This window comes from Strongylocentrotus purpuratus, unplaced genomic scaffold (genome assembly GCF_000002235.5).
Source record: "Strongylocentrotus purpuratus isolate Spur 01 unplaced genomic scaffold, Spur_5.0 spur5_scaffold_4, whole genome shotgun sequence".
Lineage (NCBI taxonomy): Eukaryota > Metazoa > Echinodermata > Echinoidea > Camarodonta > Strongylocentrotidae > Strongylocentrotus > Strongylocentrotus purpuratus.
The window spans coordinates 28,575,353-28,647,441 of NW_022145610.1; the positions used below are offsets into that span (position 1 = coordinate 28,575,353).

At 37.8% G+C, this 72,089-nt stretch overlaps 4 protein-coding genes across 4 annotated transcripts; 1 reads left to right on the plus strand and 3 right to left on the minus strand.

Annotated features, from left to right (window-relative positions):
- Nucleotides 1-2,761: 2,761 nt before the first annotated feature.
- LOC763410 (ZP domain-containing protein-like) lies at nt 2,762-9,930 on the minus strand. Its single transcript, XM_030998202.1, has 9 exons — nt 9,704-9,930; nt 9,096-9,134; nt 8,405-8,449; nt 7,165-7,203; nt 6,487-6,665; nt 5,568-5,968; nt 4,914-5,010; nt 3,906-4,086; nt 2,762-3,270 (listed from the first exon to the last, which is right to left on the minus strand). The coding sequence occupies exons 1-9, from the start codon at nt 9,771-9,773 to the stop codon at nt 3,110-3,112; spliced, it is 1,212 nt and encodes a 403-aa protein (XP_030854062.1). The 5' UTR covers nt 9,774-9,930; the 3' UTR covers nt 2,762-3,109.
- A 2,943-nt stretch (nt 9,931-12,873) lies between these two features.
- LOC579324 (cubilin) lies at nt 12,874-26,451 on the plus strand. The gene is made up of 15 exons (XM_030998117.1): nt 12,874-13,089; nt 14,818-15,207; nt 15,588-15,950; nt 16,850-17,218; nt 17,710-18,090; nt 18,582-18,944; nt 19,489-19,872; nt 20,218-20,595; nt 21,219-21,357; nt 21,735-21,925; nt 22,311-22,489; nt 22,845-23,242; nt 23,841-23,946; nt 24,450-24,663; nt 25,179-26,451. The coding sequence occupies exons 1-15, from the start codon at nt 13,032-13,034 to the stop codon at nt 25,358-25,360; spliced, it is 4,095 nt and encodes a 1,364-aa protein (XP_030853977.1). The 5' UTR covers nt 12,874-13,031; the 3' UTR covers nt 25,361-26,451.
- Nucleotides 26,452-29,969: 3,518 nt separating this feature from the next.
- LOC579261 (prokineticin receptor 2) lies at nt 29,970-33,311 on the minus strand. The gene is made up of 2 exons (XM_030997288.1): nt 33,199-33,311; nt 29,970-32,033 (listed from the first exon to the last, which is right to left on the minus strand). Exons 1-2 carry the CDS (start codon nt 33,309-33,311, stop codon nt 31,271-31,273), a joined length of 876 nt encoding a protein of 291 aa, XP_030853148.1. The 3' UTR covers nt 29,970-31,270.
- A 25,210-nt stretch (nt 33,312-58,521) lies between these two features.
- LOC115929102 (prokineticin receptor 2-like) lies at nt 58,522-59,007 on the minus strand. Its single transcript, XM_030997289.1, has one exon. It carries the CDS (start codon nt 59,005-59,007, stop codon nt 58,522-58,524), a length of 486 nt encoding a protein of 161 aa, XP_030853149.1.
- Between the last annotated feature and the right edge of the window lie 13,082 nt (nt 59,008-72,089).

Below are 72,089 nucleotides of genomic sequence, written 5' to 3' on the forward strand. Positions count from 1 at the left end.
TTAACGTGACATTTTGTTATTTATATCTTAAACATAAAGTGTGTTCTTACACAAAGAATCCCTGCAAAGAATCCTGTGAACAGTTTCCAAAATCCCTTCCCTTTCTTGGACTTTCGTCTCCTGACTTTGGCTCTGATTGCTCTGGGTGGCAGGTCATTTTCGGTCCCGGGGTTCAGTGGTTTAGTTCGACATCCACCACGGGCATGACACGGTTGCTTTTGGGGAAAAAACCCATCTTGCTTTTTATATTAATCACTAACGATGCTTTGTACTGAAAGATTCAACAATTTTCTCTCTTTTTAAGCATGTGCAACTTGGATGCAAAGGTAGATTAGCTTGTGAAGGGCAAATCTCTCGCACGCTACTTATATTTGTTTTGATATGTGACGTCATCGTCTAGTCATTTCCCACAGCGCGTAAGCTGGGTGCTGTGCGCGCTCGTTTATAACGTTGCTTCTAATGCATTTTTCTCGATGTTTCTACCAACAGTGTGTGCGCGTAAAGTAACCCTGCCAACTTCTAAGGGTTAACGCCCCAAGACATGCATTACCTTGGAGCATACCATTTAAAAGGAGGTGTTTGATATTCAAATAACACTCTACTAATATTGAACAATTCTAAATCATAAAAAAGACCCTTCCCTTTGGAAGAGCTTCTAAGAATTTGACACATTCTTTATGATTTGAAGGAAATAAATTTAGGGTTTTATGTTTCATTTCGTGATGTTCTACATTTGCTTGCAATGTAGTCACCCCGGAATCCTTTCTTTAATCGAGGATAATATTCTTCCTAATGTTTATTCATTTGTCTCATTAGTATTCATTTTTGGAATATTCACCTTTTGGAAGGTGAATGACCTACTTTTATTAACGAGGTTTAGTTTACGCAATTTCTGTTTCCGAATCAAATGATAGTTGTTGTTTATTACCAATTCTTTAAATTTCCACTTGATTACATGTCTTAAATAGACTGGTAAAGCAATTTATTTGAATATTTTATAATAGTTTGTATTCTATTCCTATCTAAGTAAAAGAAAGGAGCCTTATATTCAACATGCTTATATTATATGCAACATGATGCAGTATTCATTTTCATATTCTCTGTCAATCATTGCAAAAGCTCATATTAAAATACGACGATTCTCCATTGATTTGATAATACTTTTAGAACAGAACAGAGACCCGTTTAGGCTGTATTAAAGTACATCATCATCATCATCATCATTCTGCTAAATAAATATATGTTCGTCTTATCAATAAAATTTGTTTTGGCTGTGATATTTCCAAGCAATTTGCTTATAATGGCAGTCCTTCTTTGTCAAATAAGGCCTACAATTTTTTTTTTTTTAACTCCCTCTTTGGGCTGATATTTCTCAGTTTTGAATGCTTTGATACATTTTTTTAAAACTAAAAAACGATTTTTAAAATAGCCGACCGTAGATTTCAAAATTGTTGGGTAGGTCGCAAAGGGCAATACAACATCTTTTTTTTAGGCCTAATTCATAAAGTTTTTATAAAATATGATAAATTGATGTTATCTTTCTTTTCATTTTTTCTATAATAATCTTATCTATGATTGATTGTCAAAAAAAAGTATTTCTAAGATTTTCATGTTCGTTAAGTTACCGAAAATTGTTAATATTTATATGGAATTCAGAAGAAAATAAATCAAATCAATAAAGAACTATAAACATGAACAATTCTTGCTTGAAAGTTATCTGTTTGTTCTTTAATTGTTTTTGTTCGTTTTTTGTTTTGTTCTTAGGAAGAAATAAGGAGTCTAAGTGACACCGTTTTTTAACAATCATTCTCGCATACACATTGAACGACGTCCCTTTAATCAACAATTCGGATAGAATTTATTTTCAAGCGAGATATTTTTCACATAATGATGAAACGATTACAAAAGGCGAAACAGATTACCAAATTTAGAAGTTTTTTTTTTTTTTATACATCGCTTTCTTTGAAAGAAAGTTTAATGTCATGTCATGAACGATGTCCCTTTTATCAACAATTCGGATAGAATTTATTTGAAAGTGAGATATTTTTCACATAATGATGAAACGATTACAAAAGGCGAAACAGATTACCAAATTTAGAAGATTTTTTTTTTCCTTAAATCGCTTTCTTTGAAAGAAAGTTTAATGTCATGTAGGCCTATGGATAATAATAACTGGTTTTTATTCAACGTCGATATTGCAGTCACTCTTAGCACAATTTAATAACAAACTGATAATTGCAACGACAGCATCCTACCTAATGGAGCAATGAATTAAAATGAAGCTAAACATCATGGCATAGAACGTTTTCTTTTATAAGCGTAAAGAAAAAAGCGTAGATGCAGTAAAAAAAAAAAAAAAAAAAAAAACTGTCAAAAAAAGGTGACAAAGATGGTAGGGAGCGAGGGAATGCGAAGTAGCTAGAGAGAGAGAGAGAGAGAGAGAGAGAGAGAAAATGTAGGAAATAGTGTGGGAAAGAAGAGGGGATACATAGTGGTATAGGATACATTGATACATACGTACAGTATATCAAAAATTAGAATTAATAGACAATGAGAAGTAAAACAAATGCAAACATACATTGCTCAATCAACTATTTCTTGAACTTCATTTGGAGTACATTAAGGGAAGCAGCATTAAAACCATCAACAAATTTTACAGAGTTTAATTTCAGTAATACGTTTTCAAATTCTTGCAGGAGGTCTACCAAGTTAAGCATTTACAATCATTTGTAATAATTACATAGCCGGAAATGTCACTATCATAGACGTATTCACAAAAGTTGTCTTTATAAAAAGCTAGAGGTTTACTGAAATACAACTGTAGAACGTTTTATTTTAATTTTCTACATCTGTATATAATCATTTTTTAATTTTGTTTCAACATACAAATTATGAATGTTATATTACTCTGTAATGATAATTATGCATGATATTCGAGAGATATGCCATTTGCGAGGTATTTAATTAATGCCCAGAAAAGCACGTGTCATCACGAACTTAATGTCTCTTTAGTCTTCTTCTTCTTTAACATCATTCATCATTCTCCTCTCTTTTTTCTTCTTTCATCTCCTCCTCTCCCTTCTCCCTGTTCGTCTTTCTTCTCCTCTTTCTAAGCTTCGATTTCTCCCTCAGTCTGCAGACGGCTGTATCCTTTAGAGGCTTTAGAACGTGATCTCAACTTTTTCACCGTTACCATAGCAACCATGGTGATGAAGAAACCAGCGGCTGCCACTAGCATCATGTTGACAGGGTTCGCCAACCATGATGTGTCTGGAGGAGAGAAAAACAACGAGTTAACTCGATAGTTTTTAAAGTAACAGTTTTTATTCTTCTCCACTCTGAATGTTTTGTGATCAAAATTGTTTTCTTGTTCGTTAATGTTCTTTTTGTCCCGTAAACGTCTGAACGAATGATAATAGGAATGACAGCAATACGTGTTACTGTCAACGTAGAAACGATGATTGTTGTTTGGCATAAATTTCACAGTTTAAATTTGAGCACAAAGGTGGCGCTATTTCAACAAAACTATTAAGAGATTCTATCATAATTTATACGTTATCATAATGTTTTAAATAATATAGACAAAGGGAGAAACTGATGATCATTTAGACCTAGTTACTGTTCTTTTTTAAAAATATCATTTTTATTAAAATCACCTTTCTATTTTTCCCCTCCCCCCCCCCCCCCCCCCCCCCCTCTTTATTTTCTATTTTTTATTCATTTATTCATTTATTTTATTTTTTATTTTATTTTTTAATATATATATATATAAAATATATATATTTAATTTTTTTTTTTTTTTTTTTTGGGGGGGGGGGAGGATTAGTGTGCTTTGTTGTTTAGAAGCTGATGATAACACTATTCTGATAATGTTATCATCGCCCCTGTTTTCGAGTGCAACTCACCCATTGAGCTTGAACCAGCAGCTGCGTGATCAGACATGGGTCCGTTAGAGATGGTGTGTGGCTTGGAGCTCGAACCCCGAGGCTGCCCGGCTGCGCTACGTTTGGCCCTGGTTACACAACCCTGTGAGCAGCGGGATGCGGGGTCGGTATCACAAACAAGCACGTCGCAATGAAGGTATACCTGTATATTGATAGGATGATCAAAGGTTACAGTTTAATCGTCAATAATGAAAATATAGCAGTTAACGTCTTTTTCAACAATGTCTTTTTCAGCTATGTCTTTTTCAGCTATACGGCGTCGTCGACGTTTTCCTTGAAAAGGGGTGTTTTTCAAACACTGAAAAGGGTAGCTTTACCCCACAGGTTTCGACGTTTTCTTACATTAAACCGTTAGAGTAAATTCAGAAAAGGTGCGATACATAGTTTTATGTATGCCATTACGATCATTTCAGTAAAGGTGCGATACGCCATTCGGGTCCATTTCAGAGGTTGATGGACACATACGGCAGAGAAGAACTTGTGTATGAGAGTGACCCCCCCCCCCCCAAGTGAAAACAAGCCAGACCTGACTTAAAATACCCCTATAGGTGCAGTTTGAATGTTGCAAGAAGTTAAGCAGGCCTTAAACTGGATTTTAAGTTAAACCGGACTTCAGAAAGTGGAATCTAAAATTCCAGTTTTACGGGCCGATTTAGATTGGACTTAGACCACACTTTAAAACTGGTTTGATATAAACCGGAGTACAGAATCCGAGCTTCTCTGTTTAAAATGTTGTAGTTGGCTTGAGTATTAAAAGCGCAGGGGCGTGTCCAACTAGGATTGAAGCCATTAATGTGCCCCAAACCCTCCCCGCTTGAAAAACTTGCATTGGTTCCATCTGTTTATGGAACGAAGTACTACCTGATGTAATGATTCTGCCATCCCGCCTCCGTATATCCATTTCTGGATACGCACCTAAAGCTGATATTTTTCAAGAATTTCCGAATTAGATACTATTTGTATTCTTACCTCTGGATATTCGCCAATGAAAGCAAAAGCATCGATAGAGAATCCTTTGACTAAACGCTGTATATCATGAAAGCCTACGGTAGGATCCAGTCCGCATCTGTGAAAGAAAAATAGAAATAAAAATGAAAGCAATGCAACTAATAGAAAATACATGTCATGTAGGAGTTATCGAAAGGGACTGATGGATTTTTTTTTAAATGAAAATAATAACGACAGAGAAGTAGAAGTAGAAATGAATACAACAAAGAAGAAAATAGATTCGATTGCTCGAAAGAGGAAGAAGAAGAAGAAAAAAAGAGGAAGAAAGACAAAAAGGTGGAAAATCAGGAAATTAGTAATTTATAAAACCAACTTTATTTAGAAATATAATGTAAAAAAAGAAGTAGAAACCGGAATGATGACTGGAAATAGAAAACAAAATAAGTAGAAGTTTATGAAAAATGGAAAGAAGATAAAAAAAAATAGAAACTAAATTGAAATGCCAACAAAGGTGAAAGACTATAGGACAAAAGTAAGTTTTTATCCTATACCAGAGAACGTCTTCTGCACATCGTATGGCCACGATTTCAGCAAATCTAACCCCCACCCCCTTGCTCAATAAAGAAAAAAAGAAAAATTAAAAGCAGAAGGAAACACTGACTTTATTATACTAACCCATCTTTAACGAATATAAATTTGATCGGGTTCATCGGGTAGACATCGGGCGTTGCCCAGCAGCGGTCAAGAAACAACGTCAGATCAGAAACCGCGTCTAGGGTCACTCCGAAGTACAGCGTCTCCCCCAGATACACCAGTGCGTCTGGGTCCGGTGCCGGCGAGGTGAAGGAGATGTCGGAGTAGCGGTCGAGAGTGAGCGAGAAGTTACCGAAACCGGTCTCACTGAAGCTCACGATTCCGAGTTTGGGCTTGAAGGAGCTACCGAGTAGACTGCGGCGTTTGATCTCGCAAGTGACGGGAATCTTGAGGCGGAAATCACGCGTGATCAGCGATCCGTTTTCACCCGTCGGTTTGAAGTACGTCACGACGTTGGAGTATTTGATGACATCATCAGTTTGCTTTGGAGAAAAAATTGGAAGAAGATAACAAGAATATCAAGTTATATTGAGTTGGCAATGAATAGCCTACAATGACGATATAGGGCCTTTTAATAATCTGGCAATATGGTACACATGAAACTATTTTCGCTCAATAATCTTATTAAAAAAAAGGGGAACTGCCCCCGGCCCTCGGAAACAGGACAGCACAACATTGCGTTGTTCATGTGCAGCGTTTAGCGTCTATAATTATAAGTAGTGACGTATCCAGGCCGCGGCTCCAGGGGGAGGGGGGGGGGGGGGGGGGCAAAACATCTCAACCAAAGCCGGTATTGTCCCCTATCCCTGTTTTTAGGTTCAATAAATTACATATATTTTGCAGTATAATTTTATGTACAACACGCGGGTTGTCCAGATACCAGTTTAGGGGGCCACCATCTAAAAAGCAAACCACACCACACCCCCCCCCCCCCGTACATCACAAGTAAGATGTTTGTTTCCTAACATTACAGGGCAGGTTATAAAGATTCCTTTCTTACCTCTGACACTGTATCACAGTCGTCATATCTGGTGGTGACCGCTATGCGACTTCCGGTGTAGTCGTAGCCGACACAGCTCTGGTCTTCGTAGTGAACGTCAGTGGCATCACCGTTATTCTCGAGCAGGGCTCGGTCGAGGAGTACCGTCATGGTTGTGCTCTCACAAGATACGCTGGCTCCTGATGTGGATTATTTTGGTGGCCATCGGAGAAAATTCAGATTGAAATTCAGATTAACAATTTAAATTTAAAGCCCCACTGCGCGACTTATAGGTACTTGCGCCCTCTATGTAGCAAAAAATGCCTAAGTGGTGGTCATTGGTCCCCCATGGTCCCCTTTTTCTTAATATGTTAAAATATTGAGAGCTGATTTGATGACGTAACCACCTGTCAGTGACCATGCAGGGAGGTCTAATCCCTCCTGGCCAAACTAGTGGAGATAGGCTCCGAAATTAAATTCCAATTACAGCACGGGGAAAAGTACCCCTCCCCCTGCCTTGAAAAAAATGATCCATTTTAGGCGCTCTGATCAAACCTTATCATTTGCCCGTGGATGTCGGATTGCTAATCCTATTTCTTAGTTCTTACTCTTCTGATAGAATATGTGACGTTTTAGTTAAGGAAATCGTCACAATGCACGTGACGGAGATTAATAATATCAGTACTTCATTGATCTTACCTGCAGGGGTGATGGTGGTGGGGTCTGGTTGTGGATCAGCTGGAAGGGGAAAATTGATAAGGCATAAATTATAAAACTGTTATGATGTCAACCTATGCTGACATAATGGAATCCGATTAAAGCTTGAAATACATGACTAAATGGTCTCTTGTCAGTAGCGTTGGATAATACAAGAATATTCGCTGTACAATCGTTAGAAGTCAGTAATCTGAATCTTCCATTATGAACTTGTTCATCTACTCGTTATTTTCAATACAATACACACTTGTACACATGCATAGTTTTTTGCCCTTTTTTCTTGTCGCTTAGAAGCCCCCATAATTTTCTCTCTGCAGCTATCTTCTCCTTCTTTTTTTCTGTCTAATCGATTTTTTTTTAGGGGGGGGGGGGTGATATCTTTTCCCAGTATAATTACACTGTACGAAAAATCGGTTAAGATTTTACCCATTGTAAGTTTTGAATAGGAAGATGCATGTTTGTTGGGTAAAGTTTCAACCCAATATTGGGTAGAATTTACCCAATGTTGGATATCATTTTACCCAAAAACATGCATAGTTTATTCCTTTATTTATTTATTTTTTTTTTTTTTAGAGAGTACGGTTAATGACAACTATAAAATGAATTGCATATAATTGTGCATTTATTCTTTATTTTGCAGGCCTATTGAACTACCCCTAGTGTATTTGTTAACGATTATGTCTGCCCCCAAACTTTTACAAGATTTGCGCATCTACGCACATCAGTGCAGTCTGTATGATTTTAAGTCCTTTTCATTTCATGAACATACCAATGATTGTATTTGTTTAACGATTTATTATCTTTCATTATAATTCTTACTTTTAAAAATGTAAACAAGTTACTTGATACTGTATTACTTTGTAATCTATGTAAATACAAAACAAACAAGTTTTTACAAGCATATGTTGTTGTTTTTAAACTTGCCAAAGAATGGAACTGGGTTCGACTAGCGCTTTTGCTATAATAAGTCCCCATTAACAACTTCACCTTAATATTAGTAATACATATAATTATGTGTATATCAATAGTATGCATATCTATGTCTAAATAACGTTTTAAAACCATTACTGTGCAATCAATATTACTCTACCTTTGTGTATCATTATTTTTTTAATTGTATGATTGTTCATAATTACAATTTCATTATTGGGATGTGTTGTTGTTAATAAACTAAAATTCATTTCAAAAGATATAGCAAATCATTTGGAAATACAAATCTTACCAGTTGTCTCTTCGTCAGTTATGGGGTTACTGAATGGTCCAGGAGCTAAAATATCAAACAAGTCACATACAATTATTATGGACAAAGTATGAACTTAATGGAATAAATACCAAATGGTTTACAGAACACTGCGTGAGATCAAATTCAAATATCATTTTATTTTTCTTGCTTGAATATTATTAAAACTTTCACAAACATGAAGTTAAAATATCAAATTGCAAAGGGGATGGGGGAATCGGGGGATGCATGATGACGAGTTTGCATATTACCTGCTATCCCAGATCGCCCAACCGTCATGGTATTTATTCTGGCACTTGTCTCCCAATTTCTTCCCTTCTCTCTCTCTCCCTCTCCCCTCTCTCTCTCTCTCTCTCTCTCTCTTTTCTCTCTATCTATATATGCCTCCCGCTCTTTCTCCCTCTCGTTTTATCAAATCATCCAACTTTATCTCTCCCTCTTTACCGTCCATATTTTGTAAAACATACTCTCTAATTATAGCTCATGCACCATCAGGATATAAATCCACCAAAATACGTGCTGATATAATACTTTTAAAAAACAAAACACATACCCCCCCCCCTTCTCTCTCTCTCTCTCTCTCTCTCTCTCTCTCTCTATCTCTCTCTCTCCTATGACTTATCAACATTCTTTATTGTCCTTTCTATAACAAAAATGAAAAAGTTGTACTTACGGTAATTGGTAGAATACCACCAAGCGTCAGCATTAGCATCTGAAATGTTTGATAAAAGAGCAGCTCAGTTTGATACATTTCCTATTAATGTGAGTCGAACGCATATTAGTGACGATGTCAGAAGAATTCGATAAATGATTTTTCATGTTTGTCATGTTACGAACTAACTAGGTACTCAACTAACAAACTAAAAAACTATCTAACATTTGTGTTTGTTTGTTTGTTTGAATAAATTTCGGCGTTCAATAACGTAGTAACAAAATAATTGATTGTCATATACATATCTAAAGAAATTTCGATACATAAAAGTTGCTTGTTAACACATACAAAAAATACACTGAGAAATTAACATTTTACAATTAACAGAATTTGTGAACACATGAGTGAGTTGCTTGGTGTTGACGACGGCCTCTGATTAACCAACTAATTAACTAACTAACTAACTTACTAACTATCTAACTAACTAACTAACTAAACTACTAATATTTTTTAAAGCATGATTGATTACCAATCACCGTAGTAAGCAGTGTAGGAATGTTTACACTAATGATTATGTATCTTCGGAAACTATGAGGGCTAACGGTGAAGGTATACCAAAGGAAGCTTACCATTTTCTGCTTGCAGAGAATTCCCCGCACTTACGACGAGCAGGAAGCATAGTAAGATTGCCTTTGACATGATGGCTCTTCCTGAGCTGCTAAACTTCACCAACAACCTCTCGACTCTTGAAGAATACACAGCTGTTGCCTAACTCTAAACGCGACGAATGCAACAGATCAGCTTAATCGAGGACTCTTTAAACTCTTGTGATCATCCGGACTGTAATATGACTACATAATATCAGTGAGCCGAAGACGTGTATTATTCTTAGCTGATTCCATCAACTCAAGGTTCTATCTCAACTTCGCGGAATGATATCAATATCCGTGAAAGGTTCAATCGGTGACTAAAAATCTGCGCATGCTCAGATCTGCAGTCATTATAGGACAATGCTCCAGAAATGGTAAAAGATACAAGGTCAGCATTTTAGATACATGTGTTCCTGTTAGATATTTTGGGCCATGAATAAATAAAATAAGGCTTATCGGGACTGCCCCCCCCCCCCTCCCACTCCGTGAACGGAGGGATGCCATGCGTGTTACCAAAATCTCCGGTAAAGGGGTACTTTTCACGCACCAAAGTCCGGCTCATACGTAGTACACAAAAATCCGACCCGTATTGACTTTACACACCGGACTTAGGGGGTGTTTTAAAAAGGAGGGAACATGCATATGCGTACCCTAAATATCACTGAGTGTGGGGGGGGGGGGGGGGGGGGGGGGGGGGCCGGGATCGAAGAATGATGCAAAAAATGAAAAAAAGAGAAATTTTAAAAGAAAAGGAACTGGCTTTTCTCGGTAAAGTCAGTTTTAGTGGTTTTGTTAATAAGAATATTAATTTTATTTACCAAGGGAAGCTTTAGCAAAACTATTGCTGTTCTTCCTGAGAGCATTGCAATCATTATCACCACCATTAATAATTGTCAGTTACCTATTAACACCATGGTGGAGACCCGGGTGGAGAGTGGGAAATGTGGATTAATGTTTAGCCACAAGTGCCAAAGGACGTTAGTGCTGGGCTAAGATTTGAACCCTCAACCCTTGGATTGCGAGTCAAGTGAAAAGACCACTATTCCACGAAGCCTATATAAACATTGATAGCCAAGGAAAAGAACAAAATCAAGAACAAGAAACAGGAGAAGAAAAAGAAAAAGAAGAAGAAGAAAAAGAAAAAGGAGACAAAGAGGAAAAAGAAGGGGAAAAGAAGAAGTAAACGAAGGAGTGGGAGGAGAAGAAGAGAAGATTATAATATGAAGAGGAAGCAGTAGGAAAAGAAGATAACGAAAAAGAAGAAAAAAGTGAAGAGGAAAAGGGAGAAGAGGAAAAGGGAGAAGAAGGAAAAAAGTGTTAATATCAGCAGCAGCAAGAACAACAGCAAATACAACAGCCAACATCAACAAAAATACTTCTTCGTGTTTGTCTACTCAATTATTTTCACAGGGATGTGGGTACACAAATGTGGTGTCCATAATGATATCAAATTATATTAATTGCCATACTAGTACAATGCTGTAAATCTAATTTTAAATATGTAGGGCCTACTTACCGTCACTGACTTTAGAAAACAGTATTATAACTCTTTCCTGAATGTGACTATATCCAGTAATTTCAAATAATTAACTTTGTCGGTAGGTCGGAAAATGTCGACAACTGAAATATTCATAAAACCAAATGTTTCAGCCATATTTTGCGTACCTCCTATTGTCAGTCTTGCAAATGTTGAAATTTAATTAATTATTGAAAAATGAAACAATGTGAGTGCAGTGAGTGACTTAATAATGAATGAATGAATAAATGTCTTCATTCAAGACTACTTACCATTTCAGTACCGTCGGCTCGATCCAACATTGATCTGGTGACGTTTTGCCCTGGGTTTCATTTCGTCACATATCACGTGCAGGTTTAGGACATGAGTTCTGATTTGCTTTGGGTTGGTTAGGGTTAGGATTAGGAATATTGGAAATAGTTTTGAACTATAGAGGTTTGTCTAAAATAGGAAACTGACTGAAAATCAATGTTTTTGTAAAATTGTTCAAACCATTTGATCAATTTTACAAAAAGGGCAAGAGTTTACTGTTCGAATTCCATGTCTTTGAAATAAAAACTTTGAAACGATAGAGATCGCAGATGTATGTCATCTTAATTCTTTGTAAAAAGGAACAGGATAGACTGTATACATACTTGACTGATCGCAAATACAATCGTATCTGTTATTTTATCTCAAGCGGAATTCGCCAATCAAGCAAACATTAAATAAGTCTAATCTTCAAGTATTTGCTTTATAATCTCGGGGGAAACTTGATTAATTGTTGGCGACCAAAAGCAAATAAGAACGGCTAAGTCGGGTCACAATTCAGAAGAAACTTCAAGAACAATCATAGAGATTCTGGAAAACTGCACAAGATGTTTACATGTTTAACAATTAACTGGTCTGTTGTTCTCTAATATTTTGGTGTATTGAAATGAAAAATAAACATACGGGATACAATAAACTAGCTAGGATTTTTCTTAAGTGTAGAATACGGCTGGCACCTAGAATACTACCTCGAAATGCTTCTTTGGGCAACCTTTTACAGTACCTATTCCGTACTGCTTTATGATCTCCTGAATTATCTTTAGAAATGATGACATCACGATATAGGGGCGAAACAGGGCAATATACAGAATCAGAATTAAGTTGGTCTCTTGTGTGAAATGGGAACCTTATCTTACTACTACTAGCAAAACAAAAGTAAAAAATGGAATAGGAATGGGAAATTAAGACAGAGTAGAAGGAGAAGAAGAAAAAGAAGAAGAAGAAGTCAGAAAATTGTAGGAGTTTTTTTTTCTTCGCGCCGATGAATATCGTTTTATGTATTAAAAGTTCAAAACAGAAGGACTGTCTATAACAGCAAAAATATGTTCTGGATCTCAACAGACACTAGGTAAATTCGCGGTTCACTCGGTGAAATCTAGCAAAATATTGTTATCAAAAATACGTGTTTACAGTCCTCATTGATAATCAAACTTAATCAAACTGTAAACACGGATGTTTCGTGACAGAGATACCATTGTTACTTAAGCTGAACTAGTTTCTTTTGCGTAAGAATATCGCAGAATTATGTTTGCGATGCCCCTAAACGTACGGAAAAATACAATTATATGAACAAGAAAAGTAAGAGACAAATAAAGACTAAGAAAGGGTTGTGTAATAACTGTAAGATAAGAGCACTGTATTGTATGGGTGTACGTGGTGTTATCCATTCCAAAATATATTTGTTTAAAGAAGACACTGAGAGAAGCAAGCATTAAAACAGCACGTATCATTATGTGATAAACGTTAAAGTGCTCAGACAGAATGGCGACACATCTGACTTTCTTCCACGTTGGTCTACTGATCTTTCTCTTTCAAAGCGGTAAGTACCCACAATTTTTTTTTTTTTATTATTTTACTTCGTAATATCTATCAAAAGTCCATGGGACAACACGAACATTTAAGAATGAGGATGAATGATTTTCCATAGGTGTACGGAGCATAGGGTAGAAGGGGCTGAACACCTCCCCCAAACAAAAATGAATAAATACACTAAATAGAAATGAAAATGACCGATAGTCGGGCTACCGCTGTCCCGTTTTCGGTTGACAAGACAGAACGCTTATAATTTATAATTTCTTTTGCTTGTATAGAAACTTTTTGAGATGATATAGCAGATTTATTATTTTATTATCTTACTTTGCTCGCAGAATTTAGAAACTGGAAAGTAGATATTTGGAAGGGTCTTTGGTTCTCATGGCAAAATTGTGCCCTACACCTCTGATGATTTCTTTTATAATCTTTATGCTAGCATTGTCTTTCTTTCACTTTTCATTAATTTTGTTTGTTTATATTAACCATTACCTGCATTAAAGTGTAACACAATAGATATATAATAGTAATGATAACGAATAACTACTGCGCCCCCCCCCCCCAATTTAAATCACTTGACAGATGTGTCTGAAACCGTCGCTAACTTGTTTACTTTCATCTTCATCTTTATAATCAGAAGTGAATAATCAATCAATGCAAATAATGCAATATATATTTCATTTTGAAGAAGAAAAAAAGCACGAAAATAAAACACTCAAAACCAAGCGATACAGTCATGGCAGGTGTCTGTATTACGATCCCGGGCTTGGGGAGACAACACCATTAACTTACGAAAGATAGTGATGAGTTTGATTTTAATTTCTTGAGCAATGATCAATATGTGAATGCAATGAGGCATATTCATGAAAGCTCCTGACTCTCATCCAAGATGTTCTGGGTTCAATCTTCGCTAGATTACTTACATCCTTGGAAAGGGTAATTTTGCCGACATAGTAATATATTTATGTTCCTCTCCGGGTACCCAGGAGTAATTGGGTACCAGGCAAAGCTGGGGTAATATTAATTGCAGGACTTGCAGAAAAAACAGTATTAAATCGATGTAGCTATCCTGAGTTAATAAGACCCAACGATTGTTATTACATTTTATATTATCATTATTACGTAGCACCTATAAATGCGGAAATACTTATTGAAGGTTATACATGTACATATTATTCTACATGGGATATTTCAGAAAAGGTGTACCATCACTTGTTTTTCAAAGAATAATAAGAAATAAGGTCAACTTTGCGATGTTATCATACGAAGCTGGGCGATGTGTGCGCTCCAAAGTTAACACTATTATTATTTTTATCATCAATATTGTCAGATTGTTCCCGTTGCATGTCAAAAATTATCAATTGATAGTTATTCGCTTCACAATAGACCGACAGTTTATGAGACCAATGGCCGTCAGTCTTCGAAACAGACAGTGTCAGTCTGGTGAACATACAGAAAGCTTTCAGAAGGCTCACAAGATCTACACGTCAGTCTCGTGGACTGCCGCGGCATGCCGGTCTAATGGGCTGTAGGACTATTATAGCCTTTGGAATATTTGCACCCTAAGATGCAATGTTTTAAAACCTTTGGGACTGGAGGTCCTCTTGATGTGAAGGTATAAGCATGATAATTGCATGCTTCATCTTTTATTTGTGGTTATTTCTGTGGAGATATTATTTTCTGCAAATTGCCTACTGATCTTTTTATAAGTAATTTTTTCCTTTTCTAAATTTATCAGTATGCAGTGAGAACAACAATGGCCAGCAGACGATAACGCCCTATTGTGACGGGTTTCTTACTCTCCATGACACGGAACTATCGTATCAGATCCGGGTGCCGACCTTTCCATTCGGCTTCGGTGACCCGGGAAATAAATGTCATTGGTACTTTTACGCTCCCCCTGGTGACGTCATCAAGCTAGAGGTTGTTGATCTCGCTATTGGACAAAACGAATCACTCACTATCTTTGATGGCAATGAAATGATCAGCGGGACTGGAATTGATATCAAGAATTATTTTGAACACGATTTCGTCAGTGAGAGTAATTCGTTAACGATTCGGCTAGAGTCTGGACCAGTTTTCAAAGGAACAGCGGTCCTGCATGTAATGCTCTTGAAACGAAAATCGAGTGAGTTTAAATGGCGTCCTTTCTTACTTTCTTTGTAAATTATGAATTATATCTACAAAAGTCTTTCCTAATACTCTATTACCAAACGCAAAATGTTACATAATCATAGTGTGGCAATTAGAGGAATCTAGGTTTATGTAGTCACCCCTCCTTGCATGTATGTTTGCCCCCCCCCCCCTCCCCCATTGTGCTGCGCTGTCGGTGACTAAATACAATATGAATATCACTTATGAACGTTACATGTTCAAAATAAATTTCATTCACTTGAAGTAAAATAAGCATAAGTAAATTGAATAGCTGCTTTTTTGTGAGAGACTATATTATATTCCAGTTTCTTCCACCCTCTCTCTCTCTCTCTCTCTCTCTCTTTCTCTCTCTAGAAGGTGCTGGGATCTTATCGGCAAACCCCAGCCAATGCGGTGGTGTCATCACTCTCGACCAATCAACGCCATCCATTGAACTTGAGGCGACCAATCAGGAAGCTGGAAGTTATCCTGCCTACTGTAGCTGGCAAATAGTCACGCCCCCATCAACCGTAGCAGTGCTCCGCTTTCTCGAAGTGCGTCTCGAATTCTACGACAATTTCATGGTCGCCGACTCGATGGGGAACCGGCTAGCTGAATTCTTCAACATCCATTCAGTTCCCTACGAAGTGGTATCCGACTCCAACCAAATCCTTTGTCTGTTTGATGCTCATGAAGTTCATTCGGCATCGTACATTCGCTTTGAAGTTTATTTTAATGGTGAGTTGATACATGTCTATACCCATGATTACGGTTGCCTAGAGTCCGATTACTGTAGTCCCTCGGAGAAGACATAAAGCCGTCGGTCCCCTGGTTACTTACCGGTAATTACCAGCATACACATGGTTTCTTAGCAGTCAGGTAACAAACATGCAAACAAACAAACCATAACAGGGTACTAATACTGCATCTATAAGCTTGTGTAGGGAAATGTTTATCGACATGTAAATATTTCACTTCTCATTTTTGAAAAGGTTTTTGATGAATTTAATGTGGATGAAAGAAGTGAATGCAAACTCAAACTGGACTTTGAAATCATTGACAAAATAATCAGTATTGTATAGCTTAATGTACGGAGAGTAATATAGAGCTACAGTTACGTCGAAAATTACCAGTTGTTTCTTTAATGAGTCATCAGTATGTAACTGGCAAGGAAGAGTTTAATTATGCCTTCATTATGTAATATGAATTTTGGAACCATCTCATCTTTATTACAATTTGATTCTTTTGCTTTCAAGAGACGACAACTATTTATGACGAGGAGGCTATATACCTCATGAGTGGAGGTCACATAAGCCTCAACGAAGATCTACCGAGTGTTTCCTTTCAGACCAATGACTTAATTTTGCCTTCATTATGTATTATGAATTTTGGATCCATCTCATTTTTATTACAATTTGATTGTAACTGGACTTTGAAATCATTGACAAAATAATCAGTATTGTATAGCTTAATGTACGGAGAGTGATATAGAGCTACAGTTACGTCGAAAATTACCAGTTGTTTCTTTAATGAGTCATCAGTATGTAACTGGCAAGGAAGAGTTTAATTATGCCTTCATTATGTAATATGAATTTTGGATCTCATTTTTATTACTATTTGATTCTTTTGCTTTCAAGAGACGACAACTATTTCTGACGAGGAGGCTATATACCTCATGAGTGGAGGTCACATAAGCCTCAACGAAGACCTACCGAGTGTCTCCTTTCAGACCAATGACTTCTCATCCGAGTTAAGCGTTTATTTCGGTAGCTACTGGTTCATCAAAGGCCCAACCGGATCCAAGTTATCCATCGAGATCTCGGACATGGACACAGGACCCGGGGTCTACCTAGACGTTCGGAGCGGTTTGAACTCCCCGATTGCCAGTCTATCCGGGAATTTTGCATTAGATCCGATCATGACGTTTGATAATACGGCGGTTATCTGGATGTATTCGCAATGGCGGGATCCGGGCCAAGGGATCACAGTGAACGTGAGCATAGCAGGTGTGTATCCATTATTATCTCATTAGAAAAGGCGCATTTTTAACTTATAAAGAGGAGAAGAAGGAAAAAGGCCTAAAAATATAATCATAGTGCCGACTTCAAGGGGAGGAAAGGGACACAAGCTCTCTGACATTAGGACAGATTCGGAAAGATATTAGACTCTCAAGTTTAAACATTATTATGTCAAATTAACAGTACTTTACTTTGAAATTACATACTTCCTAACCGCTGTTGTAAAGATACAAAATGTAATTACCCCCATATTCACCTTGACATATTTAATAAGTGTCATATTCCCTTGACGTCATTAACTATCATTGATATAGGAGTTCGAGACAAACTGAATTATTCCACTATAAAAAGCTTATATTATTAAGATTAATCATTGGTCCTCTTCGGTATTAAATAATGGTGAAATGTATACCATTTTTTTTATCGGTATTCGTTTTATATTTTTGTTGTTGTCCTTTTTTCTGTTGACATATGATCAGATGACTTCTCCGTGGATCCATCGAATACTCTCTCATCATGTGGAGGCTATATCACCCTAGATCCAACTCACCTCCCTTCACTTTCGTTCTCCTCCCCAAACTACGGGCTCCCAATCGACCAATACACGGTGTGCTACTGGTACTTCACCAGCCCGCCGGGCACAAGTGTGCGGCTCGAGTTCACCGACATCCAGACGCAGAGCGGGTACGTGTATGTCTTTGACAGTGTCAACAACCCTGCACCAACGGTATCGAGCATCGCCGGTGAGGGAGTCCTACCCCCTTTCCATTCGTCTGCAAATGGAGTCTCTGTCCTGTACAATGATCTGTCAGATAACACGAATGGGCGTGGTCTGTTGGCAAGGGTCAGTATAATTGATGGTAAGTATCAAGATGCAAATTCCGATGTTCATTGTAATCAAAATAGTGATTGATAAAAATTGTTCAAAATAAACTTGCATGAATGTCACTGAAGGATTATACGCTTCATCGCCTGCGGTATTGTCGTACTGCTTCATCAACATGAATAGCTCCGACTTAGGCTTAAAGAATCTTTCAGCAAGGCAAGTGAAACTTACCAAAACAGGCAATTTTCCACTTTGAAGAAAATCTTAAGTTTCTTTTTTCATGCATGAATGTTATATCGATCAGCTGAAATTGGACTCGTGTTTAGAATAAGTGAAATCATCATCAGAAAATGATCATGGTATTCTGGTTAAGGCTAATATCAGATATTCATACCCGCGAACACAGTCATGATAACAAGCAAGCTCTTTTGAAGGGTTTATAGCAGTGACGGAGCTTTTATAATGTTCATCCATTTCTCTGGGATAATATATTACCAAATCTTTCAATTCAATATTTGCACACAGCAAACACACCTAGACCAGAGACATCATGCGGCGGTCAAATCAATTTGAATGTCAGCCAATCTGCAATTAAGACACCTTGGTACAACACACCCTCTGCGGTCCTCGCTACAACACTTTGTTACTGGTACATAACATGTCAAGCTGACAAGGTGATCTCGTTCCAAGTCAACGACATGCAGACCCTCGACGCGTCTCTCACAGTCTACGACTCGGTAGCCGCTCTTCAGAAGGAGGTAGCCATCGTCAAAGGCGACACTCTTCTGACGCCTTTCTATTCGTCGGGGCCTGGTGTGACGATTGCTTTTGTAGACCTTCCGTCAAGCTACGTGGAACGGGGATTTTCTGCTATAGCCACAATATCAGGTATTATTCAACAAGTTTAGGTGCGCGCGAGGCGTCGTTTCCTGACGCTACTGCGTCTGAGATTATGATCTGAGACTGAGGCGGCTTTGACGCGCCGTGCGAGAGTGACATTAGGGACTTTCAGATTTGCACGTCGACATAGTGCACTGCTACGTGTGACGTCCTTTTAAGGCAATTTGACGTCATTTTAAGGCACTGGCAGTGCCCTAAAAGGATGTCACACGTAGCAGTCCACTATGTCGACGGGCAAGTCGAAAAGCCCCTATTGTAAATAATGTGAATGTACAGTGTAGACAGTGTATTGGATTCCTGGTGCATAAATTAATGGCCCAGATAAGCTTAATGTCGTACGTAACGAAATGATGCCTCATGGGCATCGGTTATGTGCCAAAGTCATTTTTATGAAAGGAATCGATTCACCAACAACTCATTCAATTTGCCGCCTACACTGAATGGATTAAAAATCCATAATTTCGATTGATCTTTTCTGATGAGGTGCATAAACGCCAGCTATATTTTGTATTTTGTGTTCTGTTTGGCATAGATCCATTCACATGGGACGAATCAACCATTATGACGTCATGCGGAGGAAGCATCAGCATGTATTCCACTTCAACCAGTCTGACCTTTACCACGCCCTCTTACCCAAGCCTCCAACCGACCGGATTCTTCGACTGCAGATGGTACTTCAGCGGCCAGGACGACATGGTGTACACATTAGAAGTCGTCGATCTTGACACGGCTTCAACAACTTCCTTCTACGTCTTCGACGCTGGCGATGCGGTCACCGGATCACAAGTTGCCGATCTTTCTGGCAATAACCTTGCCACAACGGTCGTTGGGTCCAAGAATGCCCTCTTTGCGAGATTCTATGATTCGTCCATGACTGATACAGCACGAGGGCTGAAGGCAAAGGTCACTCTAAGCGGTATGTGTGATCCCTGTTCTTATATAATCTCTTCAACAATGGGTCTTGTAAAAGTCCAAAGCCTTTTGTAGTTAAATTGAGAGGTTCTAAGGCATAAAAGAATCATCGATGAAAGTTGTACGCAAACCCTGGAATGTGCTGATCTAGTTTTTCTTCAAACCTTTTTTTTTCTTCAATCGTAATGAAAAAATATAGGTAGAATGAGGAGGGAGGCCCAAAAACGTTGTTACATTATTGGACCGGCAAGATCTCAACAAAATACAAAAGGACACTGAGTTCTCAAATTAAAATTAAGTATTTGACTTGTTACAATGTTATTTGTCAATATAACGTTTTCTTTTACAGTTCCTCCAAACTGGGACGACTCTTCTACATTTGCTAGTTGTGGTGGTGGGATTCCTCTAGACTTCGACACCCGAACCTTCCTCTTCACGACACCTAACTACCCGGACACCAACGGCGACCACTTTGACTGCCGGTGGTATGTCAAGTGTCCTTCGGACACCATCGTCTCGGTCCAGTTCGTTGACTTCCAAACAGATTCTAATTCGTTCCTCTCCCTTCACGACGGAAGTTCTATCTCTGACCCGGAACTGCTTCGTGCGTCTGGGTCTGTTTACCCTGCTGTAGTAAACGCAACGGGTAACGCAATGGCTCTCCGTTTCTTGTCGAGTCGGGCCACAACCGGGAGAGGAGCGTCTATCATTGTTACATTCTTAGGAGGTAGGTCTTGCCTTTGAAATTAGAAGCAATTGTGAGTACAGACAGAAAGTTAAAGTAGGCTTATGTCATTGCCCAAAGCAGTACTTGAGATAGATCAAAATGATCGACCCTTCGTTGGAGGATATCGAGTATAATTTATAGTGCCCTTGACAAAACCGTGATGACCTTTTCTTCGACTTGGTTCTGCTTGGTTATCAACATTGTCAACAAGGCTAGTCAATATAATATAAACATTTCTTACCAGCATTGACTAGTGTCGTGGCATAAAATCTTTACAGGAGTCCACAAGTGAGTACATCAACAGAACCAATCAGATGCCCCATATAATTCTGGTCAAGTCCAAGCTATGTTTCCTCATCCGTTACCAACTAAATCTACAATTTTAGTACACTTATCAGACTGATATTGTGTCAAGCTAATAACTCAGTTAAAGTTTCAATCAGTTCATCAATTAAATAAAAAAATATATTTTTATGTTATACTCACAATTCCATGATATATTTCAATGATAGTTGGTAACGTATGGGTCATAACTTCTACTTCCCCATAGAGATAATGATATATAATATACATACACTTGTCACTGCTTGCTTCAATCTTTGTTTTTCATTTTTCTTCTTTAGGGAATGCTCCTACTAGTGACATCCGTCTGGTAGGCGGTAGTGGGCCTCACGAAGGACGTGTGGAACTCTATCATGATTACATTTGGGGTACGGTGTGCGATGATGATTGGGGTTTAGAGGACGCAACGGTGGTTTGTAGGTATGGTTATTTCTCATTAAAGTGAAAAGGAAAAAAAATGCGTCAGGAGCTAGTGGACAAAATCTGTTGATCGATCTATAGACCTACAGAGTAATTCTTTAATAATGATAATTGTTAGAATTATAGTGATGATACTTGGCTACATGCATTATTTGTTCTATTTGTTATGCCTTTGACGACAGTACATGTAAGGGGAAAACGGCATGATGATTGGGGTGAGAGACGGAACAAAGTGATGTATCTAGTAAACTATTAATCGGCATGGCTCCCAGCAGTTTAGGATAGACAACTACAAATTTGAGTGGTAACAAGTCTCTAGTACCTGGTTTAAAAGTGTTGAACAATTGGTATCATGCTCCGTCATTTTTTTCTTCTAGGATGCTGGGGTACAGGACCGTGATCTCAGTCTGGTCCAGGGCCTATTTCGGGTCAGGAACGGGGCAGATCTGGCTGGATGATCTTCAGTGTAGCGGAGACGAGAAGCATGTGATTGAATGCACGCACGCCATGCCCACCGGCACAAACAACTGCGGACACTCGGAAGACGCTGGCGTTACGTGTGGAGAAGGTGATACTAATTCAAACCATTGGCGTAACATGGGGTGCCCTTCGGAATCATTTCCTTTCATGACCTCCTCCCATTTTAGAATACCCGACCCGGAGGATCAAAAAGATGGACAATAACAAAAAATGAAATAAATGTTCTACCGAGAAGGGGTGGGGCGTACCCTGGCCCACCTATAATTTATGTTAATAGCGAATTGAAACTAAATAATGGACAATGAATATTTAACGTATGCAAAACATTGGTTCCTTGTCGGGGTTTGCCATTACATTAAGAGCTTTAAGAGCATTGAATCTTGAGCTGTACAAGTTACAAAAAAGCTTCCCTAGAGCTGTTTCAAGAATTCAAATTAAAATGAGGTTGATGATCTTATTGTTTTCTTCTTTAGGTGCCGATATCACTTGTGAAAGCAACTCGATGACGGTCCTCATCGACCGCGTTCTCTTAGCATCCGGTGACGGGGCCAGCGACGTATCTCTCGTTGACGACTCCTGCCTTGGTTACGACCACGACAGTGTAAGGGTGGCGGTTTCGACGTCATTTGATGATTGTGGGACAACAATGGAGGTAAGATAAATTCGTTGAATAAAAAAATCTCTTACAATCCAGTTGCACTTAACGCGACCGACAACGGACCAACAACGAACCGAACAGACGATTACTTTACTCCAGAACGTCCAAACATCTTCCGGTTCCGGAGTCGATGTGTAAAATAGGACTAGTTAAGGTTTTATTTTTTATTTTACTTGTATCTTTCATTCAGACGCTTATTAGATTAAAATTTGGCCTACATGGATTGGTTGTTGTGTTGTCTCATTCCAGTGCTCGTACCTACTCTCACCCTCTCTCTCCTTCCTCCTCTTTTTTTTCTCTCCCCCCCCCTTTCTGTCACGTTATCTTTTGCAAATGGCAATACTACCAGGAAACAGAAGACAGCATCATCTTCTCTAACGTCATCACCTACTTTGAGCCACGGTCCCAACACGGGGAGACGGTCACACGAGATGCTATCCTCCGCATACCTGTCACGTGCTCTTTTGATCGACATGTCATCCTTGGCAACACCTACCGACCACAGGTGGGGGTGGTCTCTTTTACCGAAGTGGGCTTCGGGAACTTCTCCTTGGACCTCGGGCGGTATACGAATGCGAGCTTCGCCGATCGGGTGACCGATGAGTCGAAGATACTGGTCGGTGAACCGGTGTTCTTCGCGGTCAACTTGACCGCGGTGACTGATGTGACGTTGCTGATTGAGTCTTGCTGGGCGACGCCCCACCCATACCCCTTCGATCAAGCGAAGTACCACATCATCACTGATGGGTAAGGAACTACAGCGCCATTGGCTAACTGCAAAATGGCTACTATGACCATTATATTCTTTAACGTTGTAATACCCATTTACCTTGAATAACGGTATTTTAGGAGTGTATTCACATTCCTTTGTTTCCATTTGAAAAATGCGCAACGGGAATATAAGTTCAGCTTTAATATTATACAATATTTAGCTCATTGCCTAACTTTTTGTAACCTCAGATCTATTCCTATCTTCTTGCATAAACTTGCGTGTATTAAAACGCGACTTGATTTTCTTTGATTGCGAGTTTGAAACTTGTGTTTAATTTTTGTCGTTTAAACGACACTTTTTTAATGCAAGACGACTCAGGGATAGAGTTTGGCCACAATTGTTACCTTGTTGACAACTTGTGGTGGTGACTTGTTGTTTTAATGTTTTATAATCTGTATTTACATGTTGAATAAACAACCGATTTGGCGTTTTGACTGATGCCAGATTATTTCATCTAATTAATCATGTGAGATTACTGGATGTTCCGTTGACATTTGACATTTGTTTATAACACGTATCTGTACGAGTATTTTGACTTTTATAAATATGAATTGAGTTATGTTTTGTCTTCAGATGCGCTAAGGATCCAACAGTTGAGTTCTATGATGGCATCCTAAATAATCCGTTGATGTCGGCTTTCTCTGTGCAAGCCTTTGGCTTTGTCGGAGAATATGACCAGGTAGGAAAAAACATCGTAAAGTGCGTCCCAGAAAATATAGCACGAAACCCAAAATCAAACGATTATTGCGATAAAACTATAAGCTGTATAAATAGAATTCCTTTCATTTCATATATTTTCATAAGCTCATTAAGCTCATTGTAAGCTCGCTTACAATAATCTTTTGTTTTGGGGTTTCATTTTTTCTGGGACGCACTGTATATTGTTACTCTTTTCGTTTCTGAAGTTGTTCGGGTTTTGTTTGTCATTATTGTTGTTTACCCCTGGTTTGCTATTTCTGGAATACCACCGGCATTTCTAAGATTTAAAAAGTAGGGAATTAGACCCTTCCTGCAGCACAGCATTTTCAGTCACTGAAAAATCTCTTCGTTGATTTTGTTTTCTTTATTGTTTTTCTTTCAACACTTGGTAACGAATTGTTCTAGTCCCTGGATCTGCCTTTCCTCCATTCATTGCTTATTTCATGGTTTCAACAGGCATATTGTTTTCTTTAATATCCGCAGGTGTTTATACATTGTGAGGTGCTGGTCTGTGACAACGGCGACTCCACTTCTCGCTGTGCTCAAGGCTGTGTGAGGAACAGAGCAAGGCGAGCCGCAGCCTCCACGCAGGCTCGGGGTTCGAGCTCCCAGCCTCACACCATCTCAAACGGACCACTTTCTCCTCAACGTGAACGGAGGAGGGTGGATGGGCTCGGGCACGCTAAGACATCCGCAGGTAGGGAGTCACGTGTTTAGATGAGTTTGTCAAATTAGTAAAATTATGTTCTCATCGAAGGATTATTATTAATGTTTGTAATGCAAATTAAAAGCTGTATAAATATGATTCCATTTATTTTATATTATTTTTATAAGCTCATAGTTCGCTTACAATAATATTTTGTTTTCAGGTTTCGTTCTTTTTTCTTGGACGCAATGTATATTGTTGCAGCATCATCATCTTCATCATCTTTACCAACATCACCATCTCACCATCATTATTCTCATCATCGTCTTCACAACCATACCTCTCATTATCATCTTCATAACCGTCACCACCATCGTCAGCAGGAGCCGCGATAGCAGCATCATCATTAATTTTCACCACCGACATCATCATCATCATCATCACCAACAGAGATAAAATCAAATTGTTTAAGCATCAGAGAATGACCAGGTAGTGGATTTGAAATGAGGGACTCTTTTTTTAAAATATAGAATAAACATCGATTTTTGAATGTTTCTTTTCATCAGGTAACACAGATCATGCCGATGATATGAACAGAATGGTGGCGATGAGTGTTTCCGGAATACTGCTGGCGGCAGGGGTCATGATCGCCTACGTCACATTCTCGAAAGGTCAACGGAAGTCAAAAGGTTACCAAAAGCTGCCAATCGAAGACCGCTCGGATGATGATGCTGTCGCTAAGGCGTGATCAATGATCACAAGAACGAGTGTAGAAATCGTTCGATCCATTTCTGTGGAATATTACTATTGCCTAAAATATTTGAAAAATTGAATCTAAGTTGTTTACGATATTGATATAGAAGCGATCTATTTTCCATAGCTGTTTTTGGTTCGGAATTTCGAAGTCATGAACGTGTGATGAAATTTCTATAGATCAGCGATACTGTCATGAACAAATGGTATGCCTTTTGATACCACCTTTAATGCAGGAAATTACAACTAAGAATCCATTTTTACTTCCCTTTTGAACGCGATTATACGGGATGAAGTTGTTGTTGATGATGATGATGATGATGATGGTGATGCTGCCGATGATGATGATGATGAAATTCGTTAAATGGACTACTGGGTATCAGCTTATTATGAATTCGATATGTAAGGATTATTGTTTTTGAATTATAATGGTGTAAATTTTACTCCAATGTATAATCATATATTTTGGAATACACTGATAGACAAATGAGGACCATTCTGGTATCTCCTCAATGCATATAGATTATTTTTCTATTATTATCTTATTATCAGATAAGTATTTTAGAACATAAAAGTATGACACTTATACAGTGCAAGGGGTCATTTGCTTATTGAGGAATTTGATTCGGTTTGGATATCCCAATGATTTAAATAAAAAGATCGATTGAGTTTCTTTATTTTAAGGTGCAAGTTATATACAAGGCTCTAATCCTCAAGCAAATTGACCAACAACAAAAAACTATTCATCATACTTATTGTTGTCAAGATCTCTTTTCTGTTCATTTTTTTGTTTAAAAAAATGAAGTTAGATTACAAAAACCAATACGACCTTTTGCAAATCGTGCGATTACGTCAGATCGCAAACCAAACTCAAACTGATAACAATCTGAATTGGTCTAGCGCCCTCTAACGTACACTGGGAGCTGTGATTGTTCGGTTGGTCCTTTAATTTTAAGTAGGCTTATTTCAGAATAATTATGTCTCCATATGTCACGATTTGATGATTTTACTTCTTTATACAGGATTTTTTTCTTCAAATTCGATTAAAAGCGTAGCTACTACAGCGTATAATGACAGCAATAACCAAGACAGTCGAGAATTGTTTGCTTATTTGTTAAGGACAGAATATAAAATATACACTTTTTAGAAGAGATTTTGTAATTTCGTAGATCCTTTCGACTCCAAATTTACCTCTGTACATACATCATCATTCAAACACAGACCCCTCACTCTCGTCCATCTCCTCTGTCTCTCTTCCTCTTATTTTCTCTCTATCTAATCTGTCCCTCTCCCTCTCTCTCTCTCTCTCTCTCTCACCCTTTCTCTCTCTCTCACTCTCTCTCACACATACACACACCCTTTCTCTATCTCTCTCTCCGGCTCCTACTGTCCTCTCACTTCCCCTTTGCTACGATTATATCAAGCCCGATAGTTTTCTCACCCCATATCCATTGTTTCCATCCCTGTTCATTTCCAACTTGATTCATGTTAAATTTAGTTATCTTCTAAAATGGGGCTAAGGTATAAGCTCTAGCTATGTGTTCTTCTCTGTTGATTACCGCACCCCCCTTCCATCCAGGCGTGGTTCTATAATAATAATTGGGGGTCTTTGCATTCATTTGCCCCATGTGCCTCAATTCATGTATAATCATGACAAAGTCAGAGACGCGAGTCAGGAAGAAAGTTAGGGGGCCTAAGGCCCCTTCCCCTCCAGAACCGATACTGCGCCCTTTCCAAAAAACAAGAAAAGTTTCCGGTTTGAAAATTAAATGAAAATGGTTGCAAGGGACGAACGTCCAGCACCGTGTTTTCATTTACTTCACGGGCTCTAGGCGAACCCATATTGTTAGAAAGGAAGATGAATTTTTTTTAAATAAAAGGCATCGTTGAACGTACAATTTCACATGTGCTCAACACAGAAACTACATGTTTAATAACACAACGTACACAGATATAATATGACCGGTTCAGGTCTACACCTGATTTTATTACATCAGGACTATTCCGTAAGTGCACAACAAAAACAATACAATTCGTTGTAATATTGTGCGTTATTTCCTCCGTCTCCTATTAAAACACACATTCTCTCAATGAGTAGGTCTTAATGTATGTATTTTCTTGTGAAAATTGATAAGAAAGAGACGCGAACATATCACTTTTTTGTCGAAAAAAGAGAGAAAAACAAAAAGAACCAAGATGCATTCAAATCCCTTGACATCGGACGTCATAGTGCTACCGCGATTTTAAAGACATTAAGGTCATTCACAAATGAAGGAAGAATACGTAGTAAGAAAGTACTAAAGATAAGAGCAGCAATGTCAATAGTTTTTATCAAAGATATAAGAGAATATGTAACGTTTATAAACTTAGTTCTAGTATATCGAATCAACATCAGTATCAATATTAATGAAATGAATTAAAGACTGGTAGTAGTCTTTGAAAGTTTCTTATACATGGATTGATGAAGTCCACGTTACATAATCCAACATATTTCTACCAGAAGAATAATTTGTGACGTCCCAACAGAAGTATAGTAATAGTATTTTATACTATTACAGCATAATTGACGCCTATTTCTAACTAGAGTCCCTTAAGGCTGTGTATAATAAGTAAGAATTAAGTAAAAGTAGCACATGGAGTAATAGTAGTAATACACTAGTAGTACATTTAACACATGTAGATAATTGATAGTACTAGTAGTAATAGTAGCAGTAGCTTAGTAATCGAAGTAAAATAGTTTTCAATCATGTATCAGTAGTGGATGCAGTACTGACAGTGATAGCGGTAGTATCAGTAGAAGTAGTAGTAGTAGAAGTAGTAGTATTATAGTGGCAGCAGCAGCAGCTGTGGTTACAATATCAGTAGGAGCGGTAGTAGTAGTGGAAGTAGTTGTTATAGAAGAAGTGGAATAAGTACACTAATTGTTGTAGTAATAGTTGTATCAGTAATAGTAGTAGAGATAGTAGTATTAGTATTAGTATTAGTAGTGGTAGTGGTAGTAGAGATACAAGTGGTAATAGTAGTAGTCATCGTTATATTAATAATAGCAGCAGCAGTAGTAGTAGTAGTAGTAGTAGTAGTAGTAGCAGCAGCAGTATCAGCAGCAGCAGCAGTAGTAGTAGTAGTAGTAGTAGTAGTAGTAGTAGTAGTAGTAGTGGTGGTGGTCGAAGTAGTTATGATATCAGTAGTAGTAAAAGTAGTTTGTAGCAGTATTAGTAATAGTAGTATGTAGAAGCAGCAGCAGTAGTAGTATTAGTGATGGTGGGATGGTTGTTATGGTATTAATAGCAGTAGTAGTAGTAGTAGTAGTAGTAGTAGTAGTGGTAGGAGTAGTTATGGTAGTAGTAATAGTAGTAGTAGTAGTAGTAGTAGTAGTAGTAGTAGTAGTATCAGCAGCAATAGTAATCGTGTAGTAGTGGTATTCCATTTGTTTCCATTTAATTTATAATTTTATCATGGTAAGTCGCTTCAGCCTAAACGGTTGTTTAAAAGAGAGTCCGTAGACATATAACTAGTAGTCATAAAGTCATCGTAGAAATAAGAGTAGAAGTACAGTAGTAAGAGTAGCAACTATCGGAGCAACTCTAGAAGACTATAGTCAGAGCCTCAGCATATTTAAAAGTGCCAGCTTTTAATCCACTCAAGATATTATTCAAAGTCGATTATTTGAAGAATATTCTTAGAAACGCACATCATATTGATATTCAATACAAGTAATCAAAGTAACAATACACAAATTAACCAACAACAAAATAAATTCCACGTAAAAAATACTACTACTTGTACTAAAATAAATTATTCTAAAAAATTGCACGAATACAGGTGACAATAGTAAAAATATGATTAAGGAAAAAGTAAATAATTGCAAATTGAATCCTGAGTACTTAACAGGGAAGCTACATTACTGTACCTATTTCTTTTTTTTTCTGGTAGAAAAGCAGGGATTGAGTCGTAGTATAGGTACGTATCTGAGTAATAGTAGAATAGTAAGTACTGGTACATTAAATATAACGTATATCAGTATCAATCCGATGAAAAGAAATACTAAGGCAATTCCATGTACATAAAGAAATTACGACAATGTTGTTTTTTCTAGCCTTTTGACCAATTATCTAACTTATAAGACTTATTGACAATAAATGTTTCTTGTCATTATGATGAAGAGAAATTGGTAAATATGTGACATCGAATGATTTTTCTTTGGGGGATGTATCATTTCCGTTTCCATTCCCCTGTAACGTTTCCATCATTTCGCTCAGAGTTATATATCTCTCAAATAGAAGTAGTAGTGATAGTATTTGTATAATCTTTAGTAGTAGTATTATCAACAGTAGTAGTAGTAGTGGTGGTGGTGGTGGTAGTAGCAGTAGTAGTAGTAGTAGTGGTAGTAGTAGTAGTAGTAGTAGTAGTAGTAGTAGTAGTAGTAGTCGTCGTCGTGGTAGACAGATATGGTATAGTTGATAGTAAAAGTAGTGTTAGTAGTAGTAGTACAGTAGTAGTAGTTGTTGTTGTTTTCTGCTGTTTTAATTGTTGTAATGCGGGGGTATCAGCAGTAGTAGTATAGTACTAGGAGTAGTGATGGTGGTGGTTGTGGTGGTATTTAGTAGTAGTAGTAGTAGTAGTAGTAGTAATTTAATAAGTAGTATTCGTGGTTGTATTCGTTGTTGTAGATGCTGTAGTAACAATAGTGAAATTACATTTTGTAGTCGTATAAGTAGTATAATTTGTATGTTTTATAGTATGAACAGTATTATACATAGAAATTCTTAATAGCGTGGTGAGGATAGGTAACATAATATAAATACTTACTGAAATTAATCTATACTACTCTATTCAAAGATAAAATCACATTATGAACATCACAGAACATGACAGTAAATTCGCCTATAAAATTATTCATTTTGCCTCATAGCAGAAGCTTGCATAATTATCGTGAACTGTCCGGTAACTGTTTACGTATTGTGCAATAGGTCCACGTTTTATCAAATCACTATAAGAAGTAAACTCGAAGTTAAAGGGTGTTATAGCTGAGACTTGAGGTTCTAAAAATAACCCAAGACCAGGAAAAATTAAATTACAGTCATTTATCATCATGCAGGTAACTTTAAAGTTGAAAGGTGAAGTTGGGACCTGGGTTTCCAAGAACAAAACCTAAATTAGATAAAGGAAGTTAATTTACATTCACCCATCATTAGGTCTCGGCGTAGATACCAGGACCGATACATCAAAAACTAGTGGCCCGACATCTAATGTTGCCAATTGCTCCGGGCTTTATTTCGTCAAATATATAGGATAAGGGTTACATCTTCCATTTAGGTTTGAGGTTAGGTTCAGGGTTAGGTTACGGTTATGTTTGGGGTTTGGGTTAGTTTTAGGTGTCGTGTTGGATCTCAGGTTGAAGTTTAGTTAGTGTAGGAATTTGACCCGAAACAGTTGATGCAAGAGCAAGTTTCGTACAACCCCAAACCCCGATACAAGTCTTGGCAGATTCAATTCAATCATGAGCATATATAATACGATATGTATTTAATAGGGAGCATGTATAATATGACATGTTTTAGATCGGCATATCTATAGGAAATGGCTGCGTCTGTTAAATTAAAGACACTTTAGTCACCTAAGTTTAGTATATTGGTATAAAAACACACCTGTTTAAATCATCTGTAAATGGAGGTAAGATTTCAGGAAATTGTTGTAATTGCACATCATAATTTATGTCTTAACGTTACAATAAATGTCTCATCAAAAGCTGTATACATCATTTTATAAACCCATATTTCAGAACACCGAGCTACTGTTGTTAGAATATTCCTAAGGCATATAACTGAAAGTCCATTTGTCCTATTCTAAATAAGTTTTGCACATGATGATGAAGGGTTCTTATCAATCACTTTTTCAGTTTGTTTTAGTTCGGAGCTGTGCTTTGATAGAAGGAAGTTCTGGCGGTTTCTTGCGATGTATCATGCCTGTTATTACATGCATCGTAGTGGTTGGAGGAGGCTTTTGCGGCTTGTGTTGGGCGGGAATACCGCACTCTGACAGTCGATTGGTAGGAACATGTCCGGTGCGCAGGCGTGAACATTTGAAACACACACTTGCGAAAGTTCGCATTGAAGAAGATATAGATTAACGTATTGAACATACTGTTGCTCATCGCTAGAGCTTCGACCATGTAGAACACAGTGTTGATGATCTTATATGAAGATTCCTGGCGCGTTTGAAGGTAGAAGTCCCTAGCTATTGAGAAGCCGTTGTAAGGCGCCCAACAAACAGCGAATAATCCAACGACGATGATGAGCATGCGTATAGTTCGCCTCTTAGACGCTTCCGCAGACGCTTCTTGTTGTTCTGTAAGGTGATCGCATGGCACTTGACGAAACCATAACCGCCTGGCGATCAGGAAATATATAATGCACATGAGGAGAAGGGGGAAGATGAACTCGCCGATGACGAGGAACAGAGTGTTAGCTTTCAGAGCGGAGTTTTGCCAACCCATCTCGCCGCACTGCGTCATTATTTGTCCTCCTGGTCCTACTATGATGAATGTCTTGCTGTAGATTGCGGTTGGAATAACGACTACGGCGGAGACTATCCAGATGAAGATGAGGATGGTCATGGTGGTGTTATGGGTCATTCTAGGTCGAAGAGGGTTCATTATCGTCAGATATCTGCAGAAGAAACAGAAAAAATGAATTTGTAGATTTTTAACAAAATATCCGTCGAATAATACGTAATCAAACATTTTTGTACAAAATTACCTTGGAGACAGCGATATTTTCCGACGAATGGATTATCACCAATCACCCAAATTGTACAGTGTAAAGCTCTCTAAATACAAATATATACTTTTCAGGTAGAACTTCATATTCTTCGATTTTTCAAAAATGTTTGTAGGCCTGTGGGGTTCCAAAATTTGAAAGGGGCGGTGAATCAGTGAAATGCAAGAGCACCAGGCAATACAGAGGTATAGCGAAGTCTTCTTTTCACCTTGCCGCCACCTTTCCTTATATTTCTTTCTTTCTTAAACAATATACGAACAAAATAGGGATAGGATTTAAGGGAGAGTAGTTTACATAAGATATTTTGGCTGTATTGATAGCCATGCGAAGTCAAATTTGAATGAAACTTCAAAGCTGCACTTTCACTTCAGAGTTATTTAATGGTGGTTGTGCTTTACGTCCATATTTTGTCTCCGTCCTCCTCCATTTCTCCCTTTTATTCATTCTCAGTAACTTCTGAAGTATGTTCGTTATTGTGGTTATTGGATCTTCCAGCCCCGAGGGTCCTTCAATGACTTTGATAGAGATAAATGAAATGCAATCATGAAACCATTTACATTACAATGGGCATTTGATAGTCACACCCTTGATCTACTTTTTGATCAATTGCCACATTTCTGATCAACGTCTACAAAGTGAACTAGCTCCTTGAACCAATATTATCCGTCATTTTCCGTCTTTCTTTTGTCCTTTTGATGCCTCAATTAGTCTGCGAGATTATTGCTACGCTCTCTACTTTACTCAAAAGACAATTCCATATACTTTGAATATTTCCAAGTACTCATTACGAAATTACTTTCCAACCTACAATAACAGCAACCCTAAAACCGATTGAAATTTAAACCTCAATAGGTTCTTTTCTCAGGCGACGTAAATTTGGGATAAAGATTTAAAAAATAATAAAAGGAATGCCACCTGGACGAAGTAGGGTGCAAATAAAGAACTAGAGCGGGTTTAAATGATCGCCAATAATGGTACAGAATCTAACTTTGTAAGTGGGCTGTTAATATCATTTACGAGTGCAAGATTTGAAATTTTCTTCTTTAGTATTTACGATAAGGTCTTGTCTTCATAGTCATCGTATGACTGTTTTAAGACCCCTGAGGAGGGGGCTCGTGCTGAGGGCTCGAGCACCCCCATGTTTCCAACAGGCTTCTTGTCGTCCATTTAGCAGACCTCATCATTTAATTGGCCACTGTATTACTTCGACCGCCCCTCACTTCCAAAATGGGTTCACGACGCAATCCTTACAACATACTCCCAATCCTCACTCCGTGAATGGATAATTCAACTTCAACTTCAGGAAGCAAAAAAGGTAAAGCTCGGGATGGTGAAAATGGATGTAATAATGACGTACCCTGAATTGATGTCCTTCGATCTCCCCTATTACCACCAAATACTCTTCTCAATCAGGGGATATCTTAGATCACCCCTCGCTAGAAATACAAAAAGTCAACCGGTCGTATATGACGTCAGCAAGGAAGAGATCCCTCTCGAAAGCTTTAAAAGCTTCGAAGTCAGGTACTCCCATGGGACGAGGCAATTCAAAAGCAGGACAAATAATCCTGCCCCCACAAAGAGCAGAAAATGTCGATGGCATTGGATTTATAGGTTCGCAATTGGAGTAGAAAGCTTATTGTTCCGTTTCCTCCAGATGTCTCTACTGATTCAGATAGACATTCTCCCCCAGTGGTCTCAATCATTTATGATTTAAATCACAGAGTTTCTCTCTTTAGGTATTTCAGCAATGTACCACAGAAAAAAAAGTCGGTTTAAACTTTAACCCCCTCTTCCCCCTTCTCCAACAAAACAGTAAAAATACGGATGATGTAATTGAAAACAGACTATTCCCACTCTGTAGTGTGTGTGATAAGGACCGTTGTACACGAAGCGTCATTTCACTGACGTTGTACTGCGTCAGCGACTGACGTGGTTTTTGACGCGACAAGTGAAAGTAACAACTTACAGAAAGCGAACGCAACAAGAACAGTGCAAACATCGATTTGAATAACTGGTGCGAAATTATTATCTCACTGCCGTCACAGACACGATTAGCGGATGCAATAACGTTATCGAGATGACGCCTCGTGTGAAGGAAGAGAGTGAACATGGAATGTTACCTCTTTTGTTCGATATAAATAAAAGAATTTGATATAAAAACAGTATAGATGAGTTATAATTTTCGTTGATACCACGCCGTATATATATATATATGTATATATATATATATATATATATATATATATATATATATATATAATAATAACGAGATACCGAACACAGTGAAACTTCGTCATCAAATCATCATGAATGACTTTTGCCCTGGAAACATACCAATAGCAAAGAGAAGAACTGTCCTCAATAAGTGGAATTGCGTTGATGGTCAATTTGGGAGCGTGCGCCTAGTGGATTTTAAAATTGTTCGACAATTCTTAAAGAACACAAAAGGAAAGGAACAAAGATGCCTCATTTTGTTTTTCGATGAGAATAATACGCAAACTTATTTCATAGACTGCTGACAAAATGCCAATTGATAATTTGGAAAGTGAATAAATAGAAATATGGATTAGTAATCATTAATCCGAGAAGTATCACGTTACATTATGGTTCGTCGCACAAAAAAAACGGTCTTTTATTTCTTAAATATATCTTATATATAATTTAAATGATAAAATACATTTCAAGAATACTTTTCGATTTGACGTCTATATTACAAACGAACCAGCATCTCAATTCATAGAGACAAAAATCCTTACAGAATCCTTCGCAACCTAACTTACTGCTTCTCAAAACAACGGAAAATCACACTTTAAATATAAAGGACGGGTCACTTGAAAGCGAAATTTCCCAGGATGGTAATTACATGGCAGTTATCTGTGGAGAATATCCGTCAAAAAAACTTCGTGCCTCGCAGCCAAAGGAAGCGGAAAATGTTACCCCCTATCAGCAAGTGATCATGCCCCCAAGCTCTTAAAAGCTCTTCAGTGCCTTTTTATTCCAGTCAAAGTGGTCCCGGATGATCGTAAGTAAGGGTAGAGGAATCCCAAATTGGCACCTATAAAAATGATGATGGATAGCCTCGGAGGATGACGACAGTTGTGGGGTAATGAGACGGAGAATGCTCTTTTCTTTCTAGTTCAAGTCAAACCCATTCGTGCAGAAGATGAATCTTTCTCATGTTTCAGAGAATGTCTCTTTTTAGATTTTACAGGAGGGAAAGTTGGAAATAAATTGATGAAAAGATGAGGCAGATAGAGAGAGAGAGAGAGAGAGAGAGAAAGAAAGGAAAGGAGGGAGGAAGAGAGATGAGGAAAGACATAAAAAGAAAAAGAAAGCGAGAGCTGATTGAATTAAAAACTAATGATGGGAAAGAGGGTTAACTGAGGACTACTAATAACTACTATAATTATGATAGACAGACAGGGAATGAGAGAAGAATAAAAAAGGTGAAATAGGGAGAAAGAATTGAATTAACAGGACCGATGAAAAAGGGAATATACTATAATGTCTCTTTTTCCACATCTACTGCAATAATGCTTTCGCGTTGTGTATGTATCCAATAGAATGCGATTGGAAGATCGAGATCAGAATAAAATATCACAGGTTTCTAATATTTTCCGAAACATATAGGTATTTACATATTGTATTTCACCTTCGAGATCGAGTATAAAACCACTCTCGAAATACGTACATGTATGTACATTTGGGAATCACGAAACTTTGAAATTGTGAACTTCGGAGTAACGAACCTTCGGAATTATGACCCATCGGGGAAAAAAACGGCATGAAACCGTGATATCTATGTGTTCCTCTTTTCAGTTCAGGGTGGTGTTTCACAATGGCTTTTTTCAATGACAAATGACATCAATCAGTGACAAATCTGCTGATAACCAATCAGAGGCAAGGATTTCAGTAGCTTAAAACAAAAACTGTCATTTGTCACTGATGACAAGTTTTGTGAAACAACCCCCCCCCTGGACTTTCTCAACTCGTTCGCAATATCTTATCAGTTTTCTCTTGTCTTTTTGTTATTGTTATCTGACAAAATCATCTTGTTAATGAATTCATGAAGCATCATGATCATGCAGATATACCATGTTCTGTGTCGATAAGATCAGTTGCCAATGCATTATTATGAACTAAAGAGCTATTATTCTGCAAGTTTGTAACTGTTGTTAGTACATCTAATAACTTGTGATTATTCTAATTTGTGATTTTCCCCCTTTGGTAAGTATACCAGTAGAAAAATCTAGAAGATGAACAAGAGATAATCAATTCAGCTCGATTCATCATCGAAATATAAAAATAAGTTGATAATCACATAATATAGTTCTTTATATTTCACCGAATTAAATTCAACTGCACCAAGATTCAAACATGATTATGTATCAAGTTAAAGTTCGAAAGGTACAAATTATAATAGTCTTAAGCATTATCCTTCTCATTCTTATTAAAAATAAACGAAAACAAATATCTTATATGATATTATAATTCATAATTGGCACAGTTCATTAAAATCGACCCAGAGCTTAATTTTGTTTTTATCTTTTCAAATTGTAGATAATACTGGACTCCACTCGTCTGTACTAAAGTATGAAATATCACAGCAAGAAAGCATTCACCTTGTAGCAATTATATTATCAATTTACTTCAAATCAAGGATGTGCAAGTCATGAATGTGTGTGTCCATCCAAGTTTTTATTTCCCTCATGCGATTGTCTATACAGAGTGAGACTTCATGCCATGGATGTCATTTTGTTAGGCACACCGGGATATCGGTAGTTGTATGGACAGAGAATTAAGCTATTGTAGTACCTACGCGTTGTAAGATTTAGGCTATTTACGTGCTGAAATAAAAAGTTTACTGAATAGACAACAAAATCTATCCCTATCACAATGCTACAAAAAGTACAAAAAGTACAAAACTCTGCCTGTATGGTCGCACCCGATATCTCCGTGTGCACAGCTTTCGTGTGAGTGTGTGTGTGCGCGAGGGGCCGCCAGGGCGTGCGTGTGTGTTTGTGCAGGTGAACATACGCGGTGGGTGCGAAGTGGTGTGTTGTTTTATGCCGGGCGCCACGGCCAGTGGGTTCTCCAATGTCACGCTGAGTCTCAGCGGCCCGCTCATCGATTTGTCTGATTAGTGATATTTTTCTAAGAGGGCCATGCCGGGAAAATTTGTTTTTAGTCCGCAAATCGAGAGGAAAGACAAGACAGACCCGTCTAATTAATTCCCCCATGCCTAATTTAGCGGTTGGAAGGTTGGAGACGTTCTGACGGAGCTTAGGTCGTTTACCCAATGAGAAGCCTTCGTCTCCCCATGACATGATTAAAAAATGCAGGAAATCAAGATTTTAGTAAAAAAAAAAAATACATATTTTAATTTAGTGTTTAGTTCAATCGTTATGCAATTTAATAATAAAAAAAATATATATATGCCGTGAATCTTGATGGGCCACTCAAATGAATTCCTACATATCCTAGTGTAACGTTTCAGTTCTCTTGGTATAGTTTTAAAGAGGCCGTCGACGTTTCCTATAGAATAAGAAAGCTATTAGTTTTTAATGTTTGCATTATTACTTCCTTCTACATATGAGTTGCACAATCATACAAAGTATAATTTCAGAAAAGTAATAGGCTCATATTTAAAGGAAAGCAATCAACCTATAGCGTAGGATAATTAACCGAAGATATACAGCTAACAATGTTCTAGCAATTGCTTTTCTAGGCGTTTGCATCTTCACTATGCGAGAACATAGACGCCGATTAGTAGCATAAACACATGAAAAGGAAATTCGCTAAATTTATGAAATTTGGTCAAAAGGATAAAGCCAATGGCCTGTTTTAAAATATCAAACATTCCAATGATATATCCTAGCACAATCTTTCAAGGTAAAACAATGATATCATGGCGTTGAAATTAACCTGGAGTTAATTATTTGAAGGTGTTCAGGACCAGACATTGTTCTTTCTTCTTATTCCCTTCCCAAGTCTCATGGTTTCAAACATGTCAAGCCTGATGTGGTGTACTATATCAACTTCATTCAAATGCATTTACTGTACCTGTCTTTCCTGTTAACCTTTACTTAGCACTCAAAACCTATCCATTATACTCCTCCTTGTTCAACTTAACCTGTATTGCTAATTCACCTGCCACTCGATCTCATTGGCTTTACGTTCTCTTTTACTTTATCAAGTTACTCTAGTTTTCATCGGTACCATTGGCATTCCTGACCAGTCTTCTCAGTTTCCATCATCTTTTCTTGGAAGTGATAGTTCAATACTTATTTTCCCATTTTACGAGCTTTTCCCAAAATCTGTTTGCGCTATTTGCAATTGTGTCAAAATATCAGAGACGATATAAATCCATACAGTAAAGTTGTTTGCTATACGTTGGATCCCATTTTTCGTTAAAGAAATATAAGCAAATCGTAAACATAGCAAAGATACCAGGTGTAGATCTTGTCATAACAATGCACATAATGATTCCATCGGTATTTCCTTATTAGTGGATGTTTTGTGGTATAGTTGTTCATTTACTTGACCCTAGTCCAATGGTTGACGGTTCGAATTCCACTTTAACACAATTTAATCTGCAATTTATTTTTTGCACTCTTTAAAAAAAAAATCATTTAGTTCCCTCCTATTTCGGTCTGTTTGTCTCTCTCTCCTCGCCCCTCTCCCTCTCCCTCCGTTAAATCTACTTTCAACGTGGAAAAGAGATTTTTCGCATATCTGCGTTTTCAATTTTTTTCTAAGAATAGTATGAAAGGAAATCCGTCTTTCCGTCGATAAATCCAAACAGAACTCGGGTCAAATTATAAGGTCAGATCAACACAAGTCGTTGTCATAGTTTTGACAAACCCACGCTGATTGGAATTAATGGGACTACGATAAGAGCAACACTCGGGGGTCACGTCCCTTGGGCAACGCAGTCAATCTTTTTTTTTTAGTGTGTTGCTGTGTAGTTTTGACGGACCCCGTAGTTTGGTGTGCATGATTCGAATATTTCCAGTCACACAGAAGAAAAACAGCTGTTTAGATGTCATATTTTTGCTGAGATATGTTCTTCGGTCAGCTCAAGAAGCTGAATTCCACAGAATAGTATTCGACACACATTTCTCATTAATTGCCTAAGTGCCTAAAAGTAGCATGCGGGCCCTTTTAAAGTGACTTGGTAACATTGCCACAGATTCTGAAACAAAATTCAAGTTTTACCTCAAGCTGCGATCATAATAAACCTTTAGGTCAGTCAGGAATATCATGACTTTTACAAGCAGATCGCCCGTCTGATTATCAAGATATTTATGATTGGAAATCGAAATGTATTTTTTCGTTTTCCCAACGGTTTTTTAACACTACAGTCTATTGGGTAAAATGAGTATGGTAAAACCGGTCACTCAAAGATTTGTACTTTGTTGAGGCATTTCATGATCATTTTGAAGCGCATTCTTTTTAGACCTTCAATATTACACCAGATCACATACTCTGATAACACATAGGGCCATGCATCGCAGATTTGACATTGTTAAACGATATGCCTTTAAAGCTCAAAACCTGCCCTCATAAGTGTGAAATAAATTTATCAAATAGGTATATGAAGTTTATCAATGTAAAAGAAACATTATCCCAAATTTTTTTCCAGAAATAAACCTAAGAGTAAGACTAAAAGCTATCTGCGTCACCTATCTAAATGTGCAAACAAGTTCATGACTTATTACTTAATCCGAATAACATGATTTTTGTAGGTCATACGATAGGGTATTGAAATTTGCTTTTTTTTGTTTTTTTTGTTAATAAGCTGATTAAATGAAAGTCTATACAATCATTAAAGGACAAATTCAATGTGCATAGATCCAGTTTTGTAGTCGGTTTTGACAGGAGCGTATTACAATCAATTGTGACGTCATATTCGAAGATTCCCCAGAAAGTTCACATCTACGTAAGAAAGCGAACTATGATGGAAAAACAGAATTTAGTGAAAAGCTAAGTCCTAAATAATCGTGAAATTCAGAGTATGTATTTATACATGTATAAAGAAACAGAAAGGTGTTTATCATTTTCATTTGTTCAATGAACTTTTTTTTTATAACAGGCTTAAGCATGTATTAGCGGTGAGATCAGGCAAAATGACGTCACGTGCCTGCGCCATATTCTTATACCTGCCATATGGAAAGGTTATTGAGTGAAACCCACCGAAGATGCGGTATATTACATAACATTAACCTTTATCAGGGGGTGTTTCACATACCTTGTCTTCAGTGACAAATTACAGTTTTTGTTATAAGCTAGTGAAATCCATGCTTCTAATTGGTTATATCAGCAGATTTGTCACTGATTTTTGTCATTTCAGTAAAGTACATTCTAATGCAATGTACTATAAGCGAAAACCAAACCTTATCCACCACGCTCAGTCTCATAAAATTTTGCTTTTGGGGTGTCCCTTTTTGCTAAAAAGGATATAAAGTGATTATATGAACTTGGTCGAGACTCAGCTTTGACAGAGTCTATTTTTACCTTTTCATGGTGTTTTTGTAAAAATCCATCAATGCAGATGGATGTCTCTGCCAATCCACAATGAGGTCCCCGCCTCCCCTTATTCAATCTAAATTGAAATGCTTCTAGAAGACAATGATGTGCGGTTGTTCAAGTCATCGAAGGAGCCTGATTTGGGGGGGGGGGGGGGGAGGTTTGGATAAAATGCGATTTAAGAAGGCCACGGAGTGAGGGGTGTGATGATTAAAAAAAAAAACACCTTCTTCTTCTCTATTTCATTCTGTCCTCCTCTTTCCTGTCTTTCTTTTCATATTCATAATAATAATAATAATAATAATAATAATAATAATAATAATAATAATAATAATAATAACAATAATAATAATAATAATAATAATAATAATAATAATAATAATAATAATAATCTTTTAGTCCACTCCAAATTTTATTAAACCGAAATGAAAATTCTTTTTGCCCGATTGATCGTGAGCCCGGCAGCCACTGAGCAGCGCCAGATCGACGTTGCTCTATCCCTTATTGTTGAGCGCCAAACAAGGTAGCAGCAACTTCCATCTTTTAACGTCTTTTAGTATGACGCGGCCGGGGATCGAACCCACGACCTCCCGGTTGTGAGGCGGACGCTCTACTGACTGAGCCAACACTCCGGTTGATTTTGTTAACAGTCGACCCCCCCCCCCCCCCCCCGTAGCTACGCCTCTACTGATAGTTGCAGCGTTATGGGAATAATGTGAAGACAAGTCGTGAAAGTGAATGGATGGATTGTTATAGAATTTTAACACAGACATGAACGATTTCGATTATTTTACTTTTGGGGGGATGGTACTTTTAGGGGGAGCAAACATCTCTGTTACGTTAACAAGAGTGCTGAACACACAACGAAGAGAAAAGGAAGAGAGAGAGAGGAGAGAGAGAGAGAGAGAGAGAGAGAGAGAGTGAGAGAAAGAGAGATGGGAATGAGGAGGGGGTGGGGTGATAGATATTTAAGGAGACGGGTCCAAAGAGAATATTGTCTGTTAGGAACAAGAAGTGCGTTATGAAACCCAAATCATTTTACACGCAGTTAACTCCCTTCCTGCTCAAAACATACTAAAGAGTAAAATCAATCTGAGTGAATTTATTGAAAGGGTTAGAGAACGAGGGAGGGAGGGAGGGAGAGAGAGGAAAGACGAATATAGAGCGGGGGCGTTGATGCACTCAGAGGATACTGAGAGAGAGGACAGCACATTGATTTGGTGCATAAACTAAGAGAAGCAGTTAATGACGCAATATTTGAGGAAGGGAGAGGGGGCAACCATTTTAGATGTGATCCAGCACCGACCCATCTTTCGGAGGCTGATTAAGAAAATAAATAGCTTAGAAGAGGGAAATTTGTGTCGATGGCATTTGAAAATGTAAATGAATGTATGAAAATATCACTCGATAGGAGGTAACGCGATCGCCCCATCCATTAAACCGTGCATCAATCTCTTGTTATTAGCCAATTCCTCTCCTCAGGGGATAACAACGGCTGAATTTTATTTCAAACACGTAAATTTGTTTAATCCTCCTTGGGATAGCCAAAATATACCAATCTTCGGTCATCAGCCACCCTGTCTCCTGTGGCTGAATGTATTTTCAAATTACGCCAATTTGTTTGATCCCTGTCTTGGTGAAATGACAATTGAAGCAAGCCCTAATCCAGCTTTGTAGACGAGAACATATAAAGGTGGATTTTCTTTAAGAAATGGGGTTCCAGCGACTGATCTGCCTCAGACTTGCTCTCTCTTTTTTAGTCCTCGTTTGTCTCGGATATCCTAAAGTAAACTATTCATGATTTCATTTCCGAAAGCATGAACTCACCCGGCAGTGATGCTATAGCTGAAGCAAATAGAAGATGATATGCAATCGCTCACGCACTCCGACGTCATGCCTCCACGGGCTCGTATTACAGCTAAATTGCGAGAAACAAAGACCAAAAGACCAAGCTCAAGAAAAAAAAAGTTTTTGAATCAATGCTTTTAAGTCATAACAAATTGAAATTACTCCATCAGAAAAATAGTTTTATATATCTTGAGTAACATCTTTCATACGGTTGTACCACAATGTATCCTTAAGATAATGGAAGGGGGAAACAAAACATGCCCCTGGAACTTTAATGTGCTACTTTATATGATATTCACGGATCGGGTACAGGCCTACTCATTTGATGTAATTTTTTACTCCACTTCTCCGTAATGCATAGCGAGCGGATCTATTACTGATCGGTACGCCGTCGAGAGCTTAAATCAACGCTACGAAAAAAGGACTCGTGATAGAAAGGAGATGGGGTATTTCTTGACGGAAATTGGTCAATCGGTATCAGTGTCCTACATCTACGTATCTAACACGGATTACCCTCGTGAAAACAATGTAAATCAGAACACCTCTACCACTGTAACCTTTGAATATTGGGCGCACGGTGTTCGGCCAAAGAGCTATTGCAGGGGCGGAACAAGGAATTTGAAATAGAAGGGGAGGGGAAGCTTTGTTGTGCCGACCTTACAGATCCTAATATGAGTTTGCAAGTGTGCGGACGGGGGGGGGGGGGAGGGGCGGGGGGGGGGGGAGTAAAGTCACTTATTAAGGTACGTTCGAACGTGTAGTATTAGGAGCTTAGCGATAAACTTGAAGCAGAGTGGCTGGGAGGTTGTGAAAAGAAAAAAAAGGGGGGGGGTCAACTCCTTTTAAGATCTACCTCTGGCTAGAGCCTCTCGTGAGGGCGATCTCACGAGGGGTGTGTGACGCAGTAGAGTTAAGAATAGTTTATCCATTAATGGAGAATTGCTGAACACAGTGACACAAGACATTGAGATAGGTTGAACAAGATTTAAAAAGAACGAAGAACAGGAGAGCGATAAAGCTATCACGCAGCTGGGAATATCGTGCACGCTTTTGTCATGGCAATTCGCGTAGCTGACCTATCATAAAGATACTGTACTGGGAATGGTGGAGAGAAGAAAATAGACACACGAGATGGACAGAAATTTAATAAAATCTATATTTAAACAGTGATTAGAATGCACTAACAGATAAAGTAAACTGGACTGTAAAAACAATTGAGTTTTGAAAGCAATTACATGTTTCTTTTAATGCTAATCTAGCTATTTAAAAAGAAGTCTATTGCAGAGAATTCAAAAACAATAATAGGCGATTTTGTGTACTTTTGGGAACAACTTAAATATTGAGGTTATGATATTACAAAATGCTTCGTGTCGTCTGACATTTGTTAAATGGCCGAAGGAAAAATTTATCAATTCGGGAAGACTTCATGCAATACTAGAAAATGACGTTAATAGCGTGTGACGCGAACATCTACTCCCATGCTTTCAACCGTGAAGGAGTATGAGAAAACAAACAATGCGTCTCTCTCAAAACCTGTAGAACGACACGATGTGACGTCACTGACGCTAGGCCATGGTCACGATGGAAGTCAGCGATCAATTCAATAAACAAACCATGCTTGATCATGTAGATGGCCTCCCGATGGGGTAGGCACTCTATTATTACCCAATACCTTTTTGTTAAAGCTCGATTTACACCACGACATCATGAGCGTGAAATCTCCTTTATCATAGACTTTATGTTTTTACCAACACGAAAGGATGACTGCACTTTTTGGAGGATGAGTTACGAGGGGCATAGCGGGTTGTGTTTATGGTGATGAGAGTGAGAGAGGGGGAGAAAGGAGAAGGAAGAGAGGGGTTAGGAGAGAGAGAGAGAGAGAGAAAGAGGGACGGAGAGCAAGCGAGAGCAAGCGAGAGAGATAGAGAGGGACATAGAGCAAGAGAGAGAGAGAACAGAGAGAGAGAGAAAGAGGGAGGGAGAAAGAGAGAGAGAGAGAGAGAGAGAGGGAGGGAGGGGAAAAAGAGAGAGAGAGAGAGAGAGAGAGAGAGAAATGAGAGAGCTTAAAGAGAGAGAGAGAGAGAGAAAGAAAAAGAGAGAGTGAACGAGAGGGATGGTGAGCGAGCGAAAGAGCGACAGAAAGGGGATGAGGTTTTGAGTGGGGTCAGTTCGAAATGGAGGCTAGTAGGACTAGATATAATCTTTTGTTCAGTCACGTTTTCGATCAATATCATATAATATATGTATGGGGAGATACCTGTAACACCAGATCGGATATCCATGAATGGTAGGAGTATGTATGGGGGCGTACACATCCAACATACTTATTGATATTTAATCCAAATATCAGATACCCGCGAGGAATGGCACATCACTCATTACCACCTGCCATTCAGAATCATTTTTGAAGAGGGAGGATGTCGGCATGTAGCGCCTTTCAATGTTTTAAATATATAATACGTATTGGACACGAGCCTATGCTTTTTAGGATTTACGTCTTCTTCATTGTCTTTAAACTTGTAATGAACACGGTCTTAAATTGCCTTTATCCTTACGTATGAACACAAGGACCACTTGAGTATTTTGTAAATACATGACTGTATGAAGAAAAAAAATAGAAGAAAATTAATGTTAATTTGAACTGAATTTAATAGAGTTGCAAGAAATATGGCGCTATATAAAATTGTGAATCATCATAATTATCATTGCAGTCTAGCTTGAATTGTATACGTATAATGATTTGATTTTGATTTATTTACCAACAGCAATACATACATTTCATACAATTATTTTACATATACAAGAAGAGAAACTATTGGTTAGTATAAGGGGCCAGATATTAGCACATGTGCTAGTCGAGCCTAAACAAGGTATTTTGGTACAAATCAGTTTAGAAAACGTAACAAAACAAAACAATAATGAATTTACTATTACAATCGATTAAAAAAACAAGAATACTCAACAATGTCTTACAATATATACAAACTAATAATCATAATAAAAATCTTATTAAAGTATAGGATGGGCAATGGTAATGATGACCGAGATGCAAAAGTGACAACACAGAGGGAGAGGTGTGGGGGCTTAATCATGAAGAATTTTTTATATTTCTCTCTTGCAAAACATATAACCCGTGAAAAAGAAGATGACAAGTATTTACGTGATATGCTCTTAAAACAAGATCGCAAAGACTTTCGAAAAATATCAACATAACGAAATGTCAATAGCCGTGTGCGTCACCTATACATGTACGTTCGAACATTGCAGTGACGTATTACGCTGTTGTTGTTGTTGTTGTTGTTGTTTGGTATTATCGGCGTTTCATTCTTTTTTGCTATGTAATCTGAACATGATTTATATAGGATATGTGAAAGGGTAGTAAATGACCCTTGAGTTGAGTTTAGACAGTTTTTGTGATGGCCGTGTTTAAAGTTTGCTTGAATACGTCAAAGCATTTAAATAAAATAAAAAATAACTACGTACATGACCCACTCATTCCAAACTTTATGACGTGTTTAAGACCACTTTTAATGAATTTGCGATCATATCAACATTACCATGGTAATAATATATTATCATATTCCCCTGCTATCAACATGACCAAACTGACTAGCCATCAGCAGTCGCATTTCCTCGTTGATCAATAAATTTCCCTGGTGTACACGCTCGGACGGAAATTAAATTCTTGAGACACTTCCTGGGGGCCACGATGCTAAAATTGTATTTAGGAAAATGAAAATGTCCGAAAATGGCGACAAAACTGCTCTCTAAGTAAACGCAATTTAAACAAACGTCTTCATTGTCATAGCTAGTTTAATTCTGATGAAGCAAAAGGAATGACGAAAAGCATTGTTGAACTTGTTTGAGTTTTATACAGCTGTAATACATGAAATAAGTGATGGTATCATTAGCGCAGAATGCGTGATATTTAGAAATATGATTGGTTTTCTCCTTTAAAAAGAAAGAAAAGACGTCATCTGGATTTATTCTTTTTATTTAATGCCCAACCCGACTGACTTTGCTAGACTAGTATCATCGAGTAAAGTAATACTATGATTTAGCAAATACTACTTCGTATCGTTAATAACCAGCAGATATGACGGCTGTGATACAGTGTCCGAGGTAAGAAAGGATTCTTGATAACCTGCCCTATAATCTGAGGAGAATCACAATAAGGGAGTTTACAGATATCGCATGGTACAAATGACCCCAAATATCCACAGATCTTTTACACATGGAGAAGTTCCACTTTGAGCATATTAGAATAATAACTGCCAAAGTCCTAGATATGCTTCATGAATACCTTTTGTTTGCCCTCTTGAAAAGAATACTTCCACCTGCGTATCATAGAATGTACCGTTGGTGCATAAATGAATAATGTTACATAACTTTCATGAGCGCATATCCAGTATTCAACTCTGTGGGTTTTACCTTTTTGGTACAAATGACCTTTATCTGCCCATGCGCAGATTGTCTCTGTAAACTCCCTTAATATATCTATGATTGATGATCTATGAAAAAAGAAAGAACAAAAAGATTACTCTTCTCGAGGCTTGACAAGACTTTATTTGGTTGACTAATCAAACGTGTCTCAGTTAGACTGTTTTACATTAGTAAGGGATACTCTCGTTTTACCTTTTTTTTTCCCAGAAAGAAAGTAAATTAATCATGAGAGATTGGCGTGAGACAAATTTAGGTCATGTGAGGTGGCAGAGATCGATCTCTGATTACTCTTTGTTGGAGCAGGGTCAGAATTTCAATGAATTAAAGCGGTAAACGTTGTTGGTTCCAAAATAATGTGTGTTTAGAAATTGTAACCATGAAAGATCCACATCTTTTTTGTTGTTAGTGATACTCTTATTATTGTTAGTTTAATCATTATTAATCATTTTTATTATTCATATTATTTCTCTTATTTTTATTTTTTGTTATTATCATAATTATTATTATCATTTTTTCATGATTGTTAATATTTTTATTATTGTTATTATTATTATTAGTATTGCTATTATCATCATTATTCTTCTGCGTCTTCCTTTTCTTCTCCTTCTCATTCTCCTCTTACTCCTTCTTCTTCTTCTTCTCCTCCTCATCCTCTTATTTCTTCTTCTTCTTCTTCTTCTTCTTCTTCTTCTTCTTCTTCTTCCTTCTTCTTCTTCTATTTAAAGTCTATTTAAAGATGATCTCAAATAAAACAAGAGAGAGAAAAGAAAAGGAACGGAAATGGCAAGGCCTATTAGAAGCGAAGTCACCAGTCGACAGGGTGCTTGAAATAGTACCTTCTAAGAAGATAAAGAACGGTGAATAGTATTTCGTTTTATCGAACTACGTTCAATCTAGAATTCCTTAAATCTAATCAAACCTACGTCAACACGGGATATGATTTCAACAACAAAAAAAAATAGCAAGATTCTCGCCGTCGTATAAAAACTTCTTCTTTGAACTTATAGTATCCCTAGAAAGCTGACTCGTCACGCGATCATCGTGGGCCGATCATCGCCTCTCATTGGTAATTTATTTCTTTGGGGAAATTTCTCCGACTATCTCCACTTAAGTGAGTGGATCAGTAATGGTGCTAAATGCCACATAGTCGTATCATATGCTAACATTGTTAGAAAGGGCATATGAGATTCGAACATTCGGGACATTTAACTCGAAGTTCTTGGAATCTAGGACCGTCCATGACGCAAACGAGATCGGAAAAAATAAGAGTATTTTATACATTTTGAAATTGGATACCGTAGTAGGGATTCACGCACTAATTGCGAAAAAACGCCTATCATCGGTTGTTTTGGTAGTGTTCGTCGTATACCCAAGTGTTTGACAAGCTGTATGTATTGTGCTTTCGAAGAAGTATAGAGTTTTACATTTTGATATATCTACGGCACTGGGATTTAGAGCTGCAGAGCTGTGCCTCGAGCAATACAAAGTGGCGATGATCCACAAGGGATGGGGCCTGCTTAAGTCCATCGTTAAACTTTGAAAGTACCCCCCCCCCCCCCCCCCCCAAAAAAAAAAAAAACGTAACAGTAGCAATATTTTAGAAGAAGCAGCTAGTAGCAGTATAAGTCGCAGCAGCAGTAGTAGCAGTAGTAGTGGAAGTAGTAGTAGTAGAAGTAGTAGTAGTAGTAGTAGAAGTAGTAGTAGTAGTAGTAGTAGTAGTAGTAGTAGTAGAAGTAGTAGTAGTAGTAGTAGTAGTAGTAGTAGTAGTAGTGATGGTGGTGGTGGTGGTGGTGGTGGTGGTGGTGGTGTAGACATTGTCTTTGTCTTCATTGTCATTGTCGTCGTAGTAATAGCGATATCAAGAAAATGGACTCGAATATTTCAAATATGTGACCTTTTTTTAAAACTCGGGCAAGGCACTCGTATTGAAGTGTTCACACTTTGGTAGTCGAGGACGTCCTTTCCTCTGGAGAGCATGATAAATTGCATGAGACATTTCCAAGCGTAAGGCTAAGGCCCTTACATTTCCTTCAGGAAAAAAAAATTACAATATACACAGTGGTGTAGCGTGGGTCCAGCTAATAAGGGTGGCACTGGCATGTGTGTGTGTGTGTGTGTGTGGGGGGGGGTGATTGGGACTCCTTGTGGATAAAAGTAGTGTCAAGTAATAAGGCTACCAATTAGGGTGAGATTTTTTCGAAGAACAGCGTGCAACAGGGGCTCCCGGAAAGTCCGTTATTAGAGAGAGGGCCATGGATGAAGGGAGTGAAACAAAACAAAAACAAAAACATTCTACACGGATACTTCTCCGTCAGTGATTGATTTTAGGTTATCGTCCTCGTAAGAAAGAATCCAATTGGTACCAAAACGGATATTAAATTACTCTCTCGCTGATGTACCTTTTATTTTCTTTGTCTCTGTGGGAAGTAGTACGCATATACATGAAAGATAATGATGTTCATTTGATAGGTATATCAACAACGACTCCTAAAAAAGAAACAACTTCTTGAAAAGAACGTCTTCCTCAAGAAATGCAAGTCTTTTTCGTATAGATTTCGCTTAATTTGGAGCTCCTCGCAGAAGCTTTACAAAAAGTAGCAATCAACGGTGCCTCAAATTTCAGGAGGATAGTATAGAAAAACGTTAAACGTTAAAACCGTCTGCAAAAAGGAAAAGCAAAGCAAGCAATCTCACTACGAATTCCGAGTCACGAAAATATATTTTCCTACGGCTGAGTGTCTAAAACAAATCGTAGAAAGAGTATACTAGTCAACTAGCGTTTTGCCTCAGGGAAGGAGGAATTAAAAGTTTCTCCAATTTCAATTCAAGGAATAAAGAAGTAAGTGCCAATAATATCTTTTTCAAGTTCAGTTTCTTTTTTTAGCACTGAAGTAATTTGATCAGATTTGAAAAGGAGCGATTCGAAGGCTTTTACTCACAATTTCTTCATAAAGTATGGTTCTAAATGTTAAGGAGTGCCTCCTCATCTTTCATATTCTAGCTCTTTTTCTCTCTCGTTTTGGCAACATGCCAGAGGAATTCACCATTTCTAGTAAGGAAATTATAGCATAGCTAACATGAAATAAGACTTGTTCATTCTATACTGACTAAAAATAGAAAATCCCGTTAATATAACCCTGAGAAGAGTGCCTCTTTTGTAAACCGTATTTCATCGACCAAGTCGAAAGTGAAACATTCTGACAATGTGATTAAATCATTTTTGGTCAACTTTAAAATTGCCAACTTAAAGAAAAATGTAAATGTAAATGCAAACTGAAGAAGGTAAAACTAGACATATAACTTGAGCAAAGGTTAGTATACTTGAGCTCTTTAAAAACACATTACAATTTATTTTTACTGACAGGCTGGACATTTCGTGATTTCCTTTCCCCCCTTCTTTTTAGACCATGAGAAAATTAGATATATATCATGATTATATTTAATGAATTTCCAAGAAAATTTAAATATACACTTAGCGCGATGAAAAAAGAAATATAGTTTCAACCACAGTTTGGCAAAATTGTGATTTCTATTTGAAATTATTACCCGATTGCATCTGACAGAGCATCTCTACAACAGCACTTTTGAAATGAAATTACTCAAAACTACTGTTTTTTGTGCTGTGAAAGATAACAAATGACAATATCAAAATATCAGTGACAGTTTCAGCCCATATCATTATTACATCATTAAGTACTCATTGCTACTGACAATGTATCTCCGCGAATACGTATTTGTAGGTAAAACCTTAAATTTCAGTCTGTTTTCATTTGGAATGATATATCACCCACAAGAGAATGAAGAATTCTGGGAAAGATGTCAGATGTTGCATGTCAGTTTGAAAGAATATCATAGTAGAACCCCCCCCCCCCAAAAAAAAAAAACAACACTTTCAGTCATTATATTGGAAGAAAACAAATCAACACAAGGATGGACAGTATTCCCATTGGTGGATGAGAGGTCATAATTGCATTAAACACTCGGAAACAGAAGATGTTACGAAAGGTGACATGTCTGAGTAAATCATATTATTTTCTCCCGATAATTATTTTCCATTCTCTAGGACTGTCGGACTGCTATTGCGCCAACTACGGCAAGTCAAGGTAATACAGAAAACCAGACGGAAGACACACTTTCAAATTTCAAGAACAACACCAGGCCAACCGAATAAGGGAGTTTACAGATAGCACATGGTACAAATGACCCCAAATATCCACAGATCTTTTACACATGGAGAAGTCCCACTTTGAGCATATTAGAATAATAACTGCCATAGTCCTAGATTTGCTTCATGAATACCTTTTGTTTGCCCTCTTGAAAAGAATACTTCCACCTGCGTATCATAGAATGTACCGTTGGTGCATAAATGAATAATGTTACATAACTTTCATGAGCGCATATCCAGTATTCATCTCGGTGGGTTTTACCTTTTTGGTACAAATGACCTTTATCTGCCCATGCGCAGATTGTATCTATGAACTGGCTTATTGTTTGCCATAGGGGGGGGTAATTTTGGTCTCATTGATGTGAGTCAGGTATCAGTAGTAGGTGATAGCATCACTACGTAAATGGAAGAGGTCATAGTAAAGTCAGATTGTTATTTTCAAGTATCTTGTTGTTTCACATAATATTTTTCTTTAACAGCACACTACTAAAATTCTAAATATAGCCATAGTAAAAGTCATAATAGCACCTCAAGAATTTCTTTGGCATCCATTCGAACAGTATCGCATATCATTCGTTTTTAGCTAGTCCTATCATTTGTGATTAAATGCAATTCAAAGTTTCTTTCCACTCAAACATAAAAGTAAATGGACATAAATATATAAGGAAGCTTTTGAAGCATAAACATTTGAATGATGTATACATTTCCAGTACACATTTCAGTACCTTAATTTAATTAAATAAATGATATATATATATATATATATATATATATATATATATATATATATATATATATATATATATAAAGAAAGATGCAGATTTAGTCTTTACGAATCCAAACTATATTCGACACGAAAACGTGAAAGGAGTAACAAAAATGATGACAAATATCCATTGCTACTTTTTTCACCTTTCATTTAAACACCTAGCAATCTAGAAGGTACATTTTCTGTTATTAAACAGCTTTTGTACGAAGCTGTACTCTATTTAATGTTAGCACCCAATCAAATTGTTTACGTTTTTGCTCGTAATCTATATAATTTGATATGGATTTATTTCATGTTCATAAATGAATTATTGGGTCATCTCCAGCCGCCTCTCCAATATTATTGATTGGAAACCTCGTTAGGCATTGTTATCGACAGGTTTTCACTTCTTTCCTTGACAGTATGACCTACCCCATAGCAGAGTAATGGGATACAGAACGTGGGCACGAAATAACTACGATTGGCGGAGCGAGTTTCACTCACTTGCAATTCGGGGGCACAAGTATCATTCGGGAGAGGAGGGAGGGGGGGGCGACCTAAACATTTCGTCAAACCGTCTAAAAAACCGACCGATCCTTGGTCCTTCATGGTTAAAGGAGAGGAGAGAGAGAGAGAGGGGGGGGGGGGCGACCTAAACATTTCGTCAAACCGTCTAAAAAACCGACCGATCCTTGGACCTTCATGGTTATGTAATTTTTCTTCAAGTTTGTTAGGTCTGTTGTCGGTATGGAGTCGGTCTCGTCTGAGTGACTCACGCATTACTAGATGGATGTAATTTGAATTAAAAACTATACCGATTAGTGCAAGTGTGTGGGAGGTACCAGGCCTATCATCTTCTTATCACTTTCCTATTCTCTCTTCTCTATCTATATATATCTCTCTCTCTCCCCCATATCTCTCTTCTTCTCTCTTTCTCTCTGTCTCTGTCTCTCTCTCTCTCCCCCCTCTCCATTTTATCATATCTTCCACCATTGTTTTCTTCTCGCTATTCGACTGAGCTACATACTTCCGCTCTTATCCATTTATCTACGCCACTGAATCCCACCATTAAAGTATTGGCTTTCATTTAGGGGTAGGTGAACCTAAACATTAGTATCGAATGGGCTAATATATTCATTTCGGCCGGCAGCTAAGGTTGTAAGACAATCCTTTCAGGCTAGTAACTCCATGGTAAGATGAAGAAAGTATCGACGGTGGTTGATGTCCTTTTGGGAAATTAAAAAGGCACCACGCAGAGCCAAATGACACTCTAGTCCCGAAGCTGACGGCAATTACCAGTATATCAAACATGTCACACAGGTGCCATACACGAGTCATAATCTGCCGTGACCTAGGGCGCAGAAACTTGAGCAATGTTCGTAAACATGAATTCAGAGGATCGTTAAGAAGGAATGACAGATACGTGGTGAGAATAGCTGAAAAGGCATGAATGTGGAGAAGATTCATGGTCGATGATTAAAAACATGCACCACGATGGTTGTAAGTCGAGAACCCAAAAAGGATAAAGAAGATAGGGTGTCGATTAATATAAATAAAAGGGACAAATACATGAACCATGATTATAGATATTGAACAGAAGATTCTTATTGCTCAAAGAAGTTTGGAAATGTACATGACGTGCATCGCTGTTCAACATTAGGTTTGGAGCCTGTAAGAGACATGGAAAAGTAATTATGGCAATTGGACAGAATTTGTTATTACTAAAAAAAGAAGGATGGAGTGACATAATTAATCGTTAACAAAAAAATAGGAAAGGGCAGAGACATGGAAAATTATTATTCTGAACGTTGATCAGTAGAGCTGATGGAATATAAAGCAAGGAAGTGCAGAAGGCCAACATCACGGAATTGTTGAAAGAAAAGGGGGAAATGGAGCATCGGTACATGTACCTGGGCAATGATTATAAATATGGAACAAAAGACCCGCATGATTAGTATAGCCCAAAGAAATGGAAAGATATATTACGACGAACATCGCCAGAGGAATGACAAAGGGGCAGAGACAAGCACATGAATTGCATTTATTAGACAAAATAATGGGATTACCAAAAAAAGTACGGACACATTTAGGTTATCGTTTACAAGAATAGAAAAGTGCAGAGACATGGATAATTATTATTGCTATACTCATGCGAATGGAAAGTTTTAGAACTATATACCAAAGAAGCGAGGGCGGCTCGCATGTTGGAATTGTTCAGAGAAATAAAATGTGGGGCAGCTAGATGTACTTTGGTAATGATGATACATATGGAACCGAAGATTAGAAGATTCATGAGAAACGCGAAAGTGGATTGAAAAAGGCGGGGAGACACGACCAGCGATAATAAACAAGGGACAGACTTTAGTTTTACCCGAAAGAAGTATGGAAAGATATACAGGTAGGGAATCACTTATAAGGGCAGAGACATGGGCAATGATTATAAATATGGAACAGATTAGTGATGCCTAAAAGAATATGGAACGGTAATGGTATAAGAAGGAAGTGAAAGTCTTGCATATGGATAGAGACAAGAAACAAGAGAACAAGACCTTGGGGATGTTTCACAAAGATCCTAAATCGAACTTAACTCTAAGCTAAACTAAAAAATAATGGAGAGCCATTTGTAGCCTTAAAGTGAAATATATTAAAAAGCAAAAAGTCAAGCATTTTATGCTTTTCATAAATTTCATATCAAGAACATGAAATCTCCTTGATAATAGAAAATATGATTAATTCGAATCAACATTTTATGCCTTTTAAAATAACTTTTACAAAATATTTTAAAAGATGCTAATGGCTTTCCATAATTGTTAAATCCAAGTTATAGATAAGTTCAACTTAGGATCTTTGTGAAACACCCCCTTGTTTCATGTGAAAGGTATGGGGGCATACAGCTTGAACGCGAAACAACAGATCGATGGGTCACATAGGACAGAAGTGTCGAGAAGTCTGGGAAAGCGGAATAAAACAATACGAAGAGGAGAGATTACGCTGCAGTATAGCTACGGGGGAATGTCCCCGTTGAGTCGTGAATAGAGACAGAGAGAGAGTGAGATACTAGAAGTGAAATAAGGAGAAGAGGAAGAAGAAGAAGAAGAAGCATCAGAAGAAGAGTAGGAAAAAAACAAGCAGAAGCAAAAGAAGAAGAAGAGGAAAAAGGAGAAGAAGTAGAAGGAGGAGAAAAAGAAGAAGAAGAAGAAAAAGAAAAAGAGGGAGAAGAAGTAGAAGAAGGTGAAGAAGAAGAAGGTGAAGAAGAAGGAGGGAAGGAGAAGAAAAAAGAAGACAAAGGAGAAGAAGAAGAAGAAAAGAAGAAGAAGGAGAAGAAGAAGAGGAAGGAGAAAGGCAAAAGGGTAAGGGGAAGGTACCACGAAAACATATGATATGACCCCTTCCCACTCCCTCCTTTTCTCAATTATCTTGTTCTTACGCATTCCATCCACCCAGTAATACCTGTGCATGTTGTCTGCTCCCCTCTCCGGTCAGACTAGTGCTCACCTCAATGGCTGGACTTCACGATACGTCAAGACCCACAATGCAGTAGAATTAAAAACTTCGAAAATGATTACGCCTTCAACTCTCACTGTTTATAAACTTCTTACTTCAAAACCTGAAGAAAAAATATTTTTACTCCACAAAACCAAAAAATAGCTTTACTGATTTATCATTCACATTAAACTAGAACCGTCCACAAATGAATCCAAGCAAATAATGAAAGATCGTGAGGAATCTAGGAGCTGACATAATCCTGGGTTTCATTAAGGGCAACGTCTGCACACATCGCCAAGAGAAAGACACACAAGCGGAAAATGAAACCGCTTTCCCGCGTTTATTAGCAGCTAGGTGAAAATAGAAAGTTATGTAAATTCAGACGAGCACGCCTCCTGTTTCCCCACTGATTGGTGTGGTCTCTATATAAACTAGGCCTCCGCTTCAGATTTCAAATATTTTCCCTTCTTCTTCTTTTCCTTTATAGTTTGCGTGACGATATTTGTGCGTGGGTTTTCATCAAGGTGCGCTGTATTTGCATCCGGGTTTTGTTTCCAGGGTATAACACTTCAGGCTGCCGTGTGGAATTACTCCGTACTTCGACGCATTCGATCGGTAAAAGCAATAAGCACGTCAATACCAGGTTATATTTTCTTTCTTCGATTAGCCTCTTTATTCAGAAAACTTCACAATTTACGATTTTTACTATTCATTTGAAAGAGTTTGGCCTCGTAACAAAACGAACGCAATTTGAAAACCTGTTTTCCCGGATCGAAACAAGTGTGCATGTATTTGATATTAAATTCTCTAGCGCAAACTCCATCGTGAGCTTATCATACGGTGAATTAATTATATGAAGAAATAAATGTAACGGAAAATACACACTTCAAACATTTGATTTGGTCTCGAAATAAAAGTTGCATTATAATTTGAGTGTACGAGTGCGTGTGTGCGTACATGTTTACACAAATTATTTTAAATCAAAATGTTTTTAAATGTTTTCTTTCTTATTGATGTTGCATACTTGACTTACATACGTCTTGTGCTTTCCTTACCGTTATTATTTGTTCTCGATAAAAGAATGGACATAGATGCTTCCTTATTGATTGAGTGAAAATAATACGGTATGAACGCACTTAAAATCACTTTAAAATACCTGTGCAAATATTTAAAAAAAAAACACTGTATTTTTATTATTGCAAACGTAAAATTTTGACTAGACAATTTTATCAAAACTCAATGCTTGCAAACATTCGAAGTAATGATTATTTTCAATTACAAAACGCTTAAACACAGCCCCGGCATAGCACCTGAAGAGCTCACCGAACACTGCTGAGATGTGTGACACCACAGGTTGGGCATGATTTAGTTAGCTTTTAGAATCTTCGCACAGCTACTTTAAACATTTTCCCTGTCCATGCAGTTCTTTGTTCATAAAAAGATTTACGACACACACAGGTATCTTGTTTGAATCTTTGAAAAGATGGTATGGACACACTGATAATCAGCTGAGTGTTGTAACGGCAATCTGTAAAGGAGGAATTGCAAATATTTGAAAATGGGTGGATGAGACGACGTTAAACTTAGGTGACCGTAAATAATACTTCAAATTCATCTCAGCAAAATGAAAGAAATTTTGAAAGGTGTAACAAATTCCATTTTTACCCCGAGGTCTAATTGATCACAAAAGTATTGATCTCAGAAGTATTGCACGAAAGTTACTTTAAAACAAAATTATGTGTATGTATGTGCGTTGTAAGTGTGTGCTGTGTGTGTTGGGGGGGGGGAGGGGGAGGGGGGACCCACCTATAATGCACCTGTCTATTAAAGCAAACCATACTGCTTTAATCAGGAAAGGTCAAGGGAGATATTATTTACTCTGCTTCCGTTTATCCCAGCGTGACACCAGAGTGGATAGTCTTCTGCCCAGACATTTCAAGTTTGAGTGCATATTTCCTAGATGGAAACCATGGACTTCCACGTGCCGTTAGATAGTGGCATTTTGATTTTTTAAAAGCTCATCAAAAAATAATAAAGAAAAAGAGCATAATTTGCTTGATGTACTTTGATGTCATTCGATATCGTCCCATATCCGATAGTGCACATTTTTAAATGGCCCACTATTTCACAATCTTGTTCTAAGGAAATTCCCATCGTAATTCTCGATTTGTTAGCTATTAAATATTTTGAACCAGGGAAGTAGTTTCGTTTTCTTTGTGAGCACTTGAAACGGTATAGTAAAAGATGAATTGACAACTGTGCAAAATAAAATGGACTTGAATACGAACATAGTTTGCTTGTCAAACATTAAATATAACAAGAACGCTTTATATGATTCATTAACCAAAACAAAAAAATAAAAAGAACAGAGAATATAAGATGGTATAAGAAGAATGAATTACAATGGATAGAATAGATAGAAGAAATCCTATATGATCTGGCAAGTTGAGCAACATATATATACACGGCGTATCCAGAAAAAAGATAAACGGAGGGGGGGGGGGGGGTCCAGCTTTCCATGTCTAAGAGGTTATAAGATGGGGTCTCATTTCAACAAACCGCGTGTGCCGTATACAGACCCATTGCCGATTTTATCAACCCTGTTTCTTCTAGAGGGGGAGGGGGATGAGGATACGTAGGCCATTGTTGGGTGAATTTGCTATAGTACTTTAATATCTAACGTAGATAAGAACTTCTCGGTTGACTACTAAATTGGTGGCTCTCTTATCGAAAAGCCTTTTACAGACTCAAACATTTACATCCACCAATTTAATGTTAAGAAATCAACTATTCTCACTTTTTTGTTTTTTGTTAGGGGGAGGGATCAATTTTAGAATTTTACATATGACCTATGGACTGTCATCGGACGTTCTAAATGGCATGTTTATTTATATGGATTTTACACCATCAACATTCTGTTTGTTGTGTTTAAACAGGAGCTCATGAAGTATATTATAATCAGGGCTCTGTGAAAGACCAGGTTTTTATTTTTGTATACTGAACAGACTAACCTGAATAAAGAAGTGAAATAAATAAATAAATTAAAAAAAAAAGTAGACTGTGAAAAGAAGATATAATCCTCGTAAACAAAAGTACAACCCGTGGTATAAAGTAAAATATTGAATTGAAAAAGAAACAAAGTGAAGAGATGCTGTTCCTTACCTGTCAATGGCAATGATGAGTAGGGAATTAACGGAGACGTAAAGCGAGACCGCCTTGAGATAACCCACAATCACACACATAGCTCGGCCAAACGGCCATGTCTGATGCAGATAGTAATAAAAGTTAAAGGGCGCCACCACGGCGGCCACCAAGAAATCCGAGAGCGCCAAGTTTCCTATCAGCAAATTCGTAACGGTTCTCATCCGCTTAAAACGGTAGATGACACCACACAACAAAAGGTTCCCGGTTCCACATATCAGTATCATAAGAGTGTAGCTGATGCTTAAGATTATTTTAGCAGACGTATCAACGCTGTAAGGGTTTTTGTAGTCCAGGCTCAACGACGAGTTCAAATTGTCGTAGTAATCTGAGTAGTAGTATGGGTTGACGACGCCATAGTGGTTCTGAGAGGGGTAGACCTCCATTACCTGGATGTAGTCGTCATCGTCGTCGGGTTGGTAAGAATTGGCCGCCGACGCCATCGCTGTCATGACGTTTCGAAAATTCAAGATATTAATATTCTAATTTTGATCCTTGAGTGGATAGTGAAGACATGTAAAAACAAGATGCAGTCGCTTGAAGAGGGGGCCGTCAAAGTAGAAGATTCTAATTTATGATCAGTAGTTGCCAAGATGTGCACTAAAAGAAAATTGATTCACGATCGGAACGTTATGACGTTATTAGAAATCCCCAGTGGGCATTTGACTAAATGGTTATCAGACTCAGAGCATGATTTAGGTTATGAAATAGGCACCGGAGAAATGTCAATAAGACAGACGAAGATACGATTGCTCAGGATATGAAAAAGAATTTGCAAGTAGTAGTACTATAAAAGAAGGCAGCGTGAATTTGTGATTGTATTCCTTTGAATATATCCTTCAAACTTTAATCCAAGACGACTGAGAAATACAAAACCTTTCTCTCTAAACTCGAGATTCCGAGCGAAAATGGGAACAGGAAAAGGAACTGAAAACGAGCGTGGTTCTATGACGGGAAATATATTTCTCCTCGATCCTTTCAAGCCGTGTTTGATTTCGTATTCCAAGCTTATGATCCAGAAATCCAACTGTTTGGCGAAATCGGTAAGATCCCGCTTCCTTTCCCCCCACCGTGAAACTCGACAAGTGTAAACTGAGAGGCCTCTTCGCCTCTCCCCTCGCTCTCACTCAGGCGATAAAACTTTTTTCAGCAGACGATACGTCGCGTGTGCGTGTTCCACCGAGTTCTGTTGGTACAATGCCAGCTTTGGCGGGAAGCGATGAGCAACTCTCCCTGGATATTGTGGCGACAAAACTCTTCCCTGCGCACATCGATGCACTCTTCTTCTTCCGCGCAGCCGATGAATTGGTGATCGGCGAATGGTAATCATCGTAGGCTGCTGTACGTGAACAAAAGACAATACTGCGAGTTATAACAATAATGTGGGCGGGAATGCACCGAACGATGTAAATACGTGTATATATATTGTCAAAAGAAAATGTATTACACTCTTTACAAACGAGTGTATGTTTCTTCCGCAAATTCGAAACAAAAGGCCACGAAGGTATAAAAAGCAATTACATTGATTATCTTGATGTTTAACATCGCTCAACACCACATGCGCTTTTCATGGTACCATGAACCTCGAGGTCGAACGCACAATACATCAACATAATTGCCACAGTTAACTTCCTTAAATCGACCATTAAATTCATACTTAAAGAGAAAATCGAGCAGTAGTATGGCACTACATAGATTTGTTATAGACTTTATCTTTACATTGTTCTCAGTATTTACGCAGTGCCCAGTACATATTATGGTGCCAGTTGCTAAAGGAACATCGTTCTGATAATATAGGTGTATATATTTTACAGCTACATGATTTCCCACCTGATGCTATCTCCCTTTCTCCTCTCCCTCCCCCAACATCTCCACATACATTGTACATGATATATATATATATATTCGATATTAAAGGTAATACAAAATTTTGGTAAGGGGTCATGAATTTGGTTCAAATGAACATATTGGAAGCATATGCGATCCACAATATACAGAGATCGTTGTCGCCATTGAAATCGAGTCTAAAGTTATGACATTGTAAATAATAAACTCTTTACGTCGTATAGCTCCCTCTCAAGGTCAAGATATTTATTAAGCTATGAAACAATGTTTCTTGACTAAAATCGACCGCTTAGCTATTCTCGTTTGGAAGTTGTATATCCCAATAACATATTTGCACGGTCGCAGCTACCAGTGTACGGCCGTAGGTGCTATTTGAAATGTATTAACATTTACCGGGAGCACCGGTAAATTTGTATATTCAATTTTTCTCGAAAGCAGAAGTGTTTTAGGGGCTGAATTTTCTAGTGCTTATAATACATCCGCAGGGGCATCCAAATATATAAAAATTGTAAAAATCACTATCCAACCAATTTTCAAAAATTCCCAAAACTTTGTATTATTACCTTTAAGTTTTCATGCTGGCATAGTTATGATGACGCAGAAAATGATGAAGGGGAGAAGATCTGTACTCTAAATTCAATTGTTTAATTAGGTCACGAATTTTCGACCAACAGTACGTCTTTGTATATACTACTCCCTCCCTCTCGTTTTCTTATTGGGGGTAGATGCCCCTGTGTTCCAATGCCCCCATATCCCCGTAGGTACACCTCGACTCAAATGCCGGGAGCTTGACGGCTTGATCATGCTAATTCTGCTTTCACTGTTTTTAGCACGTAAAGGTGTTATGTCGTTTGCAGTCTAGCGTTCTCTTGACAAAATACGTGGATCGTCTACTAATCCTATTTGCCCCTTTTTCTACGGATGCGCTGTCTTGTTTTATACTTTGCTGTCACAAACAGCTCGGCCAGACGGCATGAATATTGAATCAATTCACCACCGAAGATGAATGTTGCACTTAAAGGAAGAATAAGGTCGATTAGAGAGATAGAAAACGATGCGAAGATTCCTTAAATGCAGTCAAACCTGTCCATAGCGACCGCCCAAGGGAAACATACAAAGTGGTCTTTGTAGACAGGTGGTCACTAAAGCAGGTTTGACTGTAGAAGTCTATTACAAGGTCTATACAAAATTCAACCTATTGTAAGGCAGTTTCAATAGTGCTGCCATTCACTTTTTCTTTAGTACATGTTTCAATGAGAAACCATTATTCAAGGGAAACGTTAAATGTGATCCTTGTAGACAGGTGGTCACTAAAGCAGGTTTGACTGTAGAAGTCTATTACAAGGACTATACAAAATTTAACCTATTGTAAGGCAGTTTCAATAGTACTGCCATTCACTTTTCAAATATGTGCTAACATGACAGTGACATATAACATAATCCGACCCTGATTTGTTGTAACTGACCTTGTGCTGATTTCCCGAAAGTTTGTGCAATCTAAATAGGCATTTTATTGTAAACGTCAGCACCTTCTAAAAATCAAAGTTAAGAGAGCGATTACGAAGCCATATGTGACTGGGGACCTAGTTTGAAAGTATTCGATTATACACTTCCGTAAAAAAAAATTGAAGGTTTATAATTAAATTTAAAAAATGTCCGTTTTAAGTTCACCATGGTAATTCTTTGTTGTGTTTTACATTGATTCTGAAGGATAATCATGTATCACGTCCTTTTGACCCATTGTTTACTGGAACCTGGTGGTCCCTATGTTAAGCCTACCGGGAATACAATAATTCAGTTAACAACGGGTTAAGAATCCCCCGCTGTGCCTTTATCGTCTAAGTGCTTGGGATGAATACGTTCAAAATCAGATGATACATATATTTGTTTTTCTTCTTCATACTGTAATAACTAAGAAAAAGAGCTGACGCCTATTTTTAGAAACACATTTTGTTATTTGGCCGTTATGAGGAATATTAATGCAAGTTCACTTTACAAAGCAAAATGAGCATCAATATATATAAATAATATACAGCAGTGAGGGCATTAGTAATAATTCCCCACACAAGGTACCTTTGGAACAGTCTAACACGCCCGAGGTGATATCCGAGGGTGTTTGAACTGTTTCGAAGGTACCGAGTGTGGGTAATTATTACTAATGCTCGCACAAAATGATGTGTATTATTTGTTTTATAAGATTATGTTCTATCTGTTCAATAAAAAAATGTTTTGTAACATTATTTTACTAATGACCGGTCATTAGCATTTAATGACCGGTCATTATCAAAATTACGTGATAGGCAAAATAAATGCCTGGTCACGTGTACGCTCTCAATCAATCATTTGATTACGATCCATGTATAAGACAAAATAAACGAGCTGAGCATCCATTAATTTGTTTACAGATGTATTTTTCCTTATGGATATCGAGAAGTAAACAAAGGATAATGCATGATCATGAGCAAAGTGATATACCTCTTCAAGAATGACCATCGACAGTGAAAGATGTCAAAGCGGTTGCGTCGTTTAACAATAATACTACAGACGACATTTTTTCTTTAAATGTTCTTCTAACAAACAACAAAAAGCCTTGATTCATGCCCATGAAATTCAATTTTACACCTATTGCTTAAGTCAATTTACGAGGCATAAGAAAACCTTTGGCATCAAATTCTGCTCACACAAATGGATGTCATGCGCCCCAATGACGTCCCAATCCTGAGATATCGTTCTATTAGCTGCAAACATCATGAATTCATGAAGCGAATGTGAAAAAGGAGTGTGGTGAACATACGGCACCTTGAGGGGCCACGTGCCTGGAATAGAATCGCAAAAAAAGAGAAGAGAATGTGGGATAAAAAGGAAGAAAGATAGGGAGGGTGGGAAATCTTGGAAAGGAGATGATATGAGACTCCCTTTCTACACCCTCTTCCCGCTCAACCGCTTTGCTTCCTCGCACTCTTCCATTTTCAATAAAAGTATGAAAAGAACAAAAGTACACAAAAAGGGCGAATTATCCAAAAGCATGGACTTTGTCATTCATGTAGGTTACGCAATTTAAGTTTTGTTAACTCACATATCCAGTAGAAATAAAGAAAGAAAGAAAAAAACAAGAAAAACAAAGAAGGAGAAAAAGAAGAAGGAGAGGAAGAAGGAGAAGAAGAAGAAGAGGAAGATGTTCAAATCTACCTTAGATAGTCAAACAAAGGCAATGTAGTTTTAAATGCTTTAATGCTCAAATACGTACACATTTTCGTTGTTTTAATAGATGTTGTTGTTGTTATTTGGGGTTATTATTGGCCTTATCGTCTTCGTCGTCGTCGTTGCTAGTGTTGTTGTCAGGAATAAAAGATCGGGCGAGGGAGGGGTAACAATATTAACAAAAATGCCTTACGGGACAACCGGTCAATGCACGATCATTACCTTGGCCAGTTGACAAAGGGGGACGGGTATGTTTCGATCGCTTGCCCCCGACATATCCCCAGTGGGGTAACGGTCGTAATGATGAAGGGGTGCCGACGGTTCCCCGGAGGCTATAGGGAGGGTATGATGAGAGGATAAAGTGATAAACTTGTATCATATTACCCCCACCTCTTCCAACGACGTTTTATGTGGTGTAGGTTACAGGTGGTCACTTATAGAAAATGGAAAGCAAGAAAGATGATCACATTCGGGCGAAGAATACATTTTAAGGCATTGGATTATGATTTCCTCATTGGTGAAAACATGAAAACATCAGTAGTTCATATATATTTAAAGCCATAAATCGAAGCCAAAATAATCTTTGCAACCCTCCCCCTGTCTTTCTTTCACTATCTCCCCCTCTCTCTCTCTCTCCCTCCCTCTTTCCCTCTCTATTCCATTCCCTTTATTTCATTTTTCACTCAAATTTGTCCATCTCTCTCCCTCTCTCTCTCTCTCTCTCTCTCTTGCTCTTTCTCCCCCTCTCTCGCCATCTCTTTATATTTTTCTGTCCCCCTCTCAATTTCTCTTACATCTCTTCGTTTCTGTTCATTTCCCTCGACCTGAATGTTTTTATTTTATTTTCTCATTTCAACATAATGAAACGCACCAGTCATTTTGTATAGTATTCTAAAAATGTGTTTATCTATTTACCCTGTAACTCTACAATACCTATAAACCCATTTGTAATCTTACAACACACTGTAACCATACGGTGCCTCTTTTTTGTACCACGTGATGTACACTTACATGTAGGTACTTCCCACATGACATTGTGTCATATAATTATTACACCACCGGGAGACTGGTGAGTTCCAGTTTTCGGTTAGCATATTTTTCAAATGACCCCTGAATAACTTATGATAGTTTACCCTCCTCCCTATGGAAAGGTTCATGGCGCATTTTAATATTAAAGTAATGGAAAGCCCCCCCCCCCGATTCTCCTTTGGCACTGATGCACACTGCGAACACACCCGGGGGATGTTTCATAAAGCTGTTCGTAAAGTTATGCATGACTTAACGAACGACTTGTATATAAAAACCCCAATGGGATGATTAATAATTATTAACTGCATCAAATAAAGTTGAACTGTGCAGATGTAGATTAACATTCCATTATAACAAACATTTTTGATGCAAAGTATATTGTTTGCCACAATTTAATTAAGGTTATTGGAAGATCAGAACAAACATTGGACATCCCATCTGGCACTTCATATACAAGTCATGCGAAACCTTATGCTACGGTCACAAAGGTTGGTACGAACGATAATTTCGTACGAATCTCCTTGTTTTTCCTTTGTCTTCCCGAATTTCCATTGTCTGAAAATCGTTCGTACGGCGTTTGTGACCGAGGCTTTACGAACAGCTTTATGAAACACTCCCCTGGTACAATATACAGCCATTATAGTTACGCAGATTCATGAACATACACCGCTTTTTTTTGTGCCATGCAACTTAAAACCGAAGTACCTTTCCCGAATAGGAATGATGGGAGCTGGCGAAGCGCCGTTTCTCCAAACCAACACGACATTCAACTGACGAAAGATATTAATAGCATCATTCTAACTATCCGTCCTCTCCAAACTCTTCACTCATCTTCCTTTCTCATCTCCCCTCCCCTTCCCCTCGTAATCCCCGTTCTCATTCACTGGAAACCGCATCCCATGGGACCACTCTACCGAGCAAAACTTCTCTGGAATACTAGGCCTGTTTCCATCAGCTCGAGATTGCCAAATATCTCGCTATTTCTGATTTGGGAAAATATCCCGAAGTTATAAATCGCGCTTCATCAGCTCAAGACTTGATCTCGAAACTTGAAACTCGAGCTCGTGAAATTAGCTCGAGATATTTTGCTCAGCGTTCGCGCATAGTGCGAGTCTTCGGGCTGGTGAAAACGCACCGGACAAATAGTGGGATATTTTGCAAACTAGCCCAAGATATCTTGAGATGATTATCTCGACCAAATATCCCGATAATTGGAACTTTGGGCTGATGAGGACGAAAATTAACTGGATAAATTGCGATCGGAATATTTCAAATAGCGCGATATTTGGCAATCGTGAACTGATGAGGACAGGCCTATGTAAGATGGTGGATTAATATAGAGATGGGTTCCTAGAGTTAAGTCGACGGCAAAGCACTTGCGTAATGCACTTAAAACAACGCTGCTACTGCAAGGAGGGATCTTTTCCTGGCAATTCGCTTCTTTGCGATTTGCATGTGAAAGTGATGAGATTCGACAGAGTCAATTTGTAAAGAGGATTGACAGCGGCTTATTCATGTTAATCCCCTCTATACCCTTTCCTCATATTTTTGGGAAATGAAATCTGACAGTACCGTAAACGCTCCCCCTCCCCCTCTTCATTTGATTTGATTTGATTTGATTTATTGGTTTCTGCATCTTTTTTCTTTTTTCATCATACATTTTCATGAACATAATATGGTTTAATACAATATTTTAAGTGTATGTAATTTTATACAGATAATAAACGAAATTAAAGAAATATATTAAATGCATAACTAACATACATTAGATGCAGAAGGGCTACATAAAGCAAAGTATAGCTTGACGTGCCTGCAGCCCTCAACTTGGATACAACAATAAAAATAAAAATAAAAAAGAGTGACTTGCAGAGAAGAAAAGGAAAGGGGGGAGAATTAGGAGCGTTGGTAATAATATAATAAATCTCATACATCTGCTGATTGAATGCAGGTTCATTCATGAATGAATAAACGATGCTAGGTCATGGACGATTACATATCATTGTTGAATAAACAGTCAATGTACACACGAACATGATTACAGTAGAATTACACACAACAGGATCAATACTTAGACAATAACATAGTTTTAACTGCCTTCTGAAAAGAATACAATGTCCTAAGGTTACTTATTACAATGGGCAGAGAGTTTCCAGATGTTTGGGCCGGCGTGTCTAATGGATTTGAGAGCCATTGCGGTTTTTTTTATTTCTTAAATGGAATTAATCACCATCCTCTTTAAATTAGGGTTGTATATCGTCTTGTTTTGAACTTGGAAAAGGATTTTGATTTATATCGGAAATGTAAAGGGGAAGAAAATAATGTATAATATATTCTAACAGTGTATTCGGTGAGAAACTTGGGGGTAGCGGTGTCCAATCTAAGTCATTGCACCATATGCAGATATGGGGCAAACGCAAAAACTTGGGGATGAATTCATGTTCCATATCTTCAATTATTATACCAAATACATCATGATGACCCTTTTTCGTGGATTACATCAATTTAAATAGGAAAAATTCACTGAGAGATTTTTTTTCTTCTCGAAAAAGTTGAAAGTTTAAGTAATAAGCATATTTATTTCTCATTTACATCATGTCTGTTCTACGGAGGTGCAATCCGAAAATGACAGAAAATATATGCAGTTATTGTAGATGTATTTGGATACGAGATAACGTAAATGTGATCCCATTGAATGTCATTTATCATTGTGGATTTCAATCAAATAACTACTTTAGGCAAGTCTAAAACACACTCGGCGTAATGAAACCGGGAAAAGTAACTCTTTTCATTTTAAGCTGAATCTTCGCGCAATTGCTCATTTTTCTAGCACTTTTCTTGCTTCGATCACGTAAAGATAGCTCGTGAAAATTAGGCAAAAGCCTAAAATAAGCCATCGCTATTTTAAGACACAATGGTTGCTCTTTATAGGGTATGTATTCGGCCATATGCCTTAAGTTCTTTCAAGCATAGCATGGGAGAGGAGTTAAGAACCTGGCCGGATAAACCCTTCAATTCCGGTTCTTAAACACATTTATCCATCTCCCTTCGACCATAATAAGCGAGAGAAGATTTGAGAGGTGCTCACTTGTCAAGTCGCCCTCTGCCTGTCACCTCTCATGACAATGTATATCCAAGAGAGCCGGGCTGAAAAGACAACGGGACGTTAAGTTTTTGTGGACGGGGGAAAGCCCCCGGGATTTCGTACCCCTGCGGTGTCCCGTTCGCCGAGCTGAATCAATAAACGAAATGCGTCTATTTCGCGGTACTCCTACTTTCGTATGGTATTCCAAAAGGGAAATCAAAAGGAAAGAAAGTGCTTACAAAAGCAGCATCTCTTGTCGATGGCTGGAGCGCGCTACTATCGAGCGGAAATCGTCATATTTTATGGGAGAATATCATGTTTCGATCAGAAACACTTCAGCTAGGAATTAAAAGAAAAGTGAATCGATGAATAAAAATGAGTTTTTCCAGCTGCAGGCGTCATGATCAGAATGTTTGATGGATAAAAACGTTTTGAATACATCATGTCTCGCTGCTTTTCAAATCGGAAAAAAAAAAAAAAAAAAATCGAAATAGGTATTTTTGCTACATACAAACGAGATGAGAGTGTTCAATTTCGTTCAATTTCTGCTTTTTTGGTTAAATAAAAAGGGTAAAGGTTGAGATTAAAACCATTTTACTCTCGCCTAATCTTTTTATTCACTATATTATATCGTCTATTACTCACTAAAACACACTCATCTCTTTCTCTCTGGCTCGTTCTCTCTTTGTTCCTCACCCCCTCACCCTCCATCTCTCTCTCCCTCTCTCTCTTTCTCTCTCTCTCACTTACTCTCACTTCCTCTCGTTTTATAAAGGCTTTCCCTTCCCATTCTAATTTCCTTTTATTTACACAGGTCGGTACCTTTTCAAATTAAAAATTAAAACCATCATATTGTCCTTGGAAATATTATCCTTTCCTTTGTGTTATCTAGTGCCTAAATGGTTATCAAAGAAATGTAATGATACTTTAATTAAGAATCCAAGTGAAAACGCATTTTAATGCTTGTGATGATTATATTCCTGCGGGTTTTTTCTTTTTAATCCGCCACTGACAGTTTTAACGGAGATGCTCTCGGTCCGACCTTCTATTTTTAGTTCTGTGTTACGAAAGATAATTCCAGCGGGCTTCTAAATCTAAACACACGTAGTCACGGTCATTAAGGAAACAGCCCCAACGGTTCACAAGGGAAAACCTGTGATGTTTCCATTAACGTCTCGGCTATTGCTTCATACAAGAGGTTACCAACACGTTAGGAAACTGGTCACAACAGTAATGGCTCGTTGCAATGCAAATGGAATAAACCCAAATAGCCTACAATACACTTCGTTGATCCAATTTTTCGAACAATATTTAATCAGTTAATTGAGATGACCGATATTCAGTCTAATTGAATTCCTCCAACTCGAAGGAGAGCCTATTAGATTTCCCATCACCTCACATTATCTGTTGACCTCTCTTTTATTTCACAAAATCAGCCTCGAAATTTGTAATAGCCTTTAGGTTAGGGGCAAAAAGAGCTCGAAATAAGTTTGCCCGTCACCATGCGGTCCTATTAAAGCCGTGATTTGTGTATCAGGAAAGCACTCGGGCGAATTAACTAACTTTATTGACACGTGAAATGTATCCCGAACGTTTTTAATCATTCAGTACATATCGTAAAAGAAGCTTTCAAACAAAGTCGAGATCTCTATAAAGTTTTTCCTTTCTGTTTCGCATCGAATGATATACACATGTTTATTGTACGAACCCAATGGGCTTCTAGACAATCCCATATAGATGAATCATTTCTTCGTCCATGAACAGTTCTGAAAGTTACAAGTCGTTCGTTTTGATATTATTCTTTAACCAATTTCTTTAAATTAGCTTTATTTATACCATCTTCTTTGAAATCGCTTTCTTTTTCTTATACTTTACCCTTCGTTTTTATTTTTTATTTCCATTTCTCCTTTTCAATTTGTCATACTCCTAAACACAACCCCCTATGAATAAACTCTGCAATGTCATGAACTTTTTCTCTCGGATATCTGACTTTTTTGCGTCCCGCTTTTCGTTCTGTCGTTCTCTCTTCCTTATTTCTCCTCTTCGTCATTCTTTGTCTACATTTTCCCTCTTTTTCCCATCCGTCTCCTTTCCGTCTATTTTACCCCCTCCCAAATGTTCCTCTTTCACCCCCTCTCTCTTTCACCTCCCCCCTCTCTCTCTCTCTCTCCCTCCCTCTCCCCTAACTCTCTCTCCCCCCTCTCTCTCTCTCTCTCTCTCTCCCTCTCTCTCTCTCTCTCTCTCCCCCTCTCTCTCTCCCTCTCTCGCTCCCTCTCTCGCTCCCCTTATATATTCCCTTTCTATTTCCCCTTCTTTCATATCCATTTCATCCCACTGTCACTCTCTCTGTCATACGTCTCTGCCATCCTCCCAAGCGCGTATACGGTTTTACCGGGTAGTCATTATGGTTAATAACTCAACATCTACTCTAGACAACCGAGCATGGGAGAGCTAGCTCTTTCATTCCATCGAGCCTTACCCCTCTAAACGTGCTATTCTGAATAACTGTGCTTATAAGCTTGAACATATTATTTTATTTTGGTATTGGAGCTTCTTTTTGATAGAAAATGACTAAGAGTCTTTCCCAGTTGCTTGTCATGCACTAAATGGGTTGATTGGAACAGAAAACCGATACGAAATGTGGTAAAGTTGGGTAGTAATAGATTGACAATCATTGTTAACCACATGACGTAAACGTACTAACATTATTTTACACTAGAATCATTGCTGCCCTATTTAAACGGTACTCTGGTTAACCTGCACTAAATAAATAAATAAGAAATAAGATAAATAAATAAATGAGTGAATGGATCAGTCAATCAAGAAATAAATCGATAAATGAATTAACAAACGAATGAATTAATAAATCATAAGCAAAACATGAATAAAGCCTCATGAGCATTATTGTTGTCCTGCAATTATCATAACCCAACCAATTTCCTGGTAACCGTTTACAAATGGGTTGAGAGTAGCATATATAAATCAATGCCTCTGCTAAATAACATTATTACCCGGCTGGGATTCGAACCTCAACCCTAAGAATGAGAGTCAGGTGAAAGACCACAACATCTCAACATGTCTTATGGATACAGAATCAGTCGTGGGATAATATCGTACGCTAATTTACACCGGTGAATGAACTGGAAATGCTCACTTTAGTACAGGCATGCAAATTTGTGGATTTTCAAAAACTCTCACAAAGTGAACAAATAAAAATCGTAGAGGGACAGTAGAGTCTTGTGAAACCATATTTTCAATCCAGTTTACCATTCATAATTTGACTTCAGATTGATTTTGCAGTACCTCACGAAAGTAAGCCTTCCTCTTTCTTTGACTTCGATCGATATAGGGAATCATGGGGCTATCTATTAAACGAGACAGATAACCCCTATCATAGAATGCAATTAGAGCTCCGTCATACTCGCTCGCTTGCTATGAATTTACAAAATTGACTCGTACCTAGAACCAAGGTTCTACATGTATACCCTATAAAAGTCACGAAGCGCTATTGACTTTAAAAATATCCTTTTTGGATTCTTTTCTCTTTTAATATTTCTTCACGTCACGGTCATTTTGGTAGGTCTTCCTTCTCTCATCCATTTCTTTACGTTTCGTTCATTCGAGAGCTTGCAGTATACTTTAATTCTGTATAAAATAATGATTTTGAGAAACGAAAATGGGAAACAAAATTGTCGTATATTTTTATTTAAAGAAGTTAAGATATGTTTGGATATTAACGCAGCTCTGTTAAAAAAAAAGGAAAACGAAAAATGTATAATTCACCTGAATTTATAGAAATTTAATGTGAAAAGGAATACAGTTCGTTATGTTAAACAAAAATGTATGTGAGTTTGATAATTTGGTTGTAATAAATACACCTGTTAAAGTTGAAGAAAAATTACTTAATTTCTTATGTTATTCTTAATGAACCCCCTTCTCAGTTGCTTCCTAATTTTGTTGCTCACTGTGATTGTGATCGCTTGACCCGTACTCAAATTAAACTTTGAGCGGAAAAGGACAGTGTTACATCAAAGTAAAGAAGTTTATACAAACAAAATTAGTGCTGTTTGATGACTGGCGTCAAATTTGGCATGCATTCGGAACAGTGTCGGGTGATGGATGGTGGAGGATGAGAAATGGATGCAGACTTCATGTCTCGTTTCGCTTTATCTTGCTCTCGAATAAAGCTAAAATTAGAGCGTGTCGATTGTACCGATGAGTTATCTCATCACTAAATTGAATTATTATGAAATTATTCTAATTCTCAATAGGTGAATCGCTATTCACATGGCCACAATAAACTGGTCAATTCACCATCCTTGATAATAACGAAGTGTTTGATGTGTGTATCCCATGAGTACGTCACAA

What these genes read in the sequence shown, in the direction of transcription:
- LOC579261 (XM_030997288.1), bottom strand. Translation starts at nt 33,311, where the DNA reads ATGGACGACAAGAAGCCTGTTGGAAACATGGGGGTGCTCGAGCCCTCA. An exon ending in TATGAAGACAAGACCTTATC is followed by an intron (nt 32,034 to 33,198) that starts GTAAATACTAAA and finishes TTTCTTCTGCAG; the next exon opens with ATATCTGACGATAATGAACC.
- LOC579324 (XM_030998117.1), top strand. Translation starts at nt 13,032, where the DNA reads ATGGCGACACATCTGACTTTCTTCCACGTTGGTCTACTGATCTTTCTC. An exon ending in TGGCGTTACGTGTGGAGAAG is followed by an intron (nt 21,926 to 22,310) that starts GTGATACTAATT and finishes TTTCTTCTTTAG; the next exon opens with GTGCCGATATCACTTGTGAA. An exon ending in GCACGCTAAGACATCCGCAG is followed by an intron (nt 24,664 to 25,178) that starts GTAGGGAGTCAC and finishes TCTTTTCATCAG; the next exon opens with GTAACACAGATCATGCCGAT.
- LOC763410 (XM_030998202.1), bottom strand. Translation starts at nt 9,773, where the DNA reads ATGTCAAAGGCAATCTTACTATGCTTCCTGCTCGTCGTAAGTGCGGGG. An exon ending in ACTGTGATACAGTGTCAGAG is followed by an intron (nt 5,969 to 6,486) that starts GTAAGAAAGGAA and finishes TTTTCTCCAAAG; the next exon opens with CAAACTGATGATGTCATCAA. An exon ending in TCATTGGCGAATATCCAGAG is followed by an intron (nt 4,087 to 4,913) that starts GTAAGAATACAA and finishes ATCAATATACAG; the next exon opens with GTATACCTTCATTGCGACGT.
- LOC115929102 (XM_030997289.1), bottom strand. Translation starts at nt 59,007, where the DNA reads ATGGCGTCGGCGGCCAATTCTTACCAACCCGACGACGATGACGACTAC.